Source organism: Ascaphus truei, chromosome 3, assembly GCF_040206685.1.
Source record: "Ascaphus truei isolate aAscTru1 chromosome 3, aAscTru1.hap1, whole genome shotgun sequence".
Taxonomy (NCBI): domain Eukaryota; kingdom Metazoa; phylum Chordata; class Amphibia; order Anura; family Ascaphidae; genus Ascaphus; species Ascaphus truei.
Genome location: NC_134485.1, coordinates 143,680,243 through 143,752,331, shown reverse-complemented (window position 1 = coordinate 143,752,331; position 72,089 = coordinate 143,680,243). Strand labels below are relative to the sequence as shown.

The 72,089-nt window shown below is 42.3% G+C and overlaps 1 protein-coding gene across 1 annotated transcript; it reads left to right on the top strand.

Annotated features, from left to right (window-relative positions):
- Window positions 1-27,475: 27,475 nt before the first annotated feature.
- Window positions 27,476-66,553, top strand: NLE1 (notchless homolog 1). Its single transcript, XM_075589604.1, has 13 exons — window positions 27,476-27,621; window positions 27,940-28,081; window positions 28,433-28,650; window positions 28,832-28,911; window positions 29,310-29,386; window positions 32,273-32,370; window positions 34,459-34,651; window positions 45,180-45,315; window positions 46,334-46,380; window positions 54,397-54,599; window positions 56,292-56,451; window positions 63,629-63,699; window positions 64,957-66,553. Exons 2-13 carry the CDS (start codon window positions 27,947-27,949, stop codon window positions 64,967-64,969), a joined length of 1,431 nt encoding a protein of 476 aa, XP_075445719.1. The 5' UTR covers window positions 27,476-27,621; window positions 27,940-27,946; the 3' UTR covers window positions 64,970-66,553.
- Window positions 66,554-72,089: the final 5,536 nt, after the last annotated feature.

The following is a 72,089-nucleotide window of genomic DNA, read 5'->3' as shown; positions in this document are numbered from 1 at the left end:
TACTTACTCCACCAATAAAAGAAAATGTTGATGCATACTTTTTATTTTCTCGGGTTTATTATACAGTATATATAAAAAAAAAGTATATAGTTTAGTATATAAAAAAGACTCCGGTACGTGGTTTTTTAAATCCGATTCAGCAATGTGCAGGCATTGTTACACAAAGCGATATTATCCATCGAAATCCCTCCATTTGCCGTTTTCCGCATGAGATTACAAAGTTTTCTTTTCTGAGGAAAAACAAAAATAAAAGTTTTACTGTAATGGTCAGTCCCCTAAAGAAGTTCCCAGTCAGTCCCACCAATAATTTTCTCGGGGGGCGTCTCCTGTTCACATGCGCATTCGACTACCGTCGATGTGATGACGCATATGCGTTTCAAGACGGTTCCAATGCGCATGCGCCTAGCGTTCCACCAATTGTTCAGTATCTACAGTACTGTAGAAGCCGCTCAGCCAGTGATATTGCTTACAGGAGAATCGCTTGACTTTTGAATCGCACAGATATTGATATTTTCAACACAAAAAAAACCACAATAAAATACGGCAACATTACTCACCGTAGAATTTCCCATTCAGCTGGCTCCAGCGCCGGGCCACTGCCAGTCCAGTATTCTTGATCATACACGTTGGCAGGTGACAGCAGGACTACTACACCTGTAGTCAGCTGATGAGGCTGGAAATCGCTTAGGTACATGCAAGCTTGCTCGAAACTGTACGCGAAATCCGGCTCAGGCTGCAAGTATCCGTGCGTGGACAGACAGCAAGGGTTGCAGATCACCAGGTTGTCACTGATGGTCGGACCGTTATTGGAAGCCGGTGCTGGTGCTGGTGCTGGTGCATTGCTTGCCAGCGACTGACGTTTCTTACTTGGTTTTAACACGACCTTTCGCCTTTTGCCGTCTGCATGATCATAGATACGGGAAAAACCCGGTGATACACACCAATACCCTCCAATAAATTCAGGATCAATACGAAAAAAACATGGATCGCCACATAACTTTTTCCTTATTGCACGCTTCTACACATGAGGAGCTGGCAAAAATTTGTAAAAGTCATAGTTTTCGATAAAGTACTGATAAATTTGAACAACTGTTGCCCTCTTATCATCTGTTGCATTAATCGCGGCCCATATTAAATAAGTGTAACTTCTGTCGGGTTTTTGGAACACGGGCTGCACTTGTGCACTCATGGCGGGAATCTCTGGACAATAACCAGACCAGAAACTGGTGCTTGTCTTTCTTTAATATGAAAAGCCTAAATTGATACATTATTGTAACCTCTTCCTTCAGTCCCAAGGCCAATTTACAATAGCCCACTGTGGTATCTTTTTTAAACGAAACACCTGCAAGTCGACACATTACTGAAGCGCATGCGCATTACAATTTATGAATATCTGCCATCTGGCGGACACGCGAAGAATTGCAACCAATTAAATCCGAACCATTCTCAATAAACACATCAACCACGGCTGTGAATGTGGTATGAATGCGGCATGAACGCGGTGAAGTGCGTGGCATTCGAAAAAAAATCCCGGACAAATGCGGTGATGTTGGAGAATAAAAGGGGCCGCGACAGTACATTAAAATGTTTTCTGAAAACGGATTGTTTTGCAAGATACTTCTCTGCAGTGGGGGGATGTGTTTTTTGTCCACGTAATACATTTTTCACACGGCTTTGTCCAGACTCCTCTTTATTCCTGTACGCAGTGCACTGCTTTTTTCTACTTTTCTACGTTTGCTTACATGACCCAGCAGCAGCACGCATTCTGACAGAGGACATCTTTCACTGCCTTTCAATCCAGGGACTGGATACTCCAAGAATGTGAGTTTTCTGAAAATTATTCATTTACCAGTCCCAGTGCCCATTGGCTATTAGGTGTGTACTGGACGTGGGGCGTTAGAGGAGTATTTTGTCCCGCTGGTGCGCACTCACTAGTGTGGGTGTTCAGCGGTGGGACTTTTTCCCTCCTCCCCTCTTATTCTATCCACCTATGTGATTGCCTCATTGTACATGGGCAGACTCATGAATTTGAACTACATTATCCTCTGTTAGGCTTTCATCTACAGCACTCTACTGACTACTTGTCACGGTTGTGCTCGCCACAAACCTGGGTCGGACCGCGTGGCTGAGGTGGGGTTGTAAAAGCACCGACCTTAGACCGCGCAGGCTGATCAGGATTGCGCAGTTCGTAGTCGTACATAGCAGGGTCGGGACTGGAGAAGGCAGCATCATCAGTGGACAAGCCAGGGTCAGGATCGGAGACCTCAGGGTAAACGTTGTTCAAACAGGAGTTCGGAAACAGGTAGTCAGGAGTTCCCTGCTTCAGGTTAGGAGCGTGAGCGGCCTCCGCGCGTGCGGCGACCATGGCCCATGGTACTGGTCTCAGGAAAGGATAGGCAGACCGGAGTGGGCACACCGCCTGGCAGCACTGGTAAACCAGTGCTTCAGCGCAAGAGTCCTGAGCGGGCTGGAGAATCCTCCGCTTCAGCACAGGAACCAGGACACGGCCTCTGCAATGGAGAATGAGCAGCAGGCCCCAGGAACCAGAGAGCTGAAGACAACACTGGAGGGACCTCCGCTTCAGCACAGGAGACAGGAACAGGCCTCTGCGTGAAACTAGCAGCAGGCCTCAGGAAAGCAGGCCTCTACGAGAGAGTAGTAGCTGGCCTCAGGAAAACAGGAAGCTGAAGTTACGCTGGGGATTCAATGCTTCAGCACAGGAACAAGAACTAGGACAAAACAGAATTAGTAACGAGATAGGGGCTTGTGGCAGAACACTTGGTGACATCCAGGAAGGACTCTGCTCGGCAGGGAAGCATTGTGGGAAGTCAGTACTTAAAGGTCAGTGAACCAATAGCAGAAGGGGCGTGTGACAGTATTGCTTTAATGAGTGAATCCAGGCTGCAGTAAATATCAGGGGAAGTGTTCCAGGACTGCACGGGTCTGTAAGGCAAGGTAAACAGTAAACTGAGGTGTGGATTCCTTACACTACTCAATGACTATTATTACAGTCCTTTTTCTCTGCTTTTATTGAGCATCGACGTGGGGGACATACCCCTCTCTGCATACAGTCAGGAGAAGTACTCAACTGAGGGAAAACCCCAGGGGACAAACACACCGGCCAAAGCAGCTACATCTTGTTGACAACATCGCCCACCCCCCTCGACCTAAGGACCCAGGGGACTATCAGAAGGAAGGAGTTTAATCCCTACATCAGGCATATCAGCAGCAGTCCTTCGTATCAGGCAATATCTTTGTTATTATTATCATGCATTGATGCAATATCATTGTTTTTAAATATATAAAGAATTTACTTTTTGCTATGTTGCACCCCTCTTTTTCCTTTTGAGGTACTACTTGGTGGATAATTGGTTAGCCTGGCATTTGGGGCTGAAGCAACAGCAACACATAAATTATTGGACTTTCTAAATACAAAGAACTATTAACTTTTTACCATACCAGTTTTATGACCTGAGTGCTGTTTGAGAACAAAATCTGTTTGGTACATTGAACCCTGAAAGTTATATATACTGTATATATATAAGCACGTTTATAGTGTTTCATGTCATATAATATATTATGCATAATGTTTCTATTTAACTGTTGATTGTGCTTCACACACACAGATACACTCATATTTAGGATAGGTAGAAGTTTTGCCATCTTTCCTTACACCTAACCCCGTACACCTCCCTCCACTTCCATCCCCTCCTGTCCTCCCATTCCCACTCACCTGTTCCCTAAGACTGAGAGACTTATACAGTCCCCCCCATTAGGGGACCATTCCAGTGTTTATTACAAGGGTGTCACTAGCTTAGCGCACTAATTTATCTGTTTACACTTGCAGATAACAGAGCACTGTGTTCGTTATCATGCCCATGGACAGAATAAGGGGCCTATTCACTAATTAGTGATAAAGGAGGAGCTTAGTTTATTGAGCTGATCCAGCATCCGTAGTTCCTGACGCGAGGAGGGTTTCCTGTATCGCTGACGTCACCCGATCTGCCGGCAGCGGGTGTCGCGTACAGTGATCCTCTCCACCGCGGATCAAGGGGCTTTCAAGTTGCGGACGGCATCCGCCAGAGCACGTGGGGTCCGTGAGAAGCTTTGAGGAGACGGGAAGCGTTCACAGATTCTCTCCCCTGAATGTACAAGCGTTCATTCTGTGAGTAGGATTCGTTGGTTTCTAGATAGGGACTCATTGCTGAAACCCACTACGCAATTGGTGTGCCTTGTTGTCATCTGTTATTTCAGGAGCAGTGGATTTTCACATAAAGGACACCCTCCCATCTGGAACACAACCTATGAAGTCCATCAATCCGTCAAGAAGGAGCTCCAATTCAGAGACTGTCTTGGTATATCACGGTATCTTGGACTAATTTAGCGCCGGGGACATTTAACTTTGTGTGTGTATTTGCTATATCAGATTTGGAATAGTCTGTTGTTTGTTGTTCCCCTAGGCTGCTTTTTTTCACTTTTTTCATTTAGTTTCACTTATTGTATATCACTCATTTATATTTGATTTCAATATTTGCACTATCACGTAATACTTGAGTGTAGGTCAGCGCTTTTTAGAGGGTTTAAATCTGTTTGTTTGCTCATTTTTACTAATAGTGTATGGGAGCAGGGGGTCTCCTGAGCTGAACCGCACTGATTTCAGCATCAGGGACCCCCTGCTTCCTGAGATATAGGCCACAGTATGGGGTGCCGGTATCCCCTGTGCTTTTAAATCTCCCAGTCACGTGAGGTGGGAGAATTTAAAAATTGCGGGGATACTGGCACCCCATACCGGGGCCATATTGGGAAGCAGGGGTCACCGAGGCTGAAATCAATGCTCCCATACATTTTTAGTTAAAATCACATTAAAGGAGCTTCATTACCTTAGCGGCTAGCCGCTAAGGCAATGAAGGGGTTAAGGCACAGTATCTAGTTTATTGGGGGCAGAGGGGGTGAGTGAAGGGGGTACTTGGCCCAGCATGGGTGATTAGGCCTACCGGAAGGTTGCAGGAGGAGTTACCCCTTCAATACCATTGCAGTGGTAACCATTGTGGTAATGAAGGGATTAACACCTCCCCTCCCCCGTTATCCACCCGGTAGGCCTAACCACCAACCCTGGGCCAAGTACCCCCATACCTACTACTTACCAGTTCATAACCTACCCACCCCCTGTACCCCCAACAACCCCCCCCCTAACACATACTGTACAGTAATGGGCAAATTTGCTATTATCCAGATATGGATAATAGTGCATTTGCCCATTCAAAATAAAATATTACCCAGCCAGCATAAAGTAAATAAAAGTTGCACTTACCCCTGCCAGGATGAAGGCCGTCCTCATCACCGTCCTCCGCGTCCATGTCCTCTGTGTGCAGCAACAGTACAATAAATAATACAAACTAATAGCCCCTAACTCCTTAATTACCTTAGCGGTTAGTAACCGCTATAGTATTTAAGGGGTTAACCCCCTTCCCCACTACCAACCCGGGAGGCCTAACTACCCTCCCCGGGGGGAAACTACCACTACCCTCCACCCCCGCTATCCATTGATTGGTACAGTGTTAAAGCATGCCCATATAATATGGACATGCTTTGACACTATGGCAGTCAATGGGCAACCAAACAAAAAAAATATCAAGAATACACAAGAAACCAAAAAAAGCAAACACCAAAAATAAAACAAGAATTAAAAAACTAAATATCAAAAAACACAAGAATTAAAAAAAACAAACAAAAAAAAATAACAATGAAATAAAAACAAGCATTTGCCAAAAAATATACCATTGGGTAATATGCCTTATATACAGTGAAGATATTGGGTTATCTTTGGGGTGGTTCACCAACTATATGGGCCCATAAGAATTACACTATTAGATATTGGTGGATGCCCATATGACAATGCGATGTTGATTGTGATGGATATAGGAACTGTTTCCTGGATATACTGTATGTATTTTTTCTTCTTTTCTTCTCTTTCCTTTTTATATTTTCTCTACAACAAGCTACAATTATACATACATTTTGTAACCATCCATTGATGTTCATGATCAGGTCATGCCATGTGTGTTGTGTGTACCAATATCTCTTTTTTTCACCTGTGCTGGCATCATAGTACACACGTTTCATGTAGTAACAATGATACTATTGCACGTCATTGCTGTGTATATTTCTATCTATATCTCTGAATTTATTATCATTATTATCATGCAATTATATGTTTAGCATGATAATATGTACAGTATATTTCTATATATGCAAGTGGTTACACCACTTTTGAGAAGAGATACAAGCTATATTTTTTTTAAATAATCTTCCTGTGAGGTACGCTAGCCTGCTACACAGGATCAGCTACTAAAATATACGTTATTACTATTTATTAATACATTCTTGTAGATTACCATGTTGCAAGGATTTTTTTATGTAATATATATGTGGGATCATTATAAAAGGTTTCATTCAATTCAGTTGTTTTTCATTTATAATGACGTCATGAGAAGGCTATATATTATAAAGCACTCACAGCTCACCGGGTTTGAACAAAAATTAAAGAAAATGTATTAAACTACTGTAACACCTTCCCCCCCCTATCGCAGATGGTGACTATGTGGGGAATTCTACACTTGTGTTACCTGGTGTGGTGCGTTACCTGATAGGCTCACAGAAGACCTGAACCTCCGACACTGGGGGCCTGGGGTTACCTGATCATTCGTACACAGCGCCTCCACCTGTAAGGGTTCCCACCTGAGTGGGATGGTCCTCTAACAGGAATCACAAGAATAAAACTTCGCACACAGTGTATGCTAACAATTGTTTACTATTGTAACTGATAATAACTTTGGTACCTGTACCACACAGAATAATGCATATAGCCATACACATGGACGTGCACCGGGTGCACGCATCAACATAGGTATTCCCCAAAGTACCTTATATCCAAAACCCCACCCACGTGTGTTGGAGATAGCGCTATCCCTTGACGTGTTGGTGCACTCTTTATAGATACCTGCCCGGGCTCCAGCCATGGGTGCCGCTATACAACTGAAGTGGATCCGCCTGATCCGATGAGACGTCCTCCTACGTGTGGGGTGAATTCCAGCGTGGATATTATCACCACGGCTCTGCACCGTCTGTACCTTGACGGGGATCTGCCTGCAGCCAGCAGGCCGCAGTCACTGCTTGGCGTGGCCTCTGAGAAGATAGTCTCTATATAACTGAGGGTCTGAGCCCAGACCCAGCAATCAGGCTGCGCGACACTGAATGTGTCCTAACTTAACTAAACAGATAAAGGGGAAGAACTCCTTCTCTAAGGCCTGTCCCTGAAGCAACCACAAACTGGAGCAAAGGTAACTTATCTGGGGCCTCTGGGGGTAACTAGGCCTAGTGCCAGGGGCTACTGCTCCCTGCACACACACCCTAACTCACCCAGCTCCCAGCTCCAACTGACGTTCTGCAAAACCCGCGAAATGTATCTCTTTCCCTGCTCCCAGGAATACTGGCCTCTCATTGGCCACTCGGGGACACCTGGTGTCTGCCTCCCTTGGCCTCATGGGACTTGTAGTCCCGCGGAGGCTACAGATACATTGGGGCCGTGTGTGCGCTCGTACTGCGCATGCGCAACTTTGGTAATGGCCACTGCACCTCCCGAACTTCTTCTGCGCATGCGCAACCACTGCACATGCGCGCACATTTACAATGGCGGCCCCCGCTAGCCGGGTGCACCGCAGAGCCTCGGAGCGCTCCCTGCTCCGGCCCCCACCCTTGTAAGCAGCCGGCGGGTCCGTCGCTGGCTCAGGCGGCACCTACGACCGCGAGGCGATCAAGGAGGGGGGTCTCTGGGAACCGCACAGGGGACCGGGGCTACACTACATAATTAAAAAAACATAATAAGGACAAAACATGGGTTCTCCTTCCACGTGTTTCACGTGTGGGAGGAGAACACCTATGTTTTGACCAAATTAAGTAGTTTAATAAATTTTCTTTTATTTGTGTTCAAACCCTGTGAGCTGTGAGTGCTTTTGCGTGTTCGTGTTGTCCACCAATCCTCTGCAGTGTTCTTAGTTTCGCTTTCCGATTAGACGGACCCGCAGCAGCAGTGCAGGATCAGAGCCTTTGGACACTATCTGAAGATAGCTACGGAAGACAGCGTGGGACAGTGATTACACCGCGCATCACGCCGGAATCACCGCGGGGTGTGGGCAGACTGCAAGATCGAGTGGTACTGTAGAGATAATTTATCATCTTTCCTCTACTTGGCTGTTCCTGCCAGCGGCTGTCTGGACATCTCCATAAGACGGCGTGGGATACTGAAAGTACTCTGTGCCACGCCGGGATCACAATGGAATGGGGAGGAGGAAATAAAAGACTGCGAGATTGAGGTAACTCATTATTTTTCCTCTATTTGGTTATTCCTGCCAGCAGTTGATATGGAGCAGGCAAGCTCAATTTTCCATCACCAAGGTCCGTATCTCCTACATAGAATATTAGCTGTTCTACAATACTATATATCCCTGCATCTTAACGCTGCTGGAAACACGCTACTCATTTGTTACCATATAATATTGAAACAAATCTTTTTTTTTGTTTTAAATACAATTGGTTGTCTTTTTGAGCTATGAATGGTTTATTTGTTTCTATATTAAATGTCCATGGACTCTACTTCACTACTCCTTCAGAAAACACCATGGTCGTGCAATATGTGTGGGAGGTCCTTTTTGGACATTTTGTATTTTTTTGTTATACAGAATGATCTAATATATATATTTTTTTTTAATCGAGATCCTGTGCCTATTTTTGGTCAGCTGATGCTCTGGATTTTCTCCTTTTACTTGCACTCTAACGCTATGTAATTCAAAACGAAATAAACCAAAATCCTCGCCCATGATTATTCACCCTTCTACAATCTCCTCCAGTAACGAAAAAATGTCAGGAAAAATTGTAATTGTCCATCATTAAGAACATATACAGTGACTAAAGTTACTAGTTTGGAACCCAATTTTACCTTGAGTAACAGGTAACGACGACCGTCCTGGTCAGACTTACTTTCATCAAGTGAAAATGTTACAGACGTACGGATCATAATCACTACCCCCTTTTTTTCGCTGATGCATAGGAGACATGTGAGAAGACCTTATCGTACTACCTGGACTGATCTTGGGTTCTGAAATAGGTTTCCTGTAAAAAAAAAAAAAAGTCTTGTGGAAGCTTTTGACCAAGGAAGGAGCATGGACATTGGATACCTTGACCCAACTCCTCTCTTCAGGGTCGTATCCTTTCCAGTTGATCAGGTACTGGAGGGACCCTCTAGATATAAGGGAATTCATGATTTTCTGAACAATATACTCTGATTGACCATCCATGGAAATTGGAGCGGGAGGGGTAGAGTTCTGGAAAATCAGTTCCGGATAGCCGGTTTCAGCTACAGTAAGAGATATGAAATGTTGAGGTAATCTTGAGTGATGTGGTAGTTCAAGCTGGAAGTGTGTGGTTTTGACCATAGAGTTCAATTTGATTTGATCTATGTCCTCTGCATTGAAACAATCAGGCTAATTTTTATCATCCCCTTTCCATTAATCCTAGTTGCATTACTGGTATTGTATGACTTTTTGTCATGTTATTTATGTATGTTATGTGTTGGTCATTTGTATGTAAATCTGTATGTTTGTAACAGAATAGCTCTTTACTGATCCATTATTGATTAATTGTTTATTGTGCTGCTGTAATTGTTTTATTGATTTATTATGTGTATATATAGGTGTATGCTCCCATTACCCATCATGCCCCTGACAAAACGACCGAGTGTCATGAAACGCGTTGGATGGTTCTATACACTGTGCTGATAATTTGTGTGGACTTGGATAAGTTGCACTCCGGTTTAATTGCCTTTTAAGTTTTTTGCTATCACTTTGGAGAGACTTGCCTGTCTGCTATATATGCGCAGTGCATCTCAGGGATTCTGAGCAACTACACATGCGCGACGCGTCATCCGACTGCGACGGCCACAGCGGGCATGTGAACGCAACAGCGGGATATGCGGCGGCATCGCATGAGGTCTGAAAGTGCCCTGTGAGGCTTCTCCATTGCATCTACCACGGAGACTCTATCTGGTGCTGCTATATGCTGGCTTATTTTCATATTCTCGTGAGTAGGATTTCAATTTTAACCCTCCGGAAGTGATCTCATATCAGTGTTTTTCTATATTTTAAGGGAATTGAGTGTTAACGCATCATTCAGTTTTTCATTAAATGTTACCAGTTAAATTGTAGCTATTCTGTTTCTATATGTTTTGTGTTGTTAGTGTTTGTTTGTTTAATCAGTCTGCAGTCCAGTGTTGCACTATGATTTGTCTGTTTTAATCCCACATGTTATGAGACACCAAGCAAGTCATTTCTGGATATCACTTGGACTGTGAGGGCTGGACTGTCATTGGGTAATCACTCAGGTGATATAAGTTTTATCTAGGCGCCGTTATATTCTGTTTGTTGTCAAGCTGGAAGGCAACTTCATTCACCTTCTGGGAAATCCTCTAAGGACTGATAAAGCATGGTCCCAATTTTGCGGAGGGCTGACGTAGATGGATATTACGCATTGAGAGCAAGACCTTAAAGCTGATTTGATATTCAGGTGAAGACCTTCTGCGTTTATCTGCACTTCTCTTCTGTGTCTCTGACACAGAGTCCGCCATGAGAAGAGTTGCCTGTATGCCTTTCCAGAGATCATGCAGATCGTTATCCCTGGTATCCATTGCAGGGAAGAGTAGTCAGATTATACCCAAGTGCTGCAAAGAAGGGAGAGCACATTAGACACAGGGAGTTCATGGCAAATTTTGTCAGAGACAGGAGGTCCTCTCAATTGTCCTGCTGCTGGGAGACATAGCACCGGAGGAACTGTTCCAACATTTGATTGGTCCTCTCCATCTGGCTATTGGACTGCAGGCGTTAGGCAGAAGAAAAATGGAGGTGAATTTCCAAACTACGACAAAAGGCCTTCCAGAATCTCGCAATGAATTGAGAGCACCTGTCGGAGACAATCTGTATTGGTAAGCACTACAGGTGGAATACCTCCCTGATGCAAATATCTCCCATCTTTGGCACAAAAGGAAGCTTTTATAGAGGGACAAGATGTACCTGCTTGGAGATATGGTCAACCATGGATAGAATTATCATCATGCCCCAGGAGGGGGGATGCTATACAATGAAATACATGAACAGGTATGTACATGGACGAGATGGAACGGGAAGAGAATGAAGCAGCCCACATGGTAGAGAGCACATACCACACAGGCCGAGACAAACACCTTGACATCATGCCTGATCTCTGGCCACCAGAATGTCCACTCGAGAAACTTGGTGGTCTTCTTAATACCTGGGAGACCACAAATCTGGGTTAATGACCCCATTGGAGGACTTGTAGATGAAGAGGGAAGGGGACAAAAAGTTCACCAAGTGGTACAGAGAGACCAGCGGGGAGCTCAGACAGGGCTTTTTGAATGTGGACCATGACAGTGGCAGATATTGTGGCCGCAATCCTGGAAGGAGGGAAAATGGGATCCTTAGTTTCCAGCGAATCATCAGAGGTAAACTTGCAGGAAAGAGCATCAGCTTTAACATTCTTAGATCCCGGTCTAAAAGAAAGAATGTAATTAAGGTGGGTGAAAAGGAGAGCCCATCTCGCTTCGTGGGTGTTCAGCCTAGGGGCTGTACGTGGTACTCCAGGTTACAGTGGTCCATTAGTATGGTAACAGGTTGTGACAGCTTGTGTCTCTGGAGACCAAGAAACAAGCGACTATTTTTGAGAAATCCCGGCTAAAACGTTGATAATAGGTCTCCCCCCTAGCACAAAAGATCCCTCTTCATTGAGGTGCCATCCATCCCTAGAATATAGGTGGCACCTCTCAGAAAAGGAGTCCCAGTGCTCTAAAAAAAAAACCCTCCTTCCTACACAACTTTCTTAGCCATGCAATAACCTCCCCAATCTCTGACTGTCTCCCTGCGGTAGCGCATGGCACTGATATTATTTCAGAAAATACTACCTTGGAGGTCCTTGCCTTAAGCTTTTGGCCTAGATCCCTGAAATAAAGTTTTAGGACCCTCCATCTTTCTCTAACTTTGTCATTGGTACCAACATGTACCAAGACTGCCGGGTCAATCCCAGCCCCTCCCAACAATCTGTCTACCTGATCCACAATGTGCCGAATCCGAGCACCCGGGAGGCAACAATCTGTTTGGTTCATGCGGTTTCTAATTGGAGCTCCCTACCCCCACACTCGTTCTTTGTATCAGAGCATCCTGAGTCCCCTCTGCGCTTGAGAAACTATTCCCCTGGCTGCTAGAGGAATCAGTCTCCCCCAGCCTTGCCATTTCTGCCCTTACACTCCCAATATCTTCACCCAACATGACAAATCTATTGAGATGGGTCAGCCTCTCCCTATTGCCCCTGCTTCCCCTTCTAACTGTTACCAAACTACCTGCCTGCTCCTCACTAACAGCGCCACCATATGCACCACTAGTTGAAGCAAGGGCTTACTCAGTGAGCACTAAACCCCTTTCAAGATTGCCAATGTCCCTCAATATTGCAAGTTTCCTCTTCAGATCAGTAATCTCTGACTCTAAAGAGACCACCCGCTCACACTTCCAACAGCGGTATGCTCCTTGGAACAGCTGCCCCAAGTGCACATACATGTGGCAATACTGCTCATTGTAGCAACTATGAAGTATTTAAGAACTAACAATAAACTGTACTTCAATATACTATACCTTGTTTAACCCCTTCCTTGTTCAAACTGCTTCTAGTTTTAACTGCACACTTAATACAGCCAGCACTTGAAATCAACCAGTCATGCAGATCAGGACACGCAAGCTCAGGATTCATAAGCAACCTCTGTTTAAATAGACACACTCACCAGGTATGCTAGGTTAGTAATCATCCAAACACACCCACTGCTGGCTCAGGCAGGAGAGGAAAAAAAAAAAATTCTTTCTTTTTCCCTGCAAAAGCATCACCCAATGCATTACTTGTATATTAGTCCTCAGTTTATTAAAATCTGCCTTTCTAAAGTTTAAGGTCTTTGTTGAACCCAAGTAATCTGTTTTTTGATAATTTATTTCAAATGAGATCATGTTATGATCATTGTTACCCAAATGTTCCAGAACTTGAATATTTGCTATTATTTCTACATTGTTTGATATTTGCCAAATCCAGTATTGCCCCTCTCCTGGTTGGTTCCTCAATAACTTGGGTCATATAATTGTTTTTAAGCACCCCCAAAACGGTTCCCTTTTGTTGTAATGGTTGTTGTTGTTTGTCTTTGATGCATGGCAAACTGAAGCCACTTCTGTTTTTACATTGGACAGAGAGTTACCACCAACTTCGAGCCAGAATGATATCAAAAGCTTTTTCAGTAATTTGGAAAAAGTAATGAAACTGCAGGCTCGAATTTGGTGGGAAATAACGAGTCTAACCAATTACCTTAGACTGGATCTAGTCCCTCGAGGTCTGAGACTGAACCTAGCTCCATCACAATACCAAACTGACGAAACTTTTAACAAAGCATGGGAGTCAGAACTGCTCAAATGTTCTTTCAGATTGATGACAATATTAATCGAACATGAGAAAGACAAATTGACAAAAACTAATACCAACATAGATCTTATTAAAAAAGACATTGAGACTTGGAGCGGACAGGAAGAGTTCAGTGACCTTGAAAAGAAACTCAAAAACAACATTGACAAATTAAAGGCAGACATCAAACTGAGAAAACAGAAAAAATTTATTAGGGACTCACTTGACTTTAAAGAAGGGAACATCTTTAGATACAAAATTAAAGCATCTAAAAAAAGATTTACCCCACAACCATTGGAATCCTCAACAGAATGGGAACACTCTGCTAGCGACACGGATCCCGAAACACAAGGGGAGAGAACAAACATACCCCACCCTGAGTACATTAACCCTGGTTCACAGACTGTTTCTGACATTCATTTTTTAGGAGCAGGAGGGAGATACATCCAACCAAGTCGAGGAAAACAAGGAGGGGGAGGGGAAGTGTCGCTAAGAGACAGAGAGTTATGGGGTTACCAACCACAAGTGCAGCAGAGGAGACCCTACAGAGGGAGGAAGAGAAAAAACAGGTAGTGAATCTATCTAGAAAAGTACTTACCACTTTCCATTTAGAAGTACTGAGCAAAGGACTCTCTTTCTCTCCCACTAATGATATAGTCCCTTTTGAATGTATAAAAGATCTCAACCTGTTTTCGAGGAAGCTCCTTCTACATAAGTTTTTTCAGAGAAGGAGACATAACTCGATACAGGGAACAGCACTAGAACATCTAACAGATGCTGACCTAGACAATCTAGATATGTTGAATGAATTAGAGGAGGAATCCAATAGACCGTATGGTGAGGGTAGAATTCACAGACCTTAAAAATCAATCCACCTTCACACCTCCATCAGAGTCGTGTTCCAATGTGGATGTGTTCGTGAAAGTAGTAACGAATGACATTATGCAGTTACATAAAACTACTATAAAACAAAACCTCACACACCCACAGCGCCTAGCATTAGCAGATTTGGAGAAAGACCCCTTGATTGAAATAAAACCATCAGATAAGGGTGGAAATATAGTCCTACTAAATAAAGAGGACTATGCTACAGAATGTTGGAGACTGTTATCAGACCAAACAAGTTATCAGATACTCAAAGAAGATCCAACAGCAGTGTTTAAAACACAACTTCTGCATATTTTGAGTGAGTGTCTGGACAAGAAAGTGATCTCTAAAAGAGAAATGGAGTATATCATGATAAAGAGTCCACAAATCGCTACATTTTATCATTTGCCAAAACTACACAAGCATAAATTACCGCCGCCAGGGAGACCAATAGTATCTGGAATTGATAGCCTGACGGCGAATGCTAGCAAGTACTTAGATGTAGTCCTAAGACCATTTGTGAACTCTTTACCGTCATTCTTACGGGACACTAAAGATGTCCTTCTACGTTTAGAGGATGTTGTTGTTAGTTCAGACACATTACTTGTGGGTCTAGACGTCGAGGGGCTATACACAAGTATCCCTCACGCAGTTGGTCTAAAAGCTGTAACCCATTTCCTTAGACAACGTGGAAACAGTTATTACACACATAATGAATTTGTGATCCAACTACTAGACTTTGTACTCACAAGAAATTATTTTACATTTGATCAGAAATTCTACCATCAGATCCAGGGCACCACTATGGGGACCACTTGTGCCCCCACCTATGCCAATTTGTACCTAGGCTGGTGGGAGGAAACAGTGGTCTTCAGCGAAGCCCTGGAGGAGTACACTAGATATGTAGAATGGTGGGGGCGCTATATTGACGATATCATCCTTCTATGGAAAGGCCCCAGACCCCTAATGAAACAATTTGTTGATGTGCTGAACAAAAATGACCACAACTTAAGACTCACCTCTGACGTAGATGACACCTCTCTGCACTTCCTTGATCTAACTATTAATAAACAGAAAGATGGAAAGTTAGCAACAACCATCTATAGGAAAGAGACCGCAACAAACAGTCTCCTGCGGGCGGATAGCCACCATCCCAAACATATTATCCAGAATATCCCAACGGGTCAATTCCTAAGGTTGCGCAGGAATTGCTCAACCTTAGATGAATTTAATAAACAGGCCGGGGATATGACTGCGAGGTTTATCAACCGGGGATACTCCAAAAATGCTGTATGCAAAGCAAAGAGGAGGGCAAAGGATACACCTCGAGCACAACTACTAGTGGATAGGCAGCACTCACAAGCACAGATTGAGAAAACAATACGATACATTGGAACATATAACAACCAATGGCAGGATTTGAGAAAGATCTTTACCAAACATTGGCACATCTTAACAAACGATGCTGATTTGAAACAGGTCCTTAGAGATTCACCAACAATGACCTGTAGAAGGGCGAGAAACCTAAAGGACAGACTGGTACAAAGTCACTATAAAGAACCTACACAAAGAACATGGTTAGGGGACAGGATACCTGTAGGGTCATACCCATGCGGCCGCTGTAAGGCCTGCCCATACATGAGAACAACTAAAACCATCCCTAACCCACCAAATAGGACTTATGATATCAGGAATCACATCAATTGTCTGTCTGAAGGGGTAATATACCTAATTACGTGCAGGTGCGGTGCTCGGTATGTAGGTCGGACCCATAGGGCCCTGAAAGTGAGGGTCCTAGAGCATCTGGGGTCTATACGAAACAGTAAAGACACTCCTGTGGCCCGCCACGTACTGAACGAACATAATGGTGACCCCAAGTTTCTCTCCTTCTGTGGGATTGAACATATACCCTGGGGCCCCCGAAAAGGGAATTGGGATAGACGTCTGATGCAGCGTGAGTGTAAATGGATATTCACGCTGCAGACTCTACAACCAAATGGCCTTAACGAGGGGTATATTTATTCAGCATTTCTATAGGAACGTACATATGCCTAACATCTAGGTAGGTCAGTATGAGGATGGTAGTACCATTATCAGTAGCATATCAATATGTCTATTAACTGTGATGTTCAATAGGGTCTTAATACCCAATATGACCGTATAGACTACTATAGGCGGTCACCTAAATATAATCATATTCCTACATCACGGATAACAAATATAGATATAGAAGACATGTGGAGAGCCACCAACAAAGCAAGTGCGGATGGAGTCCTAGATAAATAGAGTCTTAAACTCATCAAGACCGTATTGACTTTAGAGCGGTCTCTAGAAAAGGGTATCACTCCTACATCACTGATAACTTGGTTCTTGATACATGTCAACATAACAGATATCATACATGGTCACCCAATATGTAATTGTATATATATATATATATCCATGTATGTATGTGTACATATATGTATATATGTGTGTATATATATGTATCTAAAACAATACTTACCTATTGTCTCTAAGTGCTAATTAACTAACAAACATGCAAGTTGGTATCTGCCATCCTCAGAACCACATTTCCTTGTATATAGTTGTATATATGTGCTCCATATATGAGCTCACCATATCTACCTCACTGTGTGTGCCGTGCTGATAACGTTAAAAACCGTTCCTGTTTTAATTAATGAGAGCATTAAGCATCTCATTCCCTATTCATACAAGTTGCCATGGGCAACATGAATAAACATTAAGTGGACAACGGACTAATAGACTCCAATTGGAAGCACGATATACTAGTCCACATATAACTACACTGTATGGATTGGCTGAGGTGCTGAACACGCCCCTGACCGCCCCCTATTTAAAGCAGGGAGGAGATACACCCAGTCACTCCCATTACCCTGACGAAGCGCCCACGAGCGTGAAACGTACGTCGGTACGTGATGACGCACATCCGGTGACGTCATCCGGAAGCATAGGGAGCCGGGAAGCGAGCAAGTGTTGGAAGAGACTAACAGGTCGTATATATGCATGAGAGAGCGGACTAAGAGGCGAGATCATATCTGCACCAGCACTGATAAGTCAAATTAGCTCCTAGTATGTACAGGCTACTGTAACTAGAGTGATAGCGACGCCACGGAACAACGAATGACGCGCTGTATTATAACTTATGGACTATCAGGCACATTAATGGTGTGGGAGTTAGCAACCCAAAGTAAACCATAGCCGTTTCTCTAACAGATATTAACTGTATGTTTGAGTGTCTCAGGGTAAGCAGCACATAGATTGCCCTGTCTGTATACCCTACATAGTGGCGTCACCCAGGGACTATATTGCCCTATGGGAATACAACCACAGGTGACTCACTAAACAACAGATACTGAGAATAATTATTGATTCGTGTATGTACCATTCTGGCAATATGCTATACCCAGAATTGTGAGAAGTAAATTTTGGGGAAACACTTTGAGTATTACACGATGTATACTGTCCTGACCACATAATTAAGTCTCACTCTGCTCCGGGAATAACACCAATACTTATCCCTTACACCCCTTTGCTTTCCCTTATAAGCCACACAGTGGCATTTTAGATACAAGTTTCTGTATATATGTTCAATAAATATGATTTTAAATTGTTTATGTAAGGCTAAGGAGGTAACTCCGAGGATTGAATTTTTCCTAGGCTAGCATTTCTGGTTTAGTGAGTGCAAATAGGTATCTTTTAGGTCACAGCTGTGACCTTTCACCGTATTCTAAACCCCATCCTACCCAGACTTACCCATAACGACCAAGTGGGGTTTGTCTCGGGCCAACAGGCCTCGGACAACACCCGCAAAATCATAAACATAATAGACCATATTAATCATACAAATACCAAGGTGGTCATACTGAGTTTAGATGCAGAGAAGGCGTTTGATAGAATTAATTGGCTATTCCTAGATAAAACCAGAAATTCGGCTTCAAGGACTCATTCCTAGAGGGGGTCCGAGCACTGTACCAAAATCCATCAGCAGCAATTAAGCTCCCGGGAGGCACAGCACAGAGGTTTTCAATAAAGAATGGTACAAGGCAGGGATGCCCCTTGTCCCCTCTCCTCTTCGCCCTGACGATCGAGCCGCTGGCAGCCAAAATACGCGAGAGCTTAAACATCCAGGGCGTACCAATTGGCGAAACAAATTACAAAATCTCACTTTTTGCCAATGATATAATATTAGCCCTAACCCACCCCCAAACGTCCCTTCCCAACTTACATAAAGAATTGGTGGAGTTTGGCAAAATCTCGGACTACAAAATTAACAATGACAAATCAGAAGCCCTACATTTAAACGTACCAGAGCCGGAAGTCAATCTATTGAAATTAAATTTCAACAACAGGTGGAGTTCCTCCTACATTAAATACCTGGGAGTGAATGTATCAGGTAACTACCAATCACTATACAAATATAATTATCCGGCCTTGTTCGGGAAAATTAAAAAATATTTGGATAAATGGGAAGGTTACAAGATCTCATGGATCGGGAGGATGATCTTGGTAAAAATGAACATACTCCACAGATTGTTATACTTCTTCCAGACACTCCCGATCCATGTTCCTGGCTCTGAGCTTAAAAACATTCAAAACAAAATGTTTAATTTTATTTGGAAGGGCAAAAGAGCCAGGGTCGCCAGGTCGGTCCTACTGGTGTCAAGAGGAAGGGGGGGCCTAGGGGTCCCAGATATCTCTAAATATTATTTAGCAGCCCAATTGAGGCAAGCAGTAGTGTGGAACGCAGACCCGGGCCTCTACTGCTGGTTAGATATTGAATCCCACTACGTAAAGACGCCTTTTCTGCAGACCCACCTTTGGTGCATAGACAAAGGAGATAGACCCCTCCGCAGATTTGACCTAGGCGTTGTGAGACACACCTGGGAAGTTTGGCGGCAAAGCAAAACGAAGTTTAAACTAACATCTCCAGGCTCACTGCTTACACCGATCCACAATAACCCCAACTTCCCCCCGGGATGTGAACCCAAACAATTTGACCACTTCAGACTGAGGGGGATCAGAGTGATCGCCGACCTGTTGAGCACAAAGCACGAGGCTCCAGAACTGAGCCCATTTAAATATCTCCAAATTAGACATTTCCTCCAAAAATTTCCCCAAAATGTGAGTTTCCTCCCCTTACAAACTTTGAGAGGCTGTGTCAAACGAATACACATCAAATAGCCTTGATCTCCAAAATATATGCTGGCATGGAGATAACAGCAGGCCCCTCCACTCACGACTACATGTCCAAGTGGGCGGCAGAATTAAACATAGACATAGACAGAGAAGACTGGGAGGACATATGGGACTTCAGGAACTACCATTTGTACCACAACAAAAGAGAATATTTACAAAATCCTGTTCCACTGGTATCTTACCCCAGTCAGATTGAAGCAAATCTACCCCCTGGCCTCAGATCTATGCTGGAGAGGCTGTGGGCAGAGAGGCGACATGGCCCACATTTGGTGGTCATGCCCAAAAATCCAGAACTTTTGGCTTACAATCCAAACTCTAATTCAAGAGGTAACTGGCCTAACATTATCTCCTGACCCATTGACCTTCCTCCTGGGCAGGCCAATAGAGGAAATTGACCGCCCAGTGGGGAAATTAATCTCCTTTATCCCCACGGCGGCAAGGTGCGCTGTGGCGTTCTCCTGGAAAAAGATCTCACCCCCCTCCATTCAGGCGGTTAAGAGAAGGGTAGATGACGTGATGATTATGGAACGGCTAACAGCTTTCCTCAAGCGTAAGACTGAGAGTCACTACAAGGTATGGGAACCCTGGATGGGTCACTGATCCCCAAAAGGGCCCACACTCAGGACCCGCGGTCGATAGGACTGTGACGTGTAGGAAAGATGGGTCAACAAAGTGGGGGAGGCAACCCCCCCAAACCTCCACCCACCCCACCCCTCCCCCTGCCCCCCCCCCCCCCCCCTTGCCACCCTCTCTTTTTCAGACCTCTCGATCCCCGGGTCACCCCGTGACCCAGAGGTCAAGCCTCTCTTGGCGGTACCCTCCCCCCACCCTTTGAAACGGAAAAATGGAAAACCAAAGTGTATTAGGATGTTGTGATGTGATATATGTCTGTAATCTTGCCTATTTCCTAATAAAATGTTTAAAAAAAAAATATGAATGCTTTTTTTATCCATCACAAATGACATACCTGTGTTTAGAACTATTTTTTTTATTATTAAACAGTATTATGCTATGGGCGTTTTGCGCTCTCTCTTTTCTTTGATTCAGATTGGCTTCTATCTAGTGATTATTGGAATACCTCTGTTAGAGAGCTGCATACGCACCTAGCAGATAGGCTGATTCCAACTGAAGTAACAGTAATCTAAGGAGGATTATTATAAGAATGTAAAGTCTGTTTTAGATCTGCTTACTCCCTCTTTTCCTCTCTCCTCTCACTCTCTCAACCTCCATCAATTACCCCACTCTCACTCAATCCCCCCTCCTCATGCTTATTCCCTCCCCTACATACACAATCCCCCACACAAAATACATGCCATAAAAAAACAACATCTCCAAATACAAAAAACCTTCCCGTCTCTCAAATACATTTAAAAAATCCCCACCCCTCAAATATATACAAATCTTTCCCACCCCCCAAATACATACAAGCCCCTACCCCAAAATACATACAACCCACCCCCCCCAAAAAAAATCAATTAAAAAAAACCCTACCCCCAAAATACATACATAAAAATCCCACCCCCTAATACATACTAAACACCACCCTCCCCCAAATACATACAACCCCCAGTCATCCCCAAATACATACAAACCCAACCCTTAAAAAATAAGAAAAATAAATACAAACTTACCTACAATGGGGATGATCTCAGGTCTCTGCTGCCCCGGCTCTCCCCAACTGTTTGGCCTGGCTGCCGATCCTCTCGTTCGCACAAGGCCAGGCTCTCCTCAGCTGCGGGCCTCATTCACAGACTGTTCCACGCTGAGCCTCTGACCCTGGTGCGTGGCGGGCCTCTCTGTCATGCCGGTGCATGCTGGCAGCTGAGCCCAGCTTACTTCCGGCGTGCACCAACGGCAGAGAGGCCCGGCGAGCGCCAGCATCAGAAGATCGGCGTGGGACAGACAGTGAAGGAGGCCCACAGCTGGGGAGAGCTGGGCCCAGCGGCAACGAGAGGACCGGCAGCCAGGCAAAGAGGTTGGGCCCAACTGCTTTGTCCGGCTGCCAGGCCCCCCTCAGACACCAGGTCCTAGCCAGAGGATTCTGGGAGGGAGTCCCAGCATGAAAGAGAGAGGTAGGGAAGATGTTCCCCAGAGAATAGCATAGATTAGGCCCCCCTTTTATTGTGTTACAGATAGGGTCAGTACCCCTTTAGACAGGATCCAATAGTATGGCCAAAAGAGAGAAGAGCATGTCCCAGTAACGGGAATGCAGACATGCCTCAGTGGGCCAAGCAGAAATGTCCCCAAAATGTCTGGGGATCAGCCCTATTCCCAGATTCCCACCCACAGTATTCAGTACTCCCTGAGAACTGGCATTCTAAAGCAGTGGTTGGAAAGCAACCTTAACGTTGCACAGAACAGGCCAGGATCACAATATGGGTTCACAGTAAAAGGGTCAATAAGAATATTAATAAGAAGGGGGGTAAAGTAACAAGTAAATGTACCTCCCATGTGTGTTAAGAGTGGACACTCAGGGAAGACCATATCAAGAATGATCGCATTATGAATGAAAATTAAGTGCAGCTATTTCAATCTACATGTACTGTGACAGCAGTGTTCCCAAGCCTGGGAACATAAATAAAGATTGAAGTGGTACTATAAAAACTCCTGGCACCCATCCTTTCCATCGCCCCAGCCGACCACAGACAGCACCCTGAGACAAGGTAAATCAATGCACATGTTCAATATACCGCTACACTGATGTAACCTCCCTAGGCAGCCGGGCAGGGAGGGTTACATTTATGATTAACAATTCTTCAATTTTCTTTAATTAAATTAGATTTTTTTTTTATGTTTATGCACTTTATCACAAATTTGATATAATATAATTTTTAACAATAATATAATTTTTCGGGGCTGGAAGAATCTCTGGCACCCCAGGCTGAAGTGTAATCAATGTGGCTTTACGCGACGGGTTCCATGCCCTCAGGATAAGCACTGCTCCTCCAGTTGCACCTTTGACCAACCAGCCGTCGGTAAGCCATAACCTTTACACCAGACAACGATCCGGGCATGATCCCAATTCCTGAATTGTCCTGCTCGCTTGTCCATGTTTCACCCGCAGGAAAAAATTAATGGGACAAAGGGTGACTGTATTTTTTCGTGCTCTTGCATACCGTGTGTATGCTACCTCTTGCTTTGGGAGCTCACAACTTTTGAGTCTCCCTCTATGCTATAGGATCCTGCAGGATATTATACCATAGGCTCAATCAGATCCCACCTCTGCCACCAGAAAAAAGGATGTCACGGTAGACAAGAACTTTTAACACCTTATTACCTGGATCTTTTGATTGAGCAAAGCAAGAGATAAAATATATTGTGATTTATTTACAGAAATGAACATATACACGTTAGTTTACAAAAAACACTTGAAATAAGCTTACTGGGACGGGGTAAAATTAAATCTTCTATTCCCGGAATGAAATCTTTAGAAATAGAGTCTCTAGGCACAATTTCCCAGGAGCGGGAGTTGTGGGCAAACAGAACCGAAAACAGTCTTTGGACAGGGGCGCCGATCGCAACCAGTTTCTCCTCCGCAGCTGCTTACTTTGTTCTACCGCTGCAGAATTGGTTTTGGATTCCTTAATTCTTACGAACTCTTGACTTGTGTTACGATGGTATAAAGTTTAAAATCCAGCTTAGATTAATTTGACTCCCAATCTGTAACCTCTGCAGCAACTGTTTGCGTGGGAACAAATATTCTCACCTATCCCATAGTTGCCCATACTTGGCAAACCAGGCAGAGGGGCATGCACGAACCTCGCACCTTTGCCGCTTAGTAGTATACCAGACCAAGCCCCCTTACCTGGCGACATTTGTCTGAGCTGGCCGGACATCTGGGTCATTTGCCCAGACATTAACTAAGATGGGGATACTTGCATTACTCCTCCCCACTTAACACCTTAGGCGGCCGAAGCCTTTCAACTACGGACTTTTTCAGACACAGTGGAACTGAACCAGCGGAGTGTCTTAGAAGTCTGAGTTACACATGCATTGCTCACCTCGCAGGAATTTCCTGCTATACACTTCTATGGTACAGTTATATACAACTTAAGGGTTTTCCTCTGTTCCGGCCATCTGAATGAAAATCCCCTTACGCCTATAATGTTGGAACAATTAAAATAGGGGGCACTTTCATTCATCAATTTTTATATAACTTTATAAAAATTGCGTTATAATTCTTTTCATGATTTTACCCCACCAGCGCTCACAGCAAATCTCAGCGCGCTAGGACCTTCCTAGCAGAAGTTAGCTAAAAGCTGTGCGCTGTGCTGTGGACCGCTGGGTTTCAAAAACCATTTTTTTTGCGCAGGCACAGGGAAACACTGCTACAGCAATACATTTCATAGTTGGAAATAACATTCTCGCCACCTTATACCTGGTGGAGACACACAGACATTTTTATTAAAGTTACAGTGTTACTGCCATTACTGGGTTGCAGAGCTGCCAATCTACATTTCCTCAATAAGGCTCAGGGGCACCCAGCCGGGCATAATACCTTTTTTACTGGCCTGGGTACCCCTTCACCGTCACAGTGTCCAGAAGAGCCAACCCACTGTCACGAGAGAATAGCACATATACAATAACCGGGCCAGATTGAACAAGACTAGGATATAGTAAACTGAATGAGTTTATTTCCTATGAGCAGAACAGACAATACATCAAGCAAATAACATTACAGAAATATTTACACTTACTGAGGTTGGACAAGGAGATATTCAGCCGAATAGCAGCTCCTTAGTTGTTATAGGTCACAACAAGCACGACAAAACGAAAGCAACAAGCAACCAACCCAGGAATATGGGGTGCACGCAACTATATAGACGCAGACCCCCATCCCTACCATGGCAGTTCAGTTATTGGTGAAGACAAATCTTGACCCAATCACAGATTGCCAGGTAACGCAAAAAGCTGGGTTTACCCAGCCCCTCATTAATACAACCCTCCCCTGTGGCTATTTGGGCCAGCCCATTTATAAAAAACTATGACATGATGCCTTCGTTGCCATCCTGTCTAGCAAAAATGCTTATTGGGCAGGGGTCTTTCATGTAGGGTGTCACTTTTGACAGGTGAAATGGTTATCACCTAGTTGTGAGATCTGGCTGCATATGCAATGAGGCTTTCAAGTGGCCTCCTTTGATTGTACAATTACATATCAAAGGGGCCATTTGGCGAGCTTCCAAACTTATATCCAAAGTTATAGTAAAAACAGCGATAACATAACTATTTCTCCCATATTTTAAATCAGATTAACAATATCTATGCAACCTGTGTTCGTTGCATAGGAAAGCATATCCAAATTTCAGCCTTGTAGCACAAACACATACAGAGATATGGTTCTATGGGGTTTACATTATGACAAATACACAGTTAACCCTCTCTCCATGTTAATACATAACATAGCAATTAATTCTACTGAAGCTGGGGGATGCAGATCAACATATACACAATATGGTTAACCCTTTCCCTCCCGTCATGATTTCTACACATACAGGAATATAACACAGACTGCTGGGGGAATACATCTCAGACCTGGGGCAATTCTGCTGAAGCAGGGGGATGTAGATCAACATATACACAGATCCCATTAACCCCTCATACCCCGATCATGACACCCACCCAATGTGTGAGACAGCGCTGCCCACAGTAACTGAAAGTGTTATAGTTGGTACACGTTGTGAGGTACCCGCCCAGGTGCTCCAGCACCTGGGTATGGCCGAAAAGCAAAAGGGATCCACTGATCCAGTGTCGTTGATGTCAGCGAAGCCTCCACCTCTGCATGGGGTGAACTCCGGTAGGAGGGTCTCACCTTTGATAGTCTATGATAGTGCGGTGGTGGTCCTGCCCCAGACCACAGTCCGCAAATTGCTGTGCGGCGCCTTAAAATGGCACTATACACTAACTGTATACAGCTACAGGGGAAATGTCCTTAGCTAGGGGTTTCCCTGTAGCAGCCACAATCTGATTATGTGAGTGGGGCCTATCTTGGACCTAAAGGGTTAATCAGGCCTAGTCTGGATGCTATATTGGACAAAAGCACTGGATGGCGCTCAACACTATTAAGTGAAAGTGAAAAATGTGTTTTAAACAGATAATCTGTGTGATAAAGTGAATAGAGGTAAATAAATGGTGATAAGTGAATAAAGGCAAATAATCTTGCTACTACCCTTAAGGAGCTTGTTCCCAAAGCTCAGCAGACGATAGTTCCAAACATTAGGGGAGCCAGATATGTTGCCATAAAATAAAGAAAATCACATAGTCCAAAACAGTAATACAAATGAAATAACACAAGTTAATAAAGTAATCTATAGGTGTTCTACTCACAAGTGGAGCAGAATATCAGAGCGAAATCCAACACAGTGGCAGATAACCCTCAGATGGTAAGTGATGCATAAGATCCTGAGCTCAAAGACAAAAGGAGAGAACCACAGTGCAGACAATAAAATGTTATCAACACAAGAGAGACAAGTGGAAGCTTACATGGTGTCAGCAACAATCAGGCATTGGATACGCAAAGAGACACAGCCTGCAGTTCGTCGCGACCTCACTGTGGATGTCGTCTGCGTCCACGGCTCCGATGATGTCACTACCTGCTCTGGAATTTGGAACGCACTACTGTGAAGCGCTATGTACATTAATGGCGCTATATAAATAAAGACATACAATACAATACAATACAGTACAACGCACGCCGACACGCATGTCGATTTCCTGGTTCTCTCTCCTCTCTTCCTCTACGGATCACTGAATGGTCCAAAACTCAACGCTTTTCGCTGCGCTTGATTGGCAGCTTCATCAGGCGCAGCGAAACGCATTGAGTTTTGGACCATTCAGTGATCCGTAGAGGAAGAGAGAGGAGAGGAGAGAGAACCAGGAAATCGACGTGCGTGTCGGCGTGCATTCCAAACGTTGTCATATTTTTTTGTGTAACACTGGCAAAAAAAAATTAACAAATCAGAAACCAGCAGTGGGTAGTGGCAATCTGGGGCCCACAGATGAGTTGAGGTAGATTTAAAAAAAAAAAAAAAAAACTGTCTCTTATTGTGCAAGATATACATATACGTTTATTTTTTAATGTTTTAAAAAGTCAAAATTGTCAGTATGTTTTAATCCAACTTTGTATGAATATATTTTAATACCTAGAGTAATACTTTTATTTGTATGTAACCCATGCTTGCAATGATGGTCGTTTCATTATGAAGCCCATATGTAAGTAAAAAGATAACAATAGGGGTCATTTATCTACCATGTGCAAAATTGGTACAAACACACAGCACCAGTTTAATCAAACGATACAATCTCATTGGTTTCAGATTAAGTAGTTTTCTTAATAAATCTGGTGCCATTTTTGCCCCAGTTGTGCAGCAGGAAGACTGATAAATAGTCGCTACTAATTTAATGTAGTTATATATAGATATAGCTACGTGTCCAACTTATTAAAGTGCCAATATCAAGCTCTTATTATTTTTTGGCATCCATGTGAAATGCAAGAACGTCATTAGCCAGGTTTCAGAAATTTGATGCAGATCTTTTTTTCAGAGAGAATTCTCACACATTTTGCAAAGCAGAGCAAATGGACAAAATAAAGATCTTAGGCACAAAACTTAATTCTAAATATTGCAAAATATCGTCATGTCACTGCCTCCTAACTTTTCTGATTGGTACTTTTTTGTCTTCCAGATTTTAAAGCCCTAAACTCCAATGGTGAGGACATATTTGAATTAGTGAGAGGCAGACAATGGAGGTAATGGTAGACATTGCACAATCATGCTACACTGCCTCCCAGTTACTAAGGGGCGCTGTAACCCGTCATCATGCTCTGTGCCTTGCTGGCACTTAATGCAGCTCTATGGTGTGAGCACCGCGCTGTTTGATGATCTCAGCTCCTTCCCTGCACGTGTTTGCAGTCAATACATGTCTGCTGACTCTTACTGAGACTTGAAAGTTACAAACCATCGAATCACCCAGGACCGGACAGGGGTAGGTTGGTGGGAGAGGCGTGTGTTGAATAAAACACCGTTCAAACGGGAGGGAAGTGGGATTGTACATAAAATGCACGGGATTTGAGGAATTGGGAGGGTAGATTAAATTTTTAAGATTGTTTGCAGCTTTGGTAATCAGCTGTTTATATGGTTATTGGTGTTCGATTGTTCTAGTATGCACAGACACGTAATCAAACGTATGTAATAGTATATATGTAAGTGTGCGCATGTATGTACCGTAGACACACAAATACACTTGGTTGTAAATTGGTGACAGTGATTTGACAATGTTGAACTAAAACATTTCTATTTTCAGATTAGACATGAAGGAAGATGCAGGGAGGCTTTTAATTCAGTTTAAGGCTGAAAATGGAGAGGTGCTGGGTACCCCCTTTGATATACCTGTGGATATTACACCTGATAAACTGCAGCTGGTCTGTAATGCCCTTTTGGAGAAGGTACTGTGTGTGCTCTTTTGTTCTCTTGATTTTTAGCCGGGACCTGCAATACATTTATCTATGATTACTATACATTTTAATTGAAATGCAAGCATGGTATTTTAATTCTGTTTTATATAGAATGTATATATTTTAAATATATCATTTTATTAGTATAGTAGTTTGTAGATTTTGTTTCCAATAAATAGCAAAGTATACTAGTTTAATTTATTTCCTTTGTTTTTCATTTTATTTGGCAATCGTAAAAATATCAATTGTCCGTTCTTTCATTCTGATCCTTCCCCACATATGACAAACCTATCTAAGATCATTAGAACCTTTTTACCATGTGATTTTGTTGTGTGTATTAAGGAGGAGCCGCTGCCTTTGGCTTTCTATGTCCATGACTTGGAGATAGTAACTTCTCTGGACAAGACCCTGGAGAAGCAGCCTGTGGAGACTGAAAAGGTGTTGGACATAATCTACCAGCCACAAGCTGTATTTAAAGTCCGTGCTGTAACACGCTGCACCAGTTCCTTGGAGGGACACACTGAGGCTGTCATTTCTGTAGCTTTCAGCCCAACCGGAAAGTAAGCATTACGTATCTTGATTTAAAGAAAAAAGCATTGGTGTGTCATTGATAATGTCTTACAATTTAGTGACCGTGATGAAGTGATGTGCTCAAGGTTACGAGGCTAGCGTTGAATTATACATTTGCCCCATTTTATAAAAATTAATTTATATTTTTTTTAATATAATCTTGTGTTTCAGGTACTTGGCCAGTGGATCAGGGGACACCACGGTTCGTTTCTGGGATCTCAGCACAGAAACGCCTCATTTTACTGCCAAAGGTGAGGAAGGGAAACGGACACTGCAACAAAATTGTCTTTAATTGTTTTTGTGCACAGGTTATGTAAATGAAATTTGTACAGTTTTTTTTGTTTTGTTTGTTTCTTTTTAGTGGCTTGACTTTAAATTGGTTAATAGAAAGACTGCAGACTGCAGAAATATATATATATATAGTTAAAATTGTGCTTAAATGGGATTTGTTATATGGAATAAAAAAAAATTGTGTTGCTTTCCTTGCTTCTCCATTTTTCTTTTTCTTCTTTTTTTTTTTTTTCTTTTTTGTACTGTGGTAGCTATGTTTTTAAATGTCTTGTATCTGGTCCAATTTCTGTATTTTGAGATACCATGTATTTGTCGTGTGAGGTATATTTATTAACATATATTGTCTTTAAAATCTCAGGACATACACACTGGGTGCTTAGTATAGCTTGGTCTCCAGATGGGAAAAAACTTGCTTCGGGCTGTAAAAATAGCCAGGTACGTATCTGTATACTTCATACCCTATCCAATGAAGGGCCAAATAAGTTACAATCAGTGTCACTGAGGACACTGCTCCCACCCTGTTAATATCCTGGGTACATGGAGTAGGTAATTGGCAGCATTAAGTGCTCCCTCTTCTATCCATGAGTCCTTTCTTTTATCGCAGTTCTCCTTTGCTTTCCATTGCAAGTTATTACCATATTACCACTGGTTTCTTTCCCAACTGAAACTTCTCTGGTGGATTCATTGCACTTGTCGGTTCTTATTAGACTGTTCCATTTTGTACTTAGAAAAATTGTTACGTGTTGGAACATCACATGTTTACTTAGTGATATCCAAAAAGATGAGTTGCGCACAGCAACAGAGAGCAAGGTCATAGAAAATGAAGAGTACTTTATTAAAGCAGCATTTAAAAAAACAGAGGGTGTACACTCCGTTTTTTTAAAATAAAGCTTTAATAAAGTAATAATTTTCTATGACCTTGTTCTCTGTTGCTGTGCGCTGCGCACCTCATCTTTTTGGATATGTCTGGATCTTGGACACGGCTGCACGCTGGAGGAGACCTCAGGGGACACATAGTGTACTCACTATCATTTACCTTAAGGGCCATCCCAACGAGGAGGGGAAGGGTACTGCAATGCCACTTTCCACCTTCAGGGTGTAATAGAGCCCCAATATAGGTTTAAAGACTGTTATTGGAATCACTGAATTATGAATTATAATCGCCATGTGTTGTCATCTCCTTGATTATAATATTTGAGTAATTTTGGGATCGATCACTTGAGCATCCACCCAATCCCTATATACAGGCATACCCCGGTTTAAGGACGCTCACTTTAAGTACACTCGCGAGTAAGGACATATCGCCCAATAGGCAAACGGCAGCTCACGCATGCGCATGTCAGCACGTCCTGAACAGCAATACCGACTCCCTACCTGTACCGAAGCTGTGTGCAACCGGGGAGACTATAGAGCCTGTTACAAATGCATTATTTACATCAGTTATGCCCGTATATGACGATTGCAGTACAGTACATTGAAAAAAGGAAGTGCTTCACTTTAAGTACATTTTCGCTTTACATACATGCTCCGGTCCTATTGCGTTCGTTAATGTGGGGTATGCCTGTATGTTTACTTAAGAAAACAACAAAAGGGTAGGGAGTGATCACAGGACCATACTAATTGAATAAAGTGATTGAGTACATAAGTGAGGTAATCAAATGGTGGGTGCAAACTGTGAACTGAAAAGTGAATCGGGGAAAGGGGGAACACAAATTGAATGTGCCCCCTAAAAGAATTCACTTAAATGCACACCAACAGAATATAAAAGTTAACTTTTAATAAATTCCTTAAAACATATATTACCAAAGTAATGTGTAATGTGAATTAAAAATGTATTAAACTGATTTAATACATTTTTAATTCACATTACACATTACTTTGGTAATATATGTTTTAAGGAATTTATTAAAAGTTAACTTTTATATTCTGTTGGTGTGCATTTAAGTGAATTCTTTTAGGGGGCACATTCAATTTGTGTTCCCCCTTTCCCCTTTTTTCTGTATGTTTACTTAGCGGAAATATTTCCTGGAGAGGTCACAGCCATCTTCCCCCCCCTCCCCCCCCCCTTCCCCCTATGCGTCTCCCTCTTTCCTCATCCCTACTGTATGTCTTAATTTAAAAAAAACAATATTTTCAAGGAAGTGTTTAATTAGCCCTTAAGACACATGATTAAAATAGTCTGCAAAGCTCGCTACCATCAGCATAAACAGTTATACATAGAGACTGTGAATATTTGACTTGATTTTGAATCCTGTTTAAATTTGTAATTTAATAAAGTCTCACAGGTAATCTTGTCCATCTCTACCAGTGCCATTATTTTCTTGCATGTCTGCACTTGCAATCTACTGTTGTCATATTACATAGTTGCATAGTAGATGAGGTTGAAAAAAGATGTACGTCCATCAAGTTCAACCCATGCTAAATCTAGACAACAGATACTTTATCCCATATCTATACTTATTGATCCAGAGGAAGGCAAACAAAAAACCCCATTAAGGGGAAAAATTAATTCCTTCCTGACTCCAAGAATTGGCAATCGGATTAATCCCTGGATCAACATCCTTCCCATGTATACTTATTTGGTATATCCCTGTAAACCTTTCCCATCTAAAAAGATGTCCAACCTTTTTTTGAACAAATCTATTGTATCTGCCATCACAGTCTCCATGGGTAATGAATTCCACATTTTAACTGCCCTTGCTGTAAAGAACCCTTTCCTTTGTTGCTGGTGAAATTCATATTACGTATGTTAACCTTGTATCCAGAATGAAAGGTGCAGCCTCTCCCATTGATGAGCAGGACTGAAATTAGCTGCTGACACCCCCTATAACCTTCACCAGTCCTGTGGCGGGGTGGGGGGGGGGAATACTAGACTTTTATAAATCTGTTTGGCCACCTCTAGTCTGCTGCGTCCTGTAATTGTACGTCACATAACTGTCCTGTTTCCGAACTGGAGCAGCTAACCAGAGCGGGAATCTGCCCTGGGAGAGGAGGAGAAAGGCAGAGTGATAATTTGTCTGCAGGCCACTTGCCGGGCCCTTAAAGCCTGGTCATAGCAGCAATTTGTCTCTGACCAGTCAATCCAGGGAAGACCCTGATAGACTGGGAATTGTGTGTATATATCTCTATATATCTATATCTACAGTTGTCACTGCACCAGGTAATTATGCTATTTAGCTATATGTGGGTTTGTGAGACTTATTTTGTCCCACCGATTATAATGAGAGTCCATATTATGTCTTGTTAAACAATTTTGTTCTTGACATTGGTCCAGAGTGCTCAATGTTATGTAACCTTCTCTTTTTTTATTTTCTTTTTTAGATCTTCATCTGGGATCCCAGCACAGGGAAACAGATTGGCAAAACATTAATAGGGCATTCAAAGTGGATAACGTGGCTGTGCTGGGAACCTCTGCACTTGTAAGTAAGCTTCCATTTTACTTCCTTTAGAGCAAAGAAATGCAGATGTGTGATGGTAGATTATTTGGAATTAACGTCTTATCGGGGAACCACACATTAAATGGGAAAGGCTACTTTTACTATTGCCAGGTAGGGTATGAACTACTGTACTTAACACAGTGACATTATATAGAAGGGAGTAGCTAAGGGAATTGAAGCCTCTTCCAAAATTTCCTCTTAACATGTTTATAATGTACGTATTGGTGCTTGCATGAAAATGTCACAGAGTTAACTGTAAAGGGGCAGTTTACATAGCAGATGCAAAGTATTTTCCTATGGGACCCATGGTAGTAAGCACTGAATGGGTTTAACACTCCTGCGTTTTCATTGAGATAGAACAAAAAAAACTTCTGGTCCTCCAGTACAAGGGATTCCTTAGAGCAACTGGAAAATCTTTTTTCCAACGGCCTTTGGACCACCCCACAAGGTTGGAGAATGGCCTGATGCCTTCTGAAGCTGTGCTGCCTCATTGCTAGAAGGGAGAAGAGGAGAGGGAAACATGGACATTGCCAACTGCGGTCAGCGTTTGAGCCACAAGGCAAGGGAGAAGCCCTAAAAATGTCTTGCACCTGCCACAGCACTCTTGTGCTGCCTCCATTCTGGGCCATCGGCATCCCTTTCTTTGAATATCAAAGTTGGCTCTTTATGCCCTCCTTTCCTCCAAATGTCTTCAGGCTTTGGTGAGCCATTTAAATACGAGCTTCTCTCTTTTTCTATTTGTGTTGTCTTACTCTTTGGCTCCTTTCTCTGAGAGCACAAGCCTAATCCTTTAGCCTCTGAAGGTGTGTTGTCAAGCCTTAAAAAGCTCTGTCCAATTCTAAACATTTCTGTTGGGCTAACTGAGGGTATACCCCCATACCCTGTACTGCTATAAGTTGCCTCAGGGATATTGCCTCTTAGTAGACCTATTTTGCTTGTCGTTTTGTGTAACTTTCCCCTCTGCCGTTGTATGTAGCACGATTATTGTAGTTTGTTAACATGGTGGTCCAAGCTATGCTGTATTCGCTAGAAGATCCTTAAGGGATCTTTATATTACTCTCATGGGATTCATATATTACCTGAATACAATTGATTGACTGCCTTATTGCAAATTCATGTTACATGTTCTTGATTGGTAGATTATCCCCTCTTTATTAAGCTATACATCTGGATATACACACAGATTTGGTGTATAGTCTGTATGTAGTAAAATATTTCTATGACTAGGCATATAGATAATACAATAAATATGATAATGCACCTCACATTTGTCTTTGTAATGACGGAACGAGTGACTGGAATTTGGCCCACTAGGTGGGGATTGGGAATTTATCTACATCCACAGTGTATATGTAGATATCTATATCGTTTGGCTTGGGTATACACTGTGACACTATAATTGTTCCTTATAAAGGGCATTCTCCTGCTACAAATCTCTGCTATAGTGAAGTCCAAGTGCCACAGTTTATCTGTACATTGAAAACTACTTCCTCAGGAAAAGAAACAAAATATCCAAAGGGATATTCATAGCTTCTTAAGAAAAATGGCCAAAAGAACAAGGTTGTCCCTGCTATGTCGTGCATCAGCTAAATTGTAGTCCCTTGGGCAAGATACAGCATCAAGGTCTGCCCAACGAATTTCTTGGGAAGTAGAACAAAGATCCAGAAATTTGAATCCAAAAAATCAAGCTGTTTCCCAATGGGAATATCTCAGTGATGGCAAAAACCAAGCAACCTTTCAAAAGTATGAAACCTAGCGCTTACAGATTGTCTGGTCCTGATCTTTCGGTTGGGGAGTCATCTTTCTGGACAATATTCTGGAGTTAAAGCACTACTGGCTGGCTATAATAGAAATTGGGATTGTGTTGCGCTAACCAAGTACTCACAGGAGATTTGGAATTCTCTCTTTTTAGCCTTTTATTGAAATAATGTTTGAAGTCCATTTTATTTCATGTTTGTACGATTATTATTTTTTTGGGGCATTCTGTGTTGATTCCTCTCACTGGAATAATCCTTATAGTTAAGCATAAGTGTCACTTTTTTTTGTGTTCTGTTTGGTTCTTTCTCTCAGGAATGCGGAGTGCCGATACCTTGCCAGTGCCTCCAAGGACTGCAGCATCCGTATCTGGGATACTGTCATGGGCCAGTGCCAGAAGATTCTTACCAGTCACACACACTCGGTGACTGGAGTGAAATGGGGTGGAGATGGCCTGCTTTACTCTTCGTCGCAGGACAGGACAATAAAAGCCTGGAGAGCCCATGATGTAAGTTCACCAGACTCCTGTTTGTGCTCCTGTGTTTTTGTAATCGGGCAGATGGTATATAAACAATATAGTCAGAAGTTGAATGTATCTTGTATATATTTCCAAAAGTATTGGAAGGTATGTCATCTGGTTTTTCCCACTTTAATCATGGTTATTTTTGATGTAGAGGGACTATGCAGCCAACTTTAGACGATGTGCATATATTGTAACAATGTCTATTTTAGATCCTATACAGCAAGGTTTTTATTTTTTTATTTTATTTTTTGAACGGTCCAACAAATGTTTGTCTGTTTATAGTAGGATAATTAACAATCTAAAGTGGTTTTACAAATCATGTCTTTTTATAGATATAATAATCATTTGCATAGAATGTGTTAAAATAACCATATACATCTTTTTGAGCACCCGTATATAACTGTATTAAAAGTGAATATGCTATATAGTAAAGCTTTCTCTGTGAAGATCTGAGATGGCAGAAAAAGTGACTTCCTACCTTTCCTGATTTCTAGGGGCAATATGTTTTTTACAGATCTCTGTATCAAAAATCCCAATCAATAAGGTACAGGCGCATAAAATCTATGAATAGCTAAAATTTCCTAAAACTCCTGCCTGAAATAGAAGAATATCCTAAATGAATCCCTCAATCTATTGGTATCGGGTAGGGTTCGTGTACTTGCAGTACATATGAGTATATTCTTACTCTATAACAGGGCTGCACAACATACGGCCCATGGGCCGCATGCGGCCCGCCTGGCCTCTCTGTGTGGCCCGCAGTGACTCCGGCCGAGCGCCAGTTAATTAATTAATTAAATAAATTTAAAAAAAAAAATGTTTTTTTAAAGTTTAAAAAAATGCCCCCCCCGGGTTTTGCAGTGAGTGGGGGCAGAAGCAGCATGAGGAGGATGCAGGATGCCGGGGAGGTCAGAGCATGCCGGGGGCGGGGCTTAGTACCGGGGAGAGAGGATGTGCTGATCTAAAAGAGGTGTGTGTGTGTGTGTGTGTGAGAAAAACGGGCTGGTGCAGAGGTGGGGGTGTGTGAAAAACGGGCTGGTGCAGAGGTGAGGGGTGGGCTGCTGACATGTGAGGGGGGGTGGGCTGCTGACATGTGAGGGGGGTGGGCTGCTGACATGTGAGGGGGGGGTGGGCTGCTGACATGTGAGGGGGGGGGTGGGCTGCTGACATGTGAGGGGGGGGTGGGCTGCTGACATGTGAGGGGGGGTGGGCTGCTGACATGTGAGGGGGGGGTGGGCTGCTGACATGTGAGGGGGGGTGGGCTGCTGACATGTGAGGGGGGGTGGGCTGCTGACATGTGAGGGGGGGGTGGGCTGCTGACATGTGAGGGGGGGGTGGGCTGCTGACATGTGAGGGGGGGGTGGGCTGCTGACATGTGAGGGGGGGGGTGGGCTGCTGGCATGTGAGGGCTGGGTGGGCTGCTGGCATGTGAGGGGTGGGTGGGCTGCTGACATGTGAGGGGTGGGTGGGCTGCTGACATGTGAGGTGCAGGGGGGGTATGATGTGAGTTGCAGGGGGGGAGAGTGTCATATTGAGAGGAGGGGGAGAGAGTGTCATTTAGGGGAGGGGGAGAGTGTCATATTGAAGAGAGGGAGAGAGAGTGTGTCATATTGAGGAGAGAGAGTGTCATATTGAGGGGAGGGGGAGAGTGTGTCATATTGAGGGGAGGGGGAGTGTGTCATATTGAGGGGAGGGGGAGAGTGTCATATTGAGGGGAGGGAGAGAGAGTGCCATATTGAGGGGAGGGGAAGAGTGTCATATTGAGGGGAGGGGGAGAGTCATATTGAGGGGAGGGGGAGAGAGTCATATTGAGGGGAGGGAGAGAGTGTCATATTGAGGGGAAGGAGAGGGAGAGAGAGAGTGTCATATTGAGGGGAGGGAGAGAGAGTGTCATATTGAGGGGAGGGGGAGAGAGTCATATTGAGGGGAGGGAGAGTGTGTCATATTGAGGGGAAGGAGAGGGAGAGAGTGTCATATTGAGGGGAGGGAGGGGGAGAGTCAGCTTGAGGGGAGGGGGAGAGTCATATTGAGGGGAGGGGGAGAGTCATATTGAGGGGAGGGGGAGAGTGTCATATTGAGGGGAGGGGGAGAGTGTCATATTGAGGGGAGGGGGAGAGAGTCATATTGAGGAGAGGGAGAGTCATATTGAGGGGAGGGAGAGTCATATTGAGGGGAGGGAGAGAGAGAGTGTCATATTGAGGGGAGGGAGAGAGTGTCATATTGAGGGGAGGGAGGGAGAGTGTCATATTGAGGGGAGGGGGAGAGAGTCATATTGAGGGGAGGGGGAGAGTCACATTGAGGGGAGGGAGAGAGAGAGTGTCATATTGAGGGGAGGGAGAGAGAGTGTCATATTGAGGGGAGGGAGAGAGAGTGTCATATTGAGGGGAGGGAGAGAGTGTCATATTGAGGGGAGGGAGAGAGTGTCATATTGAGGGGAGGGGGAGAGAGTGTCATATTGAGGGGAGGGGGAGAGAGTGTCATATTGAGGGGAGGGGGAGAGAGTGTCATATTGAGGGGAGGGGGAGAGAGTGTCATATTGAGGGGAGGGGGAGAGTCATTGAGAGGAGGGAGAGAGGGTGTGATTTAGGGGAGGGGGAGAGAGTTGTTATATTGAGGGAAGAGAGACATGGGGGGGCTGCTGACATGGAATGGGCTGGGGGGATGTGGAGGGGGTATTGGGTTTTTGATGTGGAGGGGTGGTATTGTGTGGGTGAGGGGGAGAGATGGGGGTATGAGAGATAGATGGGGAGTATCATAAAGGTTGATAGTGAGGGGTTCTGGGGGAGATGATGATGATGATGATGGAGAGGTGCTGGAGGAGAGATGATGATGATGATGATGATGATTTAACCCGTGCGGCCCAAATTTTTTTTCCTTGGAACAGTTCGGCCCTTCTCACTTTACGAGTTGGGCAGGCCTGCTCTATAACAAATCTGAAACCTACTGAACTTTGGGGGCTAAGGTTAGATAGTGAGTATCAAATACCTTGATGTATAGGGTATTTGAGGGATCATCCAGGTATAGTTAAAATAACTTTAATACAACCAATAAAAAAACACACTCAAATAGTAAAAAAAATAATATACAAAGGAGGGTATGGGGGTAGGCGACTTATCAGACACCCTACTAATTGTGTATGTAAAGTATATTGTGTAGCGTAATGTGCAATAATGTATACCTGCCAGACAAATGCCTTAGTTATCCCAGGGTAGTGTAAATACCGATAAAAACACTATTGTAGGCAAAAGATCTTTGCTCTAGGCAACAAGTAAGCCCTATAGGATAGGCTTGAACAAAGTAGCAAGGTATTGGGGATATGAATACATCTGCCTGTACAAGAGACAGTACATAGCAGATGATTCTGATTGCCCCACTTGCAATTGCCGGCTACTAGATGTAATAAAAGCAGTATTATGATGTAGTACAAGCTTTTAAGTCATGAGGCAATACTCAAAGCTATGCCAGACAGCAGAGTTAGTTTGCGTGTGCTCACGCTGTAAAACTGATACAACTGCTGCTTCCCCTCCCTCATGCAGTCAGTACCAGGCAGCTGTTTCGCCCACAACTTGGCTTCTTCCGGGGTTACCTTAGTGCACAGCTCTGTGTGGTTAAGAAGGCTAACGTTGTCATGGTAACGTGCACCTCCCGTCCCATTTTAACTGAGCATGCGTTCAAAAGGTAAGTGCTGCATATGTGGATGTAATTAAACACCTTTTTCTCCTGATTACAATCCTTTTTAGTAACTTGTTGTAGCACCCCGAGAGAAAACATCAAAAATATTGTGCTTCATGATGCATATTGAACAAAAGTACCTGAGAGTATTTAAGAAATGAAAACATACAGTGAAAAATCCAGTAAAAAATTGGACAGTAAAACCACAAAAAGTAAAAAAAAAAAAACAACACACCCAGCTCTAACATAATGCTGTAAGAGGTACTCAAAAGGACAAATATACTTGATGACGTGCTCCTAATCTGGAATGGCACGAGACAACACCTTGATAGCTTCATCAGTACCCTCAATAATAACACACATAATTTGAAGTTAACCTTTGAAGTCAGTACCGAGAGTATTAACTTCTTGGATCTTACCATTTCAAAAAAAGTGGATGGAACTTTGAGTACTTCTACCTACAGGAAAAGTACGGCAACAAATAACTACTTGCAAGCCGACAGTCACCACCCAGAACCCCCCAAAAAGGGGATCCCGGTGGGTCAGTACATACGTCTCAGACGCAATTGCACTGATGCAGCATTCAAATTGGAAGCGGATAAGATGAAGGAAAGGTTTCTTAAACGAGGTTACACAGTCATATAAACTCCTTAAAAGGGCGTATCAAAGGGCATTTGGTACTTCAAGAGAAATGTTGCTACAGACCAAATTACATACACAAGAAGATGCTAAAATCATCCTGTTTGTAGGCACTTACAACGAACTATGGAAAGAAATCAAAAATAGTATAAAAAAAAAACACTGGCATATCCTACAAAATGATGAGGACTTAAAGGATATAGTGAATGATCAACCATCCCTAGTATGGAAACAGGCCAGAAACATCCAAGATAAAATCGTACATAGCCATTTCCAGAAAAGGAATAGCCAAACAAATTGGCTAGTTGATCAAAATAGGGGGTCCTACAAATGTGGATCATGTAAGGCCTGCCAATATATGACTAAGAGTAAGGTATTCACAAACTGACCATTCAAAAACATACCATCAATTTACAAATTGTAAAACAGCGGGGGTCATCTACATGGCAACGTGTATACGTGGACTCAAATATATTGGGAAAATAAGACGGCAACTCAGACGTATGATTCTGGAATATGTGGGGTCGATTAGAAATAACCTCGACACCCCCATTTCCAGACATGTCCGCCAACAACATCAGGGTAACATCAAGGTCTAGATCGTCTGAAATCAAGCATCAGACGAGGGGACTGGGACACTAAATTACTACAGAGAGAGGCAAAATGTTTTTTTAACCTGCAAACCCTGTCACCCAATGGGTTAAATGAAGGGTTTATGTATGCACCTTTCATTACATGAAAATAGTTGCAGATATGGTACATAGACCTAGAAACTAGGTACAACAAAGCTAAAAATATCAGACACAGATCTATAACTGGTAGAATTACTAGGTTCTATGTATGCTTGCAGTAATGAAAGATAGTTTTATTAGGTCTATACAGTCTCCAACAATGTATAAGCATGCTCCACTCTGGGGCTCTCACTGTGAAGAACCAACATCACAATACATCCCAGACCCACTTTATATAAGTGATCCACTGAATGAAGAATCTTCCACTAATCAATGTATACCCACCAGCAATTTCTGATCAAGTATATTTGTCCTTTTGAGTACCTCTTACAGCATTATGTTAGAGCTGGGTGTGTTGTATGTTGTTTTACTTTTTGTCATTTTACTGTGGTTTCCCCCCCACCCCCCCCCCCTGGATTTTTCACTGTGTTTTCATTTCTTAAATACTCTTTGGTACTATTGTTCACTATGCATCATCAAACACAGTATTTTTGATATTTTTTTCTCGGAATGCTACAACAAGTTACTAGAAAGTATTGTAATCAGGAGAAAAAGGTTTTTATAATTACATCCACATATGCAGCACTTTCCGTTTTGAACGCATGCTCAGTTAAAATGGAATGGGAGGTGCACGTTACCATGACAACATTGGCCTTCTTAACAACACGGAGCTGTGCACTAAGGTAACCCCGGAAGAAGCCAAGTTCTGGGCGAAACAGCTGTCGGGTACTGACTGCAGGAGGGAGGGGAAGCAGCAGTTGTATCAGTTTTACAGCTGTCTGGCAAAGCTTTGAGTATTGCCTCTCATGACTTAATAGCAGTATTATGATGTAGTACAAGCTTTTATTACATCTAGTAGCAGGCAATAGCAAGTTGGGCAATCAGAATCATCTGCTATATACTCTCTTGTACAGGCAGATGTATTCATACCCCAATACCTTGCTACTTTGTCAAAGCTCTGTGAGTTTATAGCTTTTATATAGCTAATGGTAAACTTGTATCCACACATTACGTAGATTATCTCTCTGTCTGGGTTATACAGTTTATGTATATTTTGAGGAGCATGGTCCTAGGGGCAATTAGAATCACCTATGTCAGTATACACAGACAGGTTGATTCATACCCCATTTTGGACAGGGATACTTACTCCTAGATTATAAGTGCCTATTACAACGTATTTATTACACCAATGAGGGTTTTGGCAATCTAAAGAAGTCTGCCCATCAGCTCCTCATTATTTCAAATATATATTTGGTTTTCACCCTGGTATTCTACCAAGCGTTTTGTTTGTATACCATATAACCCTTACCAGGTCTGCCAACTATGACGATATTCAAACCTATCCTATAGGGCTTACTTGTTGCCTAGAGCAAAGATCTTTTGCCTACAATAGTGTATTTATCTGTATTTACACTACCCTGGGATTACTAAGGCATTTGTCTGGCAGGTATACATTATTGCAAATTACGCTACACAATATACTTTACATACACAATTAGTAGGGTGTCTGATAAGTCGCCTACCCCCATACCCTCCTTTGTATATTATTTTTTTTACTATTTGAGTGTGTTTTTTTTATTGGTTGTATTAAAGTTATTTTAACTATACCTGGATGATCCCTCAAATACCCTATACATCAAGGTATTTGATACTCACTATCTAACCTTAGCCTCCAGAGTTCAGTAGGTTTCAGATTTGTTATAGAGTAAGAATATACTCATATGTACTGCAAGTACATGAACCCTACCCGATACCAATAGATTGAGGGATTAATTTAGGTGTGCAACCCCAAACGATATTCTTCTATTTCCCTCCCCTTTCCCCCATCAATGTATATTTGCAACTTCCTAGGAAGTCCATTATCCTAGATAGCACCCTTCAGGTAGAACAAGCACATTCTCTTCTCTGTTCACTCCTGCCTGAGCCATATATGTCTGTCGTTCCGCAATGGGGAAATTAAGCGGTGTGCTTTTCATGTCATATCGTTCCATTGCAATGATACATCATTGATTAATTTAATCGTACTTTGGAGTAAACATACAATGTCCAAATATGTTCAATGTGTCACTGCAGTTCAAACTTTTAATAAGGTTATCAACACTGGTCAGGTACGTTTATAAAAAGCTGCTATCCGTGGTAGTCTTTAATAATTTAATAATGCCACTATGATGCAATATATACTTAATCCCTAGGTTGATGTTTGTGTTCAAACAAGTTCTATTTTGTCACTGAAGTTCCAGATGTTCTGGGTTAGGAAAAGATGGGCTCTGGGTTTCTGTTGGATGTCTCTTTTGGAAGTCTTGTGCATTACACCACCTGGTTTTTCAGTGGAGAGCAGAAGGCATGCATATGAGAGTTTAGAATATGCCTAGTACAATACTGAGCGTACAACGTATCTGAATATGTTTAATATCGTAAAGCTTTTACATTTTTTAAAACAAATGCTGATCTTTGAGGTGTGGTTTAACAGCAAACCATAAGAATGTAATAATTACTGATTTGTGGGCCCTCACATGGTGGCAAGTACTGGAAGCTTCGACTTGAGTGCAAAAGTGAAAGCTTATTCTTACAAATGCACTTTGATCAAGCAAGGTGTCATGATTTCTGACCCCCCTCCATTTTTGTCACTCTGCCCCTCTTCTCTAGCACTTTCTGTAACCCCCAATTCGTACACCTCATCACTTTGAATTCTCCTTTTTAGTCTTCTGGTCCCATGGTTGATGAGACAATGCTCAGTTTACAATAATCTGTTAAGGATGAAAGTAAATTAGACAGTTGATCTATTTCCTGTTTCAGTTGTTTTGCAACTCTTTTGTCGTTCAGCTGATTTAAACAGTCACATGTAGATTGTAAAGAAGTACAGCGGTGCTGAACCAGGAGAAAACACAATTAATCACCCTTAAGCAATGCTGACGGTGTGGTGGCATCAGTGAGCTGAATTAATACTTGGCTGTATAGGTGCTGCCGGTAGCAGTAGCATCCCCGACTGGGTGAATAATATGGAGGTTTACATCTCCCGCAGCAGCGGCTTCCTATTGGTTTGTGTGACACATAATTTTAACCTCCATGAAGAACGAGCAGCACCTTACAGGGGAGGTAAAGATCTCAAGTCGCGGCCAAATGTCTCATTCCGAGGATCTCTGGATGCATATCCCACAGCTGAAATTAATGCGATTCGGCTCTGGAGACCACCTGCTTTTAAGATAAAAAAAAATTTTTACTTTTGCAGAAGGCAGTCTTGCATAGCAGACAAAAAAATAATAGTTAATCGGCATATCAATGTTACATAGTTACAGTTATATAGTAGATGAGGTTGAAAAAAGACATGCGTCCATCAAGTTCAACCTATAAATTTAGATGAGATACTTTATCAGTTTATTAATTTAGAGGAAGGCAAACAGAAAACCCCAGTGAAATATCATCTAATGATCTCTTGTAAGGGAAAAATACATTCCTTCCTGACTCCAAAAATTGACAATCAGATTACTTCCTGAATCAACATCCTTCCCATGTTTACTTATTTGGTATATCCCTGTATACCTTTCCTTTCTAAAAAGATGTCCAACCTTTTTTTGAACAAAATTTATTGTATTTGCCATCAGTCTCCATGGGTTATGTTTTCCACATATTAGCTACCCTTGCTGTAAAGAACCCTTTCCTTTGTTGCTGGTAAAATATCCTTTCCTCCAATCTTAAGGGATGACCCTGAGTCCTTTTTGTACTGCCCTTGGGATGAATAGTTCTTTTGATAGCTCATTGTACTGTCCCCGAATGTATATAGTTATCATATAACCTCTAAGACGCCTCTTTTCTAATGTAAACAAATCTAATTTAGCTAGCCTTTCCTTATAAATCAGATTATCGATCCCCTTTATTAATTTTGTAATTTAATTTTTCTCTGCACTTTCTCTAGTTCACAATATCTTTTCTAAGCAGTGGTGTCCAATTGTGCTCCATATTCAAGGTGTGGTCTTACTAATGCTTTACAAAGGGGCATAATTATGTTTACTTCCCTTCCATCCATTGCCCGTTTAATGCAAAATAAGATCTTGTTTGCCTTTGCAGCTACTGCATGACTTTGGGAACTATTGCTAAGCCTGCTGTCTAATTACAGATATGATCCAGAGAGGACCAGAAAAGAATCCCCAAAGAAACAAAAGCACTCATGCCAAATAAAGTAGAGTTAGATAACAATGATCTGACAGGTTCAAATTACCTGCATTACAATGTATATAGGGATTAAGTAACCCTTTGAGTCCCACCAGGTCCGATCAGAAAAATAATAAATTTTTATTTAGTTAATTATTTAAAAACACAAACATAACATTCATACTTTTAAAATCCCTCAAAACGGAGGTGGCTATTGTGATCAACAATTGTATCAGGAATATACCGATATACTGACCCACGATACAGTTCAGTTATATGTGACAAGTAACTACAGGTTGTATCCATTACAATTAACTCAATACATTGACTGTATATACGAACTGGACACAGTGGTACTGATATTCAAATTTGTATGCAGCACAGATAATAGAGTTTACCAGCTGCACACTATATAAAGATATACAGCCTGTTGTTTATTTACAACCTAGGGGATTATTTAAGGATCTCATTACTAGTTCGGTAAACAATAGATTATACCGACAGAGATGTCTGTGAGTCAACAGGACATACGTTAACTTGGGTATATTCCTGATACAATTGTTGATCACAATAGCCACCTCCGTTTTGAGGGATTTTAAAAGTATGAATGTTATGTTTGTGTTTTTAAATAATTAACTAAATAAAAATTTATTATTTTTCTGATCGGACCTGGTGGGACTCAAAGGGTTACTTAATCCCTATATACATTGTAATGCAGGTAATTTGAACCTGTCAGATATCAAGAATATCAAGGATTCCCCCAATTTATCCCAATTTAATTTGTAAATTGCCTGTTTATTCTTGCTTTCCAAATGCAAAACCTTACATTTTTCTGTATTAAACCTCATCTGCCATTTACCTGCCCACGTTTCCAGTTTATCCAAGTCTTTTTGGAGAGAAATTACATCCTGCTCTGATTCTACTACCTTACACAATTTTTTGTCAGCAGCAAAGATTGAGACTTTGCTCTCTATGCCAATCTTAAGGTCATTAATAAACAAGTTAAAAAGCAGGGGTCCCAGTACCAATCCCTGAGGTACTCAAATTACAACATTAGCCCAACCTGAAAACGTTCCATTTATGACATGTAAATGACTAACTCAAAAAAGATTTAAATCATGCTTACATTTTAATTATTTATTTATGCTGTAAAAAATGAAAGTTATTGTGAAATACTTACCTTGTCAGACTGTTATTGCCTTCCACTTTAAGCTGTTTGGCTAATAAACACATCACCATTTAAATGTAATAAAGTAGCTAAGCCAGTACTGTTTTCTGCCTGTGCTCCTATTCTGCCAGTCACAGTTTGTCTCGTTCTGTTGCAGGGAGTTCTGTGTCGCACATTGCAAGGCCATGCGCACTGGGTTAACACTATGGCACTCAGCACAGACTACGTGCTCCGCACAGGGGCCTTTAATCCAGCTGATGCCTCCATCAACCCACAGGACATGAGCGGTTCTTGTAAGTGAATTTCACGTCAAGTACTGTAGTAGTCACCCTCTGGGAATAGATAGAGTATAAAAGCCACTTCAAAACACAGTTTTTTGGACAGGACATTAACCCTTGAAATAAAACTGTAGGTCAAATTATAGTGTTGCCTTATAATTATATGTTGTTACAGTATATGTTTATATTGTACTGACTTTAGCACTTTAACTTTTTGATCTGGGGGCATCTACTTGAGAGGCTATCACCTTTTAATTATTAGATTTGTCTCCACCGCAATCCAGTCCTGATCCCTGGGTGAAATTAAAACCTCTTGTAACCAGTAGGTCTTCATAGAGGGAGAGAAATATCTTTAAAAAAAATAACAAAAAGTGTGTGTGTGTGTGTGTGTGTGTGTGTGTGTGTGTGTGTGTGTGTGTGTGTGTGTGTGTGTGTGTGTGTGCGTGCGCGTGCGTGCGCATTTTAAGTGAAACTTCTTTGTCTCTTGTCACTGTTTTGTCACAGAAATTGTATTTGTCATGGTAATTTTAATTAAAAATCAAAACACAATTTCAGTGCATAAAAGTTTGACTTATAATGCGTGTTTTAGCTATTTGTACTTCTATATTTAAAGTAACTGAATTCCTCGTGTGTGTGTGTATGTCAGGTGCTGGGGTGGAGAGTGCGCTCAGCATGTCCTCCAGGTTCTCAAAGCGCTCCCTCCCCCTGCCAAGAGTGATGTCACTTCCGTCACCACTGACTGACGTCTCCAATCAACTACATTCACGCCGCTAAAGAAGTTTCACTTCAAAAATAAAAAAAATCCTGATCTGTGAGCTTTAATGTGGATTGGCAACTGTTTCAACCAATTTAATCATGGCGCATTGGTTCAAATTGAACCATTCCTGTTTTTTCGCATTACTTTGGGGCTAAGTTATTGCCAACTTTACTCAAATTCAGGACTGTTTTAATCTGAGTGCAAAATATATTTAGTCTATAATTTCAATTTAAAAATTAACTTGGATAACGTATTGTTTACTTTGTCCCAACCCAGTGGAAGACCTGAAGGAGAAAGCTTTGCAGCGATACAATCAAGTCCGGGTATGTCTGAGAGGATCAACTTTCTTTTATCTTGCTTTTGCATTTCCTCTATCAAAGACTTAATCATTTTTGGTGTTCTTAATGCTTTTTAGACAGTTAAACCCCTGTAAGCTCTGAAAACGGGAGTCAGACAAGTCAAATATATAGTAAAAACATTATATGTTCTTGCCCTAATATTCATTGCTGTCCTTGTCTGGTATTGAATGTGTTAATGGTGCTCTCCGTACACAATTCACACTGACGTACACCAACACACTGATGCACACAGATATTGAAATATACATTGATATTTACATTTTCCCAATGTATGCGCGTACATTGGGAAAATGTAAATATCAATGTACTGTATATTTCAGTCTCTTTAGATTATTACCATCTTTGTATGTGAATCAGTATCTGTGTGCATCAGTGTCATTTTTATATTTAACAGTGTTTAAAGATACACACAGACCTATACTGCTGAAATTTGAAGCCTGATTATTTTATTTTACGCTTTTTGATCTTGGGGAGCATAGTGCAGATAAGTGGGTATAACTTTTTGAAGGGGACAGTTCTAAAATTAATCGGAAAAATTAAGCGCTAACTCTATTAAATATAAAAATACACAAATCTAAAAATAGATCAGTGATATAGAACCGTGGTACATATGAATATAAAAAATATATGTAAAAATTATACCATGTAAAATGGTATATAGTCAAGGTAGAAAAACTCCGGTTCAGAGTCGTTTCAAGGGAACAGTATCAAGTCCAGCTGCCGGAGTCCTAAAAAGAGGGATTTCCACGTCCCTCCCAGAAACTGTAATTCACAAAAGATGGACGTCCTCTGGAGCATTGACTGGATGAATGCGATGAAATATATAGAAAAGGGAGAAAAGACATCTGTGTAACTCCGTACATATACCAATGCTGGCTGCGTAGGTCTGAGAAACACTTGCATAAAATAAAGTATAGATGGTATCTCGTTAGAAATGGATATAGGGAAACGAATCTTCCAAATCTTTCATCAAATTGGACAGTACTCAACTGCATCTGTGAGTCAGGTCACTTGTAATTTCCCTGAAGAACAGAGAAAAAACCGGCACTGTTGCTCAGGGAGGGCAAAAAAAAGAGTAATTAAGCCAAGGAGAGGTTTGATCCTTAAAAATATATATTTAATGGAGCCAGCATACAGATACAGCTACATAACTGGGTACACAGGACCCCCACCAACACGTTTCGAGCAGAGCTCTTTATCAAGGTGACTGATATCTATACTCACCAGTCTGCTTTAAATACCCCCTAACATCGTGCTGGCATCCATTCGCAAATCACTTCCTGGAACTCCCACGGAGTGACACATGCGGAGTGACGTCAGCACGTTTCTTTACAATTTCACAACCTTATTAACAAAATTCACAAGAACAATGAGAGGTTAAAAAAACATATACTATACATAAAAACAACATAGCAGCATTTGATATCATTTCTGATATAGGAGAAACAAACACAATTTATATTTAAAAAAGAACTTTCATAAAGCAATGAAAATCTCCATTAAAAGAAAAGAATTCATCTTAAACAGTGGTTGAGCTTTGATGTTTTTGTAAAGGGATAGAATTTATTTAAACTCCATGACACTCAACCTCTAAGGTGTCCACTGCATAAGGTAAATTTAAAGAAGTGTAATGAACTGTATTTAAGGGAGTGAAACCTGGTTCCATTGTTTGATTATACCAATAAATGTTATGATCTTGAAATTTATAAATGATTGACATTTATTGTATTATTTATACGTATTTATATCTTAAAGATTAAAAATTGAGAGAATCCTTTGATTTGACCAATAAATTCATAAAGGTTCTAGAGGAGTTGACAATATGTGAAAATACACAGATGTGAAAAAAAGATGTGAATAAACACATACATTGGTTCAGAAAAGGAGGGGGGGGGCTTAAAAATGAAGTAATTTCCCAGCTGTTTTTACCTATCACCAATTGAGTGATACAATTTGCTTTGCAGGTAATTTATATCGTCAGATAATCATAATAATAAGAATTATCTGAAGAGATAAATTACCTGCAATGCAAATTGTATAGTTTGTCTCTTTCACTTGAAGTGATGGATCACTTGCAATTTCCCAGCTGTTTATTACCTGACTCCCAGATGCAGTTGAGTACTGTCCAATTTGATGGAAAATTTGTGTCCCTATATCCATTTGTAATGAGATACCATCTATACTGTATTTTATGTAAGTGTTTCTCACACCTGTAAAGTGAGAAGGGCCGAAAAGCTCCAAGGAAAACAGATTCGGGCCGCGCGGGTAAAACAGCATTTATTATTCAAAATAATACATTTATTTACCATGTTTACTTGAAACAAAATTACATTTAAAATACTTTAATTCAAATTAACTAATTTCCTAATCATCTCAAACTTAATGAGGTATTACACCTCTTTATAGCAACAAGCTTGTTGTATTCCGTGGTCATATTTGTAGTAGACGTCTTCAAAATGTCTTCCAAATTGTCATTAGTCAGACAAGAACATTGTTTTTGTTCAAATTCATGATAGAGAACGTTTGTTCACAAATGTAGGTACTGCCAAAAATGCTGAACGTTTTCATTGCAGCGTCAATAAGATTTTGGTACTTTTCACTGTCCATACTCCTGTAGAATTCCTACAGACTGCCTTCTCTGTGCTTATTTCTGTACTCCGTCGAACACTGAAGATCAATAACGTTCAACTGCAATTGGAATGGCAATTCTGCTGGATCCACTGAAAAGGGATCTTCAATCATCTTCAATTGAATGTCTTCTTCTTTAGACAAAGTGAGTCTTCTGTCAAATTCTTCAGACAATCCATTTTCATAGCATATTTTTCTCCTAGCTCGGTGTGCTTGTGCTGAGGGATATGCTGTGCACAAGGGGGAAAGTGACACATTTCACCTTTCAACAGCTGACTTCTGAAAAGCTTCAATTTAATTTGGAAAGCCTTCACTGCTAAAGCAACGAAACGCTGGAGCACTCGTCATCGACTCAACCACCTAACATCCGTATGGTAAAGTAGGTCGCTGCACTCGGCGTCTACCTCTTCCAGAAAAGCTCGGAATGTCCTATGTTTCAGTCCTCTAGAACGGAGGTAGTTAACAATAGAAAGTACCACTGACATTACATAATCAGACTTCAAAACTTTGCTACACAGAACCTGAAGATGTATTATACAGTGATGTTTGGTTATTTGTCTACCGATAAATTGTTCAATAAGAGTAACCGCTCCAACATGTTTTCCGCACATTGCCAGTGCACCATCAGTACAAATGGCCACCAAGTTTGCAAAACCTATTCCCAACTTATCATCCATGCACTTTATTACTTCAGTGGATATTTCTTTTCCGGTTGTCCGGCCTGTCATGGAGCACATACCAACAAGCTCTTCAGTAATTTCAAAGTTTCTATCAACACCTCGAATAAAAATAAGAAGTTGAGCCGTGTCCTTTAAATCTGTACTTTCGTCCATTGCTAGAGAGTCAAGGCGGAATTCACTGGCTTTCTGCTTCAACTGATCAGTAAGATTGGTGGAAATGTCCGCTATCCTTCTCTGTACAGTCATGCGTGATAGACTGACATTCTCAAACGTTCCCCTCTTTTCTGGACTAAACCCAGAAACAGCAATTAACATGAATTTCTTTATAAAGTCACCCTCCGTAAAAACTTTTTTCAGCAGCAGCAATTTCCCTCAATTTCCAAGCTGACCTTGGTGGCCGCCTCGCTCTCGGTGTTCACTTTCTTGAAAATCTGTTGTTCTGCATCAAGACGTTTCACAAAATGTGCTGCTTTAATTTTCTTTTCATGTGCGTCCAAATTGGCGACTTCGTGATGTTTAGTCTCAAAGTGGCGCCGAATATTGTATTCCTTGGGAACGGCTACCTTTTGTTTGGAATAGGAAATAGGAAAGAATCATCGATGATGATAATTTATATCGTCACAATGTAGTCTAATTTCAAACAGAATTGTATAGAAAATTATACATTTCTTTTTTTTTAAAGCCTATCACAGCCCTTTTCAGCAGACCCCCCCCTGCATCATCTCACCCAGCCCATTTCAGCAGTCCCCCTCATGAATGACCCCCCCCCATGCTTACCTGATGGCGGCAGTAGAGATGGCAGAAGGGTGAATCGCGAGGTAAAGAAGCGTGTTCTAGCAACAGACCCCGGAAGTTCCGTATCGCGCTACACTACCAGAGCGCGTCACCCTGCTGGAGCGGGCTCAGGGGTGAGCGCGCGGTCACAGTCGCACTGACACTGCTGGAGCATGCGCCTACTTAATGCTGGAGCGCGCTCCTTCCTTCCCTACCAGGGAAGTGGGGTGGAGGGGGCCGTCGCGGGCCGCACAGGGTGTGCGGCCCGCGGGCCGTATGTTGTGCAGGCTTGTCATAGACCTACGCAGCCAGCATTGTTATATGTACGGAGTTACACCGCTGTCTTTTCTTCCTTATCTATATATTTCATCGCATTCATCCGGTCCAAGCGCCAGTGGACATTCATCTTTTGTGCTTGACAGTTATAAAATAAATCTTTTTATTATTTTTCAAAGAAAAAAACAAAAGCACCACACCTGCTTTAAAGCTGCAGTTCAGTCAATATCCTGCATGTGTGTTTTTTTTTTTAATAAATCAGTTCTGTAGTAAGAAAAAATACTTTTAGCATTTTCTGTTTTTAAAAAAACAACTTTGAAAGACCAATTTTCTTGTATTCTATTTTAGCAGCCATTTGCTAAGGCACTGCCCCTTCATGTCCTGTCACAAGCCCTGGCACACCCCTTTGTCAGCCCTGCCCTCCCTCTAGCACATGTCAGTGCAGGAGTGCTCATGAATTCTCATGAAGCTCATGAGCTTCCACTGACAGACAAGCAGATTATAAACAAATCCCAGCTTTTAATATGTCACCAAATTTCGACCTATCAATACATGGAGAACGAATTGACCTGCAGCTTTACAGTTCTTTAGGTAATTAGAGATTGCACACATGAAACTATTGAAGTAAAAAAATAAATGTAAAAAAAAAAAAAAAGACTGAACTGCAGCTTTAAGGAGAGAAACTTATTGAAAACATTTGAAACACAAAATCATGATATTCCTTATGGTTTTCTTTTAAACGCTGTTCATTAAGGGACCATATGATCCAAAATATTGTCAGTGCTGACATTTGTGATTGGGTTTAACTCTGTCACAAAACAAGTTGCAGTAGAAGGCTTCACAATTCCTTTCAGTGACTCGGGCCTAAACACTGCTGTCACGGCCCTATTTAATTGTATGTGTTTTAGTAGAAAAGGGCATAGAATACAGTACCAGAATGTCCTTATTTACAAACCTGCACAACCGTTACCTCCCAGGATAAATATAAAACCTTTCAAAGAACCCCTTTCCAACATTAGCAGGCTGGTCTAAAATATGATCCCCATACCACTCTTGCATTAATGGAGTTTGTTTCCTGAATGAAAAGGTTTCAAACTACTGTATGTTTGGGAAATGTTATGTAACTAACTTGAATTAAATAGTACACTGATATAAAATACTCTTCCTGCCGACATACTACACATAACGGCACAATCTGTGATGCTCTTTTTCAATCAAACCCATTTTTCGTGAATGTTATTAGTTAACAACTTCTTTGGACCCTTTCAGTGTGAGATGGGTAGGCAGATTATTGGAGATAAGGAAAAAGCAGTGGTATTAAACACATTCTTTGCCTCTGTGTTTACCAGGGAAGAATCAAGTTCAATAGTAGTGCCGCAGGAGGAAGCCACAACCTCCATATTAATGAACAATTGGTTAACTGAGGAAGCGACTTGAAAAAATTAAAGTAAATAAGGCACCTGGCCCCGATGGCATACATCCAAGAGTTCTCAAGGAGTTAAGCTCAGTAATAGCAAAACCATTATATTTAATATTCAAGGACTCCATTTCCACAGGCTCAGTGCCACAAGATTGGCGTAAAGCAGATGTGGTGCCTATATTTAAAAAGGGAGCTAGATCACAACTGGGAAATTACAGACCTGAAAGCCTGACTTCAATAGTAGGGAAACTACTTGAAGGTTTAATACGGGATAATATTCAGGAATACCTAATGGAAAACAAAATTATTAGTAATTGTCAGCATGGATTTATGAAGGATAGATTATGCCAAACTAACCTTATTTGTTTCTTTGAGGAGGTAAGTAGAAATTTAGACCAGGGTAATGCAGTTGATGTGGTCTACTTAGATTTTGCAAAGGCTTTTGATACGGTCTCACACGAGGTTGGTGTACAAAATAAAGCAAATTGGACTCCGTAATAATATATGCACCTTGATTGAAAACTGGTTAATGGACAGACAACAGAGGGTTGTCATAAATGGAACTTTTTCAGGTTGGGCTAAAGTCGTGAGGGGAGTACCTCAGGGATCGGTACTGGGACCCCTGATTTTTAACTTGTTTATTAATGACCTTGAGGTTGGCATCAAGAGCAAAGTCTCCATCTTTGCTGATGATACTAAATTGTGTAAGGTAATAGAATCAGAGCAGGATGTAATTTCTCTTCAGAAGGACTTGGAGAGACTGGAAACGTGGACAGGTAAATGGCAGATGAGGTTTAATACAGATAAATGTAAGGTTATGCATTTGGGATGCAAGAATAAAAAGGCGAATTACAAATTAAATGTGGATAAATTGGGGGAATCCTTGATGGAGAAGGATTTAGGAGTGCTTGTAGACAGCAGGCTTAGCAATAGTGCCCAAAGTCATGCAGTAGCTGCAAAGGCAAACAAGATCTTATCTTGCATCAAACGGGCAATGGATGGAAGGGAAGTAAACATAATTATGCCCTTTTACAAAGCATTAGTAAGACCTCACCTTGAATATGAAGTACAATTTTGTGCACCAATCCTAAGAAAATATATTATGGAACTAGAGAGAGTGCAGAGAAGAGCCACCAAATTAATAAAGGGGGTGGACAATCTAACTTATGAGGAGAGGCTAGCTAAATTAGATTTATTTACATTAGAAAAGAGGCGTCTAAGAGGGGATATGATATAACTATATACAAATATATTCGGGGACAATACAAGAAGCTTTCAAAAGAACTATTCATCCCACGGGAAGTACAAAGGACTTGGGGCCATCCCTTAAGGCTGGGGGAAAGGAGATTTCAGCAGCAACAAAGTAAAGGGTTCTTTACAGTAAGGGCAGTTAAAATGTGGAATTCATTACCCATGGAGACTGTAATGGCAGATACAATAGATTTGTTCAAAAAAAGTTGTACATCTTTTTAGATAGGCGAGGTATACAGGGATATACCAAATAAGTATACATGGGAAATATGTTGATCCAGGGATTAATCCGATTGCCAATTCTTGGAGTCAGGAAGGAATTTATTTATCCCCTTATGAGACATCATTGGATGATATGACTCTGGGGGGTTTTGTTTGCCTTCCTCTGGATCAATAAGTAAGTATAGATAAAGGATAAAGTACTGTATCTGTTGTCTAAATTTAGCATAGGTTGAACTTGATGGACGTACGTCTTTTTTTCAACCTCGTCTACTATGTAACTATGTAACAAGCACTTATGTGCTGTGCTACTTATTTTATATGGCAGCGATCAAAAGAATATCTGCATGTACTTTTCTCATACAGATATGTGAACATCGCTCAGAAGAAATTAGATAAAATTAAAACTAGCACTGAATATTCATTTGTTTTTTCTCAAAAACAGTTTTGGAGATGGTGTTCTTCTGGCCAATAGGCATTATACATCTGTAAGAAGTCAACCTGTGGCCCCATTTGCCTATTAAAAATTACATTTTATGATTTCTGTATTTTTACTTTCATGCCTATGTTCATTCTACTATACAATGTTTTTATAGCACGTTTTTAAATGTATAATTGTATCTGGTAAAAATGCTTCAGTGACCTTTTGGCTGGTATGTGAGAACCACATTTGAAGTTTACCTAGAAAGATGGGTTTCCCAGCATTGGCTTAACTGACCTCCTGTCCCACAGGGGCAGGCTCCTGAGAGGCTTGTGTCCGGCTCTGACGACTTCACACTGTTTCTCTGGGCCCCAGCTGAGGACAAGAAGCATTTGCAAAGGATGACTGGACACCAGGCTCTGATCAATGAAGTTCTTTTCTCCCCTGACACGCGTATCATCGCCAGCGCTTCTTTTGACAAATCAATCAAGCTGTGGGATGGCAAGACTGGAAAGTAAGTGACTTACCTTGTGTGTGTGTGTGTAGATATTTCCATTACTTATTCAAGCTAAGTCGTAAGGTTTCTTACGGTCATACAGTAGTTGAATCTTTCATGCACAGATTTCAATTGTTCTGAACTAGTGAAGCTTTCACCAATTAAAGTTAGCTACCCTAGCCCTAAATCGTGTTTTATTTTTTTGCAAAATGTTTATTTGAGCAGCAATCCCCCCAAATACACCACCACCCCCCCCCCCTAAACCCCCAATCATTTTGTGTCCACAAAGGAAGTATTATTGCCTGGTGGATAAAATGTCTCCTCATTCATGAATTTGGGGGTTTCCTATAAGTCAGGAGACACCCACCCCTCCCCCTGGTTCAGGTTCAAAAAAAATAAAACTTGAAATGGTACTTTTAAGCCTTTCTTCAATGGAGTCCAAGATGTTTAGATTTATTATGCTTTATTTATAACGTACCAAAATATTCTGTAGCGCAGTACAACGGGTCGGATTACAAACCATAAAATATCAAATATTAACATACAGTAAAAATGTAGGTAAGGAGGGCCCTGCCCCATGGAGCTTACAATCTATAAGGAAGGGTAAGTGGAAACCGAAGGTACTTGAGCATAAGAAGGTTTGTGTGTTTTGGATAGCTGCTTCTTACCTGAAGGAGTTGGTATTGGGGAAGAGGTCGGATTATGCAGAAGTAGATCTGTGAGAGTAGGAAAGACCGATATGCTTCAATACACATCTGAAATATTTAACCGAAGCCCAATACCAGGCAGCTGTAACATCAGCAAACAGCTGACACCCTTTGGCTACCGTCAGCTACCATAAAAAATTGCCACCTTTGCGGGGTGGGGCGGGGGGGGTGCTGACGATATCCAGGTTTGTGAAGTTTCGTCTCTCTTCTTCCTCATTCTAACCCTATGCATTCTGGCTTGGTGGACAGGAACAGTTAGTGAGGCATATTGGGGAGACTCTTAGGCTGAGCTCAGACAGGCTGCTACACTACTGCGTGCCCGCGCCCCTCTGCTGGGCGATGTGTGCTCATCCCCAGCAGACAGAATGACGCATTTGGAGGCGGGACTTTAAGGGGGGGGAAAAACTAAGTGTGTGTGTTTGTGATTGGCTGGCGAAGTACACATGACGCGGCTGCCGCTTGAAATTACAACTTCAGTTGTCTCCAAGTGCAGCGGCGTCAACGCTGCACTTCGCCGCCGGGTGTCGTTTTCAGTTTGAAAACTACCACACACCAAAGCGAAAGAGTGGCGAACGTCCGCACGCACGTAAGGTCGCACACGTCGCATTGCATCCTGTCTGAGCTCGGCCTCAGTGGGCCCCCTTTGCTGTCATTCTGGTGTTTCTAAGAGGGTCTGAGGTAAATTTGGTGCATTTTAGTCGTCCTAAATGGGGAAATTTGTTCACTTAAAATAAAGTTGGTTTAAAAATAAAAACATTTTAAGCCTAATGTTCGCGAATGCATTTTTACGTTTCTCAGGAAAAGTAAAAAAAAAAATAAGATGCAAACAAAAACAGACTGAAAATACTTAATTTCTCTCCAAAAATCTTATGGTAGAATTTGATGCAACTTTTTAAATGCAAATGCATCTTTTAATCTACCTCCATAAATTGGATAGGTAGTACAGTGACAAGACTTGGCCTGATTTATGTCTTTTTTTTTTTTTTCTCTCCTTGCATATCAGATACTTATCATCTTTGAGAGGTCACGTCTCTGCAGTATATCAGATCGCCTGGTCAGCGGACAGCAGGCTTCTAGTAAGTGGTAGCAGTGACAGTACGCTCAAGGTCTGGGATACAAAGACCAAGAAGCTCTGTGTGGATCTCCCAGGACACGCAGATGAGGTACGTGGTGTCTGATATTCACCTATAGCTCTTGCTTGCCAGAAACTGCTGTCCCTCAATCATTTGCTTTACTACATACTTTATCTGTACAAACCCATCTAAGGAAGCAACAACATGCTGTAAATAGTCTACTTAATCAGTTGCTGATGTTAGCTGTAATCCATTACTCTAAGGCAGCGGTGCGCAAACTGGGGGGTGGGAGAATTTATAGGGTGCGCGGCGGTTACAGAGGCCCTGCACTCTTCCCCGTGGCATTTAAATTAAATGCCGGGGCAGGCGTGAGGCCTCTATAACTCGCTTACCTGCTGCCAGCCGGGTCTTAGGCGTCGCAATGGCAACACGGCGTCAAATGACGCCATGGGGTCACGTGACGTCACATGACCCGCAACATCATTTGACGCCGAGCCATTGGAAGAGGGGGGTGCGAAAGCTGCGGCTCCTGGGAAGGGGATTGCAGCTCAAGAAGTTTGCGCACCCCTGCTCTAAGGTACTCTAGTCTATGATGTTACTACTTCGCGCTGCATTAGTTGATGCATGCATTCTATGCATGGTTTGTTGCACAGATATTGGGAAGTTGTCAATTTATTTTACTGTTTATGCTGAATTGAAGGATTTGGGGGGGGGGGGAGAGATTGTGATTCCTTCTATAGCCTTGTATATCAATACTATACTAACAATCATATAATATACACGTGCATGGAAATTAGAACTTGGTATGCATTTTGTAGAGCATCATCATTCTGGAAATGTTGAATATCCGTCGTTCTATAAAGCAGCACTAGTCCAATTTTTATTCTTGCCCTTTCCAACGCTGTTTATATTGTTCGAATGCTTAGATCTCCTGAATGGAGCCTCAGATGTAAGTGCCCCAAGAGGTTAAAACGGAGGTCTGACCTAGAATCTAATACAGTCTCTAGATCAGCGTTGTCGAATAGGAATTCAAAGCTATCCACACTTGTGGTTGTCATCATTCTATATTCGCCACATTATCGGGTCAGTCACAATAGCCCCTTCTCTCTTTAACCTTCCCACACCTCTCCACCCACCTCCTCCCCGTCTTCCCTCCCCCCATACACGCACTAAGCTCCCCTTCCCCAATACACATAATAACCGCTCAAATACACAACCCCCTACACCTTACCTGGGGGAAGGCCTCCGATCACATGGGAGAATGAGGAAGCTGGCTCAACTTCCTATGCGTAGGGGTTGTGCTCTGTCAATAGGTTCTGGCCCCGCAGCTGCCTACATGTGGCAAATGTATTGGACACCACTGCTCTAAAGGGTGCAATAATAACCTCAGATGCTTGAGATGAAGAAAATATATATATATATATATATTACAGAAAGGGAAGGGGAGAGAGAGAACATAGAGTAGTATGTCTGTTATGGATCCCTATTAGAGGATATGAAATGCACTTAATGGTTGAAGAAAATTAAGCATGTATCCAAAAATGCTTGTTCAGGAACAATGCTGGTCTTTGACGTGGGCTGGAACCGAGGATTCCTTTTCAGATTGGCGCCTCGTTACAGGATCTCAGCTGGACTGCACAGGTACTTCTCCGTATTGGGTACATACCATGCAGGGGAGATAACCATAGAAAACACATATAATGTAATACTATTTATTAAAAATATAAAGCCTTAAAGTATAAGGTATTGCACTCACACTTTACAATAACACTGAAAGCAGTAGGAGACTTTTTTGCAGGCTGAGTCTCTCACACTCCGATATCTGCCTCTGCTGTCCGTTTTAGTTATCATGTAACCCGCCCAGAATCTCACAGGAACTAGGTCCTCTTTATACAGTGTGTCTGTGTCTATGCTGCAAAGCTGTACCTCGCTGGTTAGGTGTTCAACCGCACATGCGACTCAGTACTGAACTGGCATCTTCTCTATCCACACTGCTTCCGCATCACATGGTTTCACCTCCTCTCGCGCGATTTGGGTGATGATTCGCCGGCAAGGCTCCACTGAGCTCCCGAAGTTCTGACGGCCCCCAGTGTATAACTAAACGGACTGAGAACCTGCAGGGGCAGATATCTGTATGAGACTCTGCAATAAAATTGAAAGCACTAGGAGAGTTTTTAGCAGGCAAAGTGTGAGTGCAATACCTTTATACTTTAAGGTTTTTATATTTGTAATAAATAGTATTACACTATGTGTTTTCTATGGTTATCTCTCCTGCACGATGTGTACCCAATACGGAGAAGTACCTGTGCAGTCCAGCTGAGATCAAGTAATGAGATGCCAATCTGAAAAGGAATCCTCGGTTCCAGCCCACGTCAAAGACCAGCATTTTTGGATAAATGCTTAATCTTCTTCAACCATTGTGAGTGCGTCTCTTACCCTCTAATAGGGATTCATAACGGGCATACTACTCTGTTCTCTCTCTCCACCTTCCCTTTCTTCTTTTTCTGCGCCTAGGTCATCTTCACCGTTAAAATCCTCTCGGCTATTGTGGGGTCGAGGACCTAATTGGCTGCATTAATTAGGGAAAACATAGTCGCTGGTTAGCACCTCCCTTTTATTATATAAAATATATCATCATTTTTCTTATATTGTGTTTATTTATGCACTGTTGTTGATTGATCAGATTCTGGGGGGATTGCCTCTTTAACACACAGCATTAACTAACAGCCGAGTCCTTCACAGATGAGGTTCATCTATTCGTATTCAGGGGAGAATGTATAGGCAGCAAAGTTAAAGAGCTGCAATTATTTGTAGTACACCCCAATAATTCTCAGCATGCAGCTGCTTTTACAGCGACTGCCCTCATAGTCTAATTAGGTGGATTACTACATTGTTCGTACTCTGAATGAAATAGGGCATTTTAGGAGCAAAGAATGTCGTTTCAGTTTACCAAAATGTTTATGCTCAAGTGTTACGGGATATATTTAATTCCATTACAAAATCTCTCCATTTGATTACTGTAATAAGCACGAGCACACATGCAAATACAATAGAGCAGAGCTGCACAACATGCGGTCCTCCGGGGCACCCCGTGCGGCCCGCGACGGACCCCCTTCAACCCTCCCTTCTTCACCCCCCTCTTCTTCACACCCCTTCCCTGGTTGGGAAAGGACGCGCTCCAGTAGTGTCTGTGCGCTCCCTCCTCCAGCACGGGGACGCGCTCTAGCAGTGTAGCGCGACCCGGAACTTCCGGGTCTGCTGCTAGAACGCGCATCCCTCGCGCTTCCCTGCCGCCGCCATCACCAGGTAAGCATGGGGGTGGGTGGCTGCTGACATGGTAGGGGGGAGGGGGATGGGGGGCTGCAGACATGGGAGGGGGGTGGGGGGCTGCAGATATGGGTGGGGGGCTGCAGATATGGGTGGGGGGCTGCAGACATAGGTGGGGGGCTGCAGACATGGGTGGGGGGCTGCAGACATGGTTGGGGGGCTGCTGACATATGGGGGGCTGCTGACATATGGGGGGGGGGGGGCTGCTGAAATGGAATGGGCTGTGGGGGGCTGCTGAAATGGGCTGTGGGGGGCTGCTGAAATGGGCTGTGGGGGGCTGCTGAAATGGGCTGTGGGGCCCGACTGTTTTCCTTGTGAGGTGGGAGAGTGGTGGGAGTTGCAAGGGGGGGGGAGGGGGGAGAGAGTGGTGTGAGTTGCAGGGGGGGGGGGGAAGAGTGGTGTGAGTTGCAGGGGGGGAGAGTGGTGTGAGTTGCAGGGGGGGGGAGGAGTGGTGTGAGTTGCAGGGGGGCAGAAGTGGTGTGAGTTGCATGGGGGGTGGAAGAGTTGTGTGAGTTGCATGGGGGGGAGAGTGGTGTGAGGTGCAGGGGGGGAGAGTGGTGTGAGTTTCGGGGGGGGAGAGTGGTGTGAGTTTCGGGGGGAGAGTGGTGTGAGTTGCGGGGGGGAGAGTGGTGTGAGTTGCGGGGGGGGGAGAGTGCTGTGAGTTGCGGGGGGGGAGAGTGCTGTGAGGTGCAGGGGGGGAGAGTGCTGTGAGGTGCAGGGGGGGAGAGTGCTGTGAGGTGCAGGGGGGGAGAGTGCTGTGAGGTGCAGGGGGGGAGAGTGCTGTGAGGTGCAGGGGGGGAGAATGATGTGAGGTGCAGGGGGGGAGAATGATGTGGTGTGCAGGGGGTTATTGTGTGTTTGATGTTGAGGGGGAGTATTATGTGTGTGGGTGAGGGGGAGAGATGGGGGTATGAGAGATAGATGGGGAGTATCGCAAATGTTGATAGTGAGGGGTTCTGGGGGAGGTATGATGATGAGGGGTGCTGGAGGAGAGATGATAATGATGATGATTTTACCCATGCGGCCCAAATATTTTTTTTCCTTGGAGCAGTTCGGCCCTTCTCACTTTACGATTTAAATTAAATGCCGGGGGACCGCATGAGGCCTCTATAATATACTTCTCTTCCAGCAAAGCGTCATCCTGGTAACCCGGCGTCAAATGATGCCGTGGGGTCACGTTACCATGGCCCCGCGCATCATTTGACGCACGGGGAAAAGTTTGCGCACCCCTGTCCTAATTGACACTCTGACACCTTAAATAAAGAGAGCGGGGGTGGAAAGGAGGGGTTAGTGGGTAGGTACTAAGAGGCTACGCGATAGTCTGCTCTAATAAACTTCAACTCGGAATGTAAAGCAGCTGTGGGGATAGACTATATGATAATAATAATAGCATGTTCTTGTATAGCGCTGCTAGTTTTTTACGTAGCACTTTACAGAGACATTTTGCATTTTGCCCAGTGGAGCTTACAATCTATGTTTTTGGTGCCTGAGGCACAGTGAGATAAAGTGACTTGCCCATGGTCACAAGGAGCCGACACCAGGAATTGAACCAGGCTCCCATGCTTCAAACTGAGTGTCTTTACTCATTGAGCCACTCCTCCCTATATCCTTACGACCTAGTCCAGCCAGAGTAGAACAGTGCTTGCCCTGCATAGGGGTTACCTTGAGAAAGCACTCTACGTGGGAAACAGCCGTCGGTTTGTGCATCCAAACTGATGTCATCAGATGTCTGATTTCATCTGTGTCAGATCCGGTAGGGCAGCAAGAGGGAAGCTTCAGCAGTGACTGCAGCTCTACACTGGACCGTGGCCCTCTGGTTAGCTGCTTCTGGGCGTAGGCTTGGCCTATTACAAATCTCAAAAGCAATTCTGATCTGCTTCTAGTCTAGTCCTAGCTTGGGGGTACTTTCACTACTTCTATTGGTCTCAATTTACTATCCGCTCTACCTATGCAGGGCTAACCCGGTTCTACTCTGGCTGCATTAGGTCTTAAGGATATATAGTCTATCCCCACAGCTGCTTTTCATTCTGATGTGAGGTTTATTAGAGCAGACTATCTCCTAGCCTCTCCCTACCTTTCCACTAACCCCTCCTCTCCACCTCCGCTCTCTTTATTAAAGGTATCTGAGTATCTATACAGTGCTTCAGCTACCTTGGCATCACAGTATGTATCAATCTACTTAATGATACACTAGCCAAACTGAGCTTTGCATATTACCCAACATTCTACCTAATCATAAACAGACTTCTATACAGTGGTTTTTAGAGCGTTGGTGCTTCAGGGCATCTATATACATTTTAGTTTGAGGGAGTGATCTTTATCCTACACCCCTCTTTAACTGATCCCTCCTTAGCTACCTAATGGTACTTTTTAATTTCTGTTTGTCTGCGTGTCACCTAGATGGGAGGCATATACTCTGCTACCACTATTTATTTTATATATATATATATATATATATATGTTCAAATGTGGTTAATACAATTTGTTTTAGACCACTCATACTCTTAGGCACTATGCTGTGAGTATTGCTGCTGCCGCTGAGTGCGCACATGCTTGAGCGGTGACATCAGCAACTCTCCAAGCATAAGCGCTCGGCTGTCCTGCATATTTTTTTTTTTTCAAGCGCGAGCAGGGGGGTGTGCCGAGCAGTGACTGGTGCTGATTGGTTGCTGATGGTCATGTAACCCTTCAGCGTGCCTGGAAATCAATTTCATCCTTCTCACGTCCACGAATGCGCGCCGTGTGAGCGTGGCCGGATACATTGACATTCATTGAACTCAATGCGCCAAGCGCGCTCCGCTGCAGCGTCGACGCAAACTAACCTTGTAGCCAGCACACAGCCTAAACACATTGACACTGGGAATACCTTTTCCTTGTCTACAATTCTGTAGCAGTCACTCGGCAACACTGTAGCCCTCCAAATTTGCTTGAAGTTTAATTGATTCTTAAATCAGGCTCTCTTGCACGTTACTTTTCTGTACCTACATACTCTGGGTCTGAGTACACTCTCTGTGGAGGCTTTTCTCTGCGCTTTCGTCTTTCCACAGATTGAAATGGAGGTTTTTTTTTTTTTGTTTTTTTTTTCTGTCATAAAAATGTTGCTCCGGTTCTATGAAGAACATAGAAGTGCTTACTTCTCTAAGTGGAAGTGGCGTTATACTACTATTTGGAGGTGTACACTTTAGGATACATTTTTATTTATTTTTTCTACTAACTGTGCTGCTGTGCACACTAATTTAATCTATGAAAAACACATCATGTTCCACTAAAAGGTATCACAACCTATGTTAAATCCATTCTTCTCCAGGACCAATGCAACTACTAGAATTTTGAAGTAAAGTGATTTTCTTGTTTTGTCAGGCTTTTAAAAATAAAATTGCAGAAAACGACTAACTTAGCAGTGTACCAGGGGTCACTGTTTACAGATAGGAGACATGCAGAGCTCCTCATGGTGGTAGCTTGAAAGACCATGCTGTGTAGCTCTGTTACAGTACTTCATGTTTTAATATATCAGAGGAGTTGCCTTTTCTTCATCAAGCGGATATCTGTGATGTATACCTCTTCAGATGCATTTAGCAATACTATGTATTATTGATTTTCAAGCGCACTGTTTAGAACATTTACGACTACATTACTTGCAAAAGTGCAATTGTTAATACTAATTTTGAACATTGGAATATGTCATACTTTAAATAGAGTATTATTTTTTTTGTTTGTTTGTTTTTGTTTCTGTGGTTCAGTAAGGGAATACAGCCAACATAAAAATCAGGCCTCAACTGGTGATGACCTGATGTCACCCTAATTCAATGTAATGATGTCTATTACCACTCCACAGGAAATGTCAAGACGTAATATGCCTGTAACCTTCTCCTGTGTGTGTAATGCAGTTTATTGTAGCAGTGCTGTATAGAACATACAAACAAATGTTTTCTTGTTACAGGTCTTTGCCGTTGACTGGAGCCCCGATGGACAGAGAGTAGCCAGTGGAGGGAAAGATAAGTGTTTAAGGATGTAAGTATGTGTTCACTTCTACATATGGCTTCTAACAAATCCCTGGCACATTGTTGCCTAAATTCTTCTAGGCTGCTTTTGACCATACAACACAAAGGGGAAATCTCAAACTCACAATAACCCCGACGTGGGTTAGCAAGGAGTGATTTGGGGCGCACCCCAACCCTTTCCCGGTATGAACAGCTTCTCGTCTGACCCGTCCTATTTTTATGTATATGTATATAAATAAAATATGGTCTTGATTTTAGTGAGTTTTGTGTATTAACGAATATTGCTAGCAACTGTTGTGAGGATTTTAAGATCATTTGTATAACTGATTGTTGATTTGTATGGTGGGCAGCTCCTGCTTGATATTGTAGCCTATAACATTTTAGGGTCTGTCATACCTATAATCACAACCAGCTGAGTTTGATTAGAAGTTATAGCATGGTAGGGTATTTCAACTCTGCGCCTCCAAAGTGCTAGCATATCCCCAGGAGAAGCACACAGACTGGAATAACACGTTGGGCTTTTTGGACCTTGGAGGCCATCCTACCAACTGACCAGAGTTCCAGCTTGCTGATGTCTGCCCCAATCGATCTGCCGGTGAGAGCAGCAGGCGCAGGCTACTACACGTGGAGGACGGGTCAGACGAGGAGCTGTTCAAATCGGGAAAGGGTTGGAGTGCGTCCCAAGTCACTCCTTGCTTACCCACATCGGGGTTATTGTGAGCTTGAGATTTCCCCTTTGTGTTGTTTATTCAAGGAGTAAATACGTTAATGCACCATCCATTCTGAATTTGTTTCTTCCCTACATATCTACAATGGAGATTTAAAGCAAGATGCAACATGAGTACTGTGACATTTTGAATAAGTGCTGGTATCCATATTACCTTTTATTCACTATATGGTTATTCACTTTATCCACTTCATTTAATATCAGTTTGCGCCATACACACTCTTTTTTCACTGGTTTTCAATGCAGCTTGGACACTGGTAGTGTTTTTTGGCTGCATCTGATTTGTGTATATTGTTTATGGTGCATTATGTTATTTTCATATATGTTTGTTTATGCACATATATACAATTTACATTTGTCACAATTTGAGCACCTGTACATAAGTTTGTGCCTTATTTCAATCACATTTGCTTTTGACCATAACTTTGAAAGGCTAAAACACATCTGAAATAGAGGCAATTTTTATTGCTGTATATCTGTTACCAATGGTCCTGTCAAATCCTGTCGTGCTGACCTGACTTTGTGTTCTTTCCTGTCTAGATGGAGGCGATGAGAAAACAAAAAAAAATTTTAATTACTTGCAGAAAGCTGGGAATTCAGTCAGCTGCTGGTATGTTCCCACCATGAAGATGGGATCCTGTGCCTGGTCTATCCGAACATGACCCAAATACACTTATTTTTCAATTCAAAGATTACACATTTAATCTGTTCCTCCTTTACAGTTCCATTTTATTAGTTATGCACGAATGTATACAAACACTTGTAATTTGCAAACGATAAAATTACGACGTGAGGCTCCATTTGAGAATTGTAATCACGCTTGTTATCACCATCATGCATTTCTCTGACTCACTGTATTTTGGATTAACATACTTTTAAAGCAGCAGTTCACGGGAACCCTATCCCCAGCAAAATGTGCAAAATGATTGTGCGGCACTTGATAAATCATAGAATTTCTTACACTTTCAGAGAAATAACTCCAAATTATAGCTATTTGCACTCACTACCACCTCAAAACAACAATAGAGGGGATCGTGTGGAAGGACCCTCTTGCATGTTTTTGCTGCAGGTTAGAGTACAGTACCTTATGCGTGTTTGTGTGTTGCAACGATAACTTTTTGGGCTCTGCAAGTGTAGAGGTACTGTATAACTATATAGTGCAACATTTTTATTTCTAGTGTCAGAAATTGCAATATTCCTCAACAGTTCTACTGAGCAATTCAAAGTTTTGGTATCGTCATTGCTACTTTTACAACTAAGCAGACGTTAAGGATACTTAACTTCTTATTGGAAGTTAAGGATACTCTAAGAATTCTTATTGGTTGTCTTTTTGGTATTCATGTTTAGAACAGCGCTACTGTTATAGTTGACCTCTTGACACCAGATGCACAGTAGGACATGTTGCTGTTACAATTGAAAAATAATTTTAAGGATTAACCACATACGAATGAGGGCGATGAAAAAAAAAAATATATAAAAAGAATAGCTATGATACATTTATTTGTGTTAATGTATTTAGAAATGACTGACATTCTACAAGGGGGAAGGTTATTCAACATGATTAAAGCAGCAGTCATACTGGCTTTTGTTTTATGATGCCTGAATCTGTGTTGTCATTGGGATCCACCAGCATGTTGAGCTGACAATATTAGTATTCATTGGCTTGTATTTAAGTAATAATCCCCGAAAACAGGGCATTACTTGCCAATAATGAATTGGCCGGAAGAGTTGAAGGCACACAGTAGACACCTTTCTCCTTTGTGTTCTCCTGTGCGGTACTCTTCTCCTTTGTGTTCTCCTGTGCGGTACTCTACAGGCGGTGAGAGGGAGGAATTAGTTCCTTGCTGGTGCCTCCTGTCCAATCACCTCCCCTGTCAGAGCAGCTCTCAGTCGGTGTATAAAAATACAAAGTTGATTGGCTGAAAAACCATTACTGAATGGATAATGCCTGGAATTTTGATCAATCCAAGAGCAGGAATTTCAATAATGCCTAGAATTTCTAACAGTTTAGCCTATGATTGCTGTTAACAGCTGCTGTCTCCTAGAGGAAAGACTGGGGCAGTTGTGGTATGCGCCATATTGTTTGTGTATTGTAAAATAAAAAATGTCATGAAAAAAGAGGTCATTTCAATTTTCACACATGGCTGAAGGAAGTTGCTTAATGTCCCTGATATGTTGAATCATTAAACCTCATGTAGAACAAAGCTCCTTTTTGAATGCAAAAAGTGTCAGTGTCAGTAGTGACGGGTCAAGGGTGTACCGCATGGATACAATATTCACATAAGTTAGGTTATGAGTAAAGTGAACGTGGACTCCTCGGGGAAGGGCGAGGGTTTGGCCAGTGCACCCAGCAGCGAAAGTCAAAGTTGCCGTGAAGTACCTGTTTAGTATTTTGCTGTACAACATAGATGGTATAGAATGGGGCAGACGCCTACAAGGTCACATTACGTCCAGAGCCTTAAACATCATGGAACTATCCCAGGGCCCAGAACCCACTTTGTCCAGCCATGATAACCAAACCCTTTCGATCCTGGGAAGCCTATCGTTGATGAAGCTTGTCGTTTTCTGCATTAGCAAATTGTGCCTGATCCTTTCTGAGGGTGTGAGTGAGGAGGCCCTCTCCAGGTTGCAGCAATGAAGCATTGGTTGGTGATGTGTTATAAGACTCTGAAAAGACCACGGGTTAATCATCTCAAGGGTTGAGCAGAGCCATCCATGGGATCATTGTCCACCATCTCGCATATAAGGTCAAACATCTGTCTCCACTCTGGCAATTTGTAGGCAGGTCCACCAGGTATGGAACATGTGTACCCATTTCTCCGCAGTTCGTATAGCATAGAGGGGACGCAGAGCTAAAAATTCCTACAAAAGACCTTCTAGCCATTCCCTTTAATGAATGCTATGTTGGTTTTGCACTCCCATGTAGGTGAATTTGTCCTTTGTTACTAGGAATAAAGTTTTTGTAAAAAAAAAAAAAATATGAAACCTGCTTAATGGTGAATTCTGGCATACATGCTCAGTGTGTCTGGGCAAGACCCAGCTCCAGGGGTAAGGAAGGGCATAAAGTGGCGGGGCTTGAGATGGTGACCTCAGAGGCCGTGGTCTCATACTTCTCTCTTAGCGCTTCAAAGGATATAGGCCTGGAGCCTTGGACCAGACCCTTCTCCCACCATCGACTGAAGTAAAGTTCATTCATACCTGGCTGAAATAGGGAATTGCCAAACGGGTAACATGGGAGAGAGAGTTTAAGGAAATGTGAGATGACCTGATTTGATGAGCAATGTAGAAGAGGTTACCTGACATTCCATATGCAAAACAAGAACTATAGTTTGCCGGTGCTCCAACTCACAGAGAACGTTCCTGGCCGTTCCAATAATGAATTAAATGGATGAAAGCATAGAGAGAAGGGCAGAAACGGGCTTCTGCAAAAAAAATTATTTGCCACAAATATCATTGTGGCATATTAATATTTTTGCATAAGCCCGTTTCTGCCCGTATGCTTTCCATCCATGATCGGGTTAGAGATGGGTGGGAGGTCCAATTCTTCTAAACAGCCAGGGGAGAGATTCTAGCCAACAGGGAAGTACTTCACATTTTTCCCACACATACCAGATATGTGCACCTTTTTTCTAAAGTGCCAAAGTATTAGTTGGCTGACTTGTGCTGCCTTATATTATTACAGGCAGCATGGGATACCCAGACCACCACTATTGGGTTGGCCTGACTCTCAACCTGTTGGGAACTCTGGACTTTTTGCCTGCCCATGCTGTATGATGTGAGATGACCGCTTTTGAAAGTTTTAGATATCTGAGCTTATGATTAGAATGGGGAGGGTGCAGAAAAGGTATAGGAGTTTTAGGAGTAGGTTCATCTTACACACCTGAATTCTCCCACAAACCCTGGCTCTTGGATAAGTTCTAAGTAGACCGCTAATTTGCCCGCAGTTGAACCCGTTGATTGTTTTGGGTAATTTAACTCCCAGATGTGACAGGGAAGACTTTTGCCAGTAAAATAAATGTTTTTATAAAGATGAGTTTAATTCTTTCCTGGGATATGTTCAGGCTCTTACTTGGAATTATTCATTTTAAGGCCTGATGGGGCACCAAATCTGGTTAACAGGTCAAATACATTATGGAGGGATGTCAGGGGCCTAGTGAGGGTAAGGATGATGTCCTCCATGAAGGGGGCAATTTTGTGATTAATGGAGTCTACCTGGACTCCTGAGATGTTATTTGCGCTAATCGTGGATGCCAACAGCTCACTGTATACAGCAAAGAGTAAGGGAAAAAGGGGACCATCATGTTTTGTACCATTTAGGATACTAATAGAGTCTGAGGTGAATCCTGAATTGCAGATCTGTGCCGATGGGGCATTGTAAAGGGTTTTGACCACTGAGAGAAACTTCCAGAGAATGCCATAGAGCATTAAAGTCTCAAACAGGACGCCCCAATCGATCCTATCAAGTGATTTGGCTGCATCCAAGGCAAGAACTATCGTTGGAGTTGGCCTTCTGTATCGTGTTCATCATGCGTCTGGTGTTATCCCCCTAGTCTGGATGGATAAGACCTGTGTTGGAGGACAAATTTGTCACGGCTACGACACTGGAAGGTTTCAAGCAAAGATGATTTTATTGGCAGCTGGATGATTTGTCTCACGCAGGAGAAAGGTATTTAATCTATTGGCAAAGACCTTCATGAGTATCTTGATATCCATGTTAGAGAGATTGGCCTACAGTTGGAGCTGTCTGTCGGGTCCTTGCTCTGTTTTGGTATCAGAGCAATGTGAGCCATGTAACATCTTTTTTGGTATGGTATTACTTTTTATATTATGTATTTTTATTTGCTGTACACATTTTTTTTTTTTTTTTTTTTTTAAGCCCTGGTTATAATCTAATGACAGTCTGGTGCTATGTTGAACTAGCTTCATACAGTACATATTTGAATATCCATGCTGACTCAGGCTTTTGTAGGCTTCAAATTCTTACTAACCTTCCCTACCTCCTCGTCTGTTATCTATGTTTCCAGCTCAGTCATGGTAACTCTGTTAAGCTTCGAAAGTTTGCAATCTCTTATCATGGAGCTAAAAGTCACTGGAGACCTCAACTTTATAGCTGTTGTACAATTCACTAAAGTATTTGTGAAATTCTTTCAAAACAGTCTTGGGGTCGAGGCCAGCACCCATGACTGTTATCTAATTTTGTATATGTTTCTATTCTTGTATTTTGTTAAGTTTGTTGGCCAGCATACTGTTTGACTTTTTACCTTCATAATATTTTGGTTTGTCCACCTCATTGCCTTTTCAGTTGCGATGCTCAGGAATAAATTTTGTTTACCTTTCCTGGTTAAGGGAGATGTGGAAGGAGACTGTGTGACCTTTCTTGCTGAGCAAGTTGATTTATCAAGGATGTTATCTTTCTGTTCCATAACCTTTTTTCCTAGGCGCTGCTATTCAGATCAAACATTTTCTCATGACCGCTTTGTGCATCACCCACAAAAGGGATGGAAAGACCCCTGGGGTCATATTATTGCTAAAGAAGAGTTTTAACTCCTGGCCTAGATTGGATAGCACCCTTGGAATTGTAAGGCTGCGCTTATAGTGCCGGCGACGCGACATCGCATTGCGGCAAAACAAATGCATTGGCGCCGGCGCTTATAGTGCACGCAACTGTAACAGCGACAGTGCTACCAGAAATCTGGTAGTCACTGATATTGATTTTTGGAGAGACAGTTGCCACATGTGACTACCTCTAAACCAATCACAGAGCGCCTATTGCACTCTGCCCTCCACCTTGGTGACGTCACTGGCCTTTTCGCCAGCGACGTCTCTCAAACCTGAAATACAACTTTTGCGACGGCGACAGGTGACGTCATCCGTCGCGTTGCTGTTGCCGCACTATAAGCGCAGCCTAAGAAGGGAATTATTCAGTCTCCTCAACCGAGGTCGATGTGGAAACTTGAAGCTCCTTAGTCCGATTTCGACTATGGCTGGTTCAATATCCACGTGATATTGTGGATTTTCACATCCACCACCAAGGGAGCAACCTGCGCCTCTACAAAGACCAAGTCGATGCTGGAATATTTAAAACCAGAGACAGAACATGAAACACAGACAGAGCTCAGTGCACATCCAGTGAAACTTATACACGGTACAGTGCCTAAATATATATGTATAGATATCTATTAAATAAAATGGTCTTTTAGTTTAACATTTTGGCCAAAGTGTTGTAAGCCCCTGAGCAGAGTGGTACAGCGTGCTTTTCCTGGTAATGTACAGGTTAATAAAAGCTTCAATCAGACTTAGAACTATGCAACTAATTTTGACAGATTTATTATAAATCATTCTTCCTGGTAATGCACAGGTTATTAAGAATTTATATTAGTGTTAGGGACCCTTGAGATGTAGTCTGCCGTGTAGTGGCTCAGGGGCTTACAACACTTTGGCCAAAATGTTAAACTAAAAGACCATTTTATTTAATTGATATCTATACATATATATTTAGGCACTGTACCGTGTATAAGTTTCACTGGATGTGCACTGAGCTCTGTCTGTGTTTCATGTTCTGTCTCTGGTTTTAAATATATATCGCCATGCTCAGTAGCACTCCTCTGTGACACCTATATGCTTATATATATGTTGTGGTTATTTTGGGGGTTCAATATGAGCTTGCAGGTGTCCTGTATGTTTTACGATGCTGGAATATGTTTGTTGTGGGGCTGTGAAAAAGGTAAAGTCCTTGACTCCCGGGTGTTTATTTCTCCATGTGTCTAGTATGAATCTATCTTCCAGTACTCCTCTGATGGCCCTGGATTCCGCAGGAGTTCCCCTCGGGGCTGAGTGTGTCACTGGTACCTGGGATCTATTCATGGGAACATCTAGGAGTGTCAAAGTCCAGAATGACAGTGCCTCTTTTGTATTTGAACACCAAAGAAAGGGGTCCTAGCCTCAGGGGCGTATACACTTGCCAATGTCACTTCTGAGTCTTGTATTTTACCTCTAATTATGATAAATCTACCTTGACTTGAATAAGTGTGTCTTCATTTTATCTAACACAGATACCCAGCAAGCTCTCTTTTCATGCAGCTGGTTGCGACAGGTTAAATGCTAGGACCATTTTTCCTCTAATTATAGAGGTAAATAAGAATTGTAATCAGTTAGTGTTTGGACCTGCGAATTGGTCATGCCTTGAAGTGGCTCGCAGGCCTATACGCTTTGGCCAAAGTGTTAATTAAATTACCCATTTTCAAGAGATATACAGGTATTTCACTGTATTTTTGTCACATTGGATGTTGCTCTGGACTTCTTTTTTTCTTGTTGTATACATTTAGCCACGCCCAGTAGCACTCCTTTTGACACATATACAGTCATGTGAAAAAGAAAGTACACCCTCTTTGAATTCCATTGTTTTACATATCAGGACATAATAACAATCATCTGTTCCTTAGCATGTCTTAAAATTAGGTAAATACAACCTCGGATGAACAACACCACATTACATATTACACTGTCATGATTTAACAAAAATAAAGCCAAAATGGAGAAGCCATGTGTGAATTATTGAGTTATTAGTTATTGAGTTAATTAGTGAGTTATTTTTCTAAAGTGTGCCAAGTATGAGGCTAGTGAGCGTAGGTGCTATATACACTCACTTCATCCCTGACACCAGAACCGAGGCA

Coding starts and splice junctions, on each gene's coding strand:
- NLE1 (XM_075589604.1), top strand. CDS start 27,947: ATGAAGGAAGATGCAGGGAGGCTTTTAATTCAGTTTAAGGCTGAAAAT. Junction 29,387..32,272: donor CGGGCTGTAAAAATAGCCAG/GTACGTATCTGT, acceptor TTTCTTTTTTAG/ATCTTCATCTGGGATCCCAG. Junction 32,371..34,458: donor TGCTGGGAACCTCTGCACTT/GTAAGTAAGCTT, acceptor TCTTTCTCTCAG/GAATGCGGAGTGCCGATACC.